At 47.1% G+C, this 72,089-nt stretch overlaps 1 protein-coding gene across 2 annotated transcripts; it reads right to left on the bottom strand.

The window, feature by feature from the left end:
• Nucleotides 1-24,096: 24,096 nt before the first annotated feature.
• On the bottom strand, nucleotides 24,097-52,612 carry LOC141268502 (granzyme A-like). Of its 2 annotated transcripts, none has more exons than XM_073680330.1 (5): nucleotides 52,481-52,612; nucleotides 40,180-40,327; nucleotides 37,872-38,022; nucleotides 37,195-37,452; nucleotides 24,097-30,596 (listed from the first exon to the last, which is right to left on the bottom strand). In XM_073680330.1, exons 1-5 carry the CDS (start codon nucleotides 52,569-52,571, stop codon nucleotides 30,438-30,440), a joined length of 807 nt encoding a protein of 268 aa, XP_073536431.1. In that variant the 5' UTR covers nucleotides 52,572-52,612; the 3' UTR covers nucleotides 24,097-30,437. The 2 variants fall into 2 exon arrangements, with proteins under 2 accessions (XP_073536431.1, XP_073536432.1); XM_073680331.1 differs by having other exon boundaries at nucleotides 37,312-37,452.
• Between the last annotated feature and the right edge of the window lie 19,477 nt (nucleotides 52,613-72,089).

Raw genomic sequence — 72,089 nt, 5'->3', positions numbered from 1 at the left:
GTTTTCGCTGCTGTCTCTGCTGTCAGGTCTTTGACAGGGGCGACCACCAGGAAACGTGAGTAGTGATCCACCATGGTCAGAGCATAGGAGTACCCTGACCTGCTGGGGGAGAGCTTGACATGGTCCAGGGCCACGATCTCCAGGGGCCGAGTCGTCTTAATGGGTTGCAGGGGTGCCTTCTGGCTGCTGAAGTCTTTCCTTCTTAGGCCGCAGGGTCCACAGTCCCGGCACCACCTTTCAATGGAGCTGCGCATTCCTACCCAGTAGAATCGACACTTCAGCAGGGTCTCTAGCTTTTTCCAGCCAAAGTGCCCCGCCTGATCGTGGTGAGATTCTAATACCATCTGGATGTCCGTCTTCGGGACCACTATCTGCCATACCATCTCGTGGGTTCTTGGATTAACGTACCTCCGGCACAGCTTCTCACGGTAAATAAACAGCCGGCTTCTCTCGTTCCACAGCTGTTTTGCTTGCAGAGACGCATCTTTCTCCAGGGAGGCACCTTCTTGGGTTATCAGCTGTTTAATGCGGCTGACAACCGGGTCGCTGTCCTTGGTCTCTTTCCAGCTGTGGTGAGGCAGGGGGTTTAACGTCTTTCCACGCTGCTTCCTGGAGGCTCGTTGCTCGTGGATCATCCCACTCTTGTGAAAGGCAGGTAGCTCTATCTCTTCCAGGTCATCCACTTCTTCTTCTGTGTCTGACTGGTGAGGCATCCTAGACAGGGCATCGGCGTTGGTGTTCTTGCGGCCCGCCCGGTATTTGATTGTAAATTGTTAGTTTGACAGCCGAGCCATCCATCGTTGTTCCAGAGCCCCCAACTTAGCTGTTTCAAGATGGGTCAAGGGGTTGTTATCAGTAAAGGCAGTGAACTTGCTGGAGGCTAGATAGTGCTTGAACTGTTCAGTGATGGCCCAGACCAAGGCCAGGAACTCTAACTTAAAACTGCTATAGTTCTCTGGGTTCCTCTCAGTCGGACGGAGCTTCCTGCTTGCGTACGCGATGACTTTCTCTTGCCCATTCTGTTTCTGACTCAAGACAGCTCCCAGACCTTCGTTGCTGGCATCTGTATACAGCAGGAACGGTTGGCTGTAGTCAGGGTAGGCTAGGATTTCGTCACCTGTCAGGATCTCCTTCATTTCTTGAAATGATTCAGCCTGTTCTTTCCCCCAGTGGAATGGAGGGTTTTCTGCCTTTGGGGGACTGCCCTACCAGGAGGTCTTGCAGAGGAGCTGCCTTTTTAGTGTAGTCCTTTACGAACCTCCGGTAGTATCCTACTAGTCCCAAGAACTGACGCACCTCCTTGAGGTTCTTCGGCTCCGGCCACTTCTGGATGGCTGTGACTTTCTCTGGGTCTGGTGCTACCCCTTCCGGACTGACAATGTGCCCCAGGTACTGTACCTTCTTCTTGAGCAGGTGGCACTTTGAGGGCTTCAACTTCATCCCGTACCGGGACAGTGACTCAAATACCTCTGCCAGGTGTTTCAAGTGGTCCTCGTACGTTGTGGAGTACACAATTACGTCATCCAGGTAAAGTAACACAGTCTCGAAGTTGCGGTGTCCCAGGCAGCACTCCATTAATCTCTGGAACGTTCCGGGGGCATTGCAGAGTCCAAACGGCATGCTGTTGAACTCGCAGAGTCCCATCGGGGTGGTGAAGGCCGTCTTGTCCCGATCCTCCTCAGCCACAGCGACCTGCCAGTAACCACTAGTGAGGTCAAGGGTGGAAAAGTAATTTGCAGACTTTAAGGCAGCTAGGGACTCCTCTATGCGTGGCAAAGGGTATGCATCTTTATGTGTAATGTGATTTACTTGACGGTAATCTGCACACATTCTCATGCTCCCGTCCTTTTTCCTAACCAGCACTAGGGGAGCCGCCCAGGGACTACAACTATCCCTAATTACTCCCGCCTTCCTCATGTCATGCAGCACTTCTTTTGCCTTCTGGTAGTGAGCTGGAGGTATAGGCCTATAGCGTTCTTTGATTGGGGAATGGCTGCCTGTGGGGATATGATGTTGAACCCCCTTAACCCTCCCAAAGTCAAGCGGATGTTTACTGAACACCTGCGAGTATTCTTGTACCACCCGGTGTACACCCTGTTTTTGATGGGCAGGAGTGGTGTCTGTCCCAACATGCAGCTGTTGACACCAATCCTCCACCTGGGTTGCAGGGTCATTATCCTCTACTTCATCTGGTGAGGCTAAGGACTCCGCCTCATGGATGCAGTTATTATTGACAGCGTGTAATTTGGCAACAGTGGCATAACGTGGCAGTTTGACCTCATCTTCCCCTAGGTTAAGAAGACGGACAGGCACCCTTCCATTACGTACATCAACCACCCCCCTGGCAGTTAAGAGCGTGGGTCTATGCTCGGAGCAAAGGGGTTCTACCACCGCCTGGTAGCTCTGTCCTCTAAGACCTATGGCAGCTCTACACCAGATGAGCATTTCACTCATTGGGGGGATGACAATGGGTATGGGGTCTGTTACCCTCACGTTACCGATTTCACCATCTGTCAACCTTACTTGCTGTTGATACATCAGGACGCGGATCTCCTTCTGCAGTGCTCTCCTCTGTCCTGGTTTGGCAGTGTCGGCGATCTGTTGGAGTAAGAACACAACCTCTCCCAAACAGTTACCAACAATGTTAGTGCCAAGTACCATATATGGGTTGCTGTCATCAGGGTTAGTCTCCACTACAATTAGTCCCTGGTCCTTCAGCTCCACTCTCCCCACTTTTACAGTCACATTCTTAACCCCGAGTAGGTTAAGGGGGAGTCCATTTGAGGCATAGACAGACAAATTTGGAGCTGGCGGACGTAGATCGTCCATGGACCAGAACCTCTTGTAGAGGACTTCAGGCATGATGGTTACCTGAGATCCTGTGTCCAGCAAGGCATGCGTCGGGATCCCGTCCAGTACAATGGACATGAAAGGTCTTCCTCCGACGAACCTGTTGTACCAGTCTGATGGGCCTGGTGAGTCTACTCCTGGGTGGCGGCCCTCGTACCCAGGGTTTTCTCGTTTAAAGGACACTTCTGGGCGAGGTGTCCGGTCTTGCGGCATCGGTAGCAGGTTGGTTCCCTTGGTGGGCGACGCTGGTCACTGGTCCTTGGCGAGGGTGGTGTTGGCCTCCTCCTCCTCCGCATCCAGGGGACATCCTCAGGGCTGTCGGCTAGCAGGATCTTCCCTCCTTCCTCGGGCTCCGTCCGCAGCTGCAGGGCACTCAGCACGGTGGTCAGGGTTTTGCTCAACTGACGTACCTCAGAGCGCAGACTGTCCAGTTCTTTAGGGGACGTTGCTGGAACCTTAGCTTCAGCAGCCACTGGGGAAAAGGTGGGTGTAGCAGGCACTGGGGTAGCCCCACCCTGGTAACGTTGGATGGCATTTGTTGCCAGGGGCTGCAGTCCTTTTATAGCCATGTCCTTAAGATTGTCAAAGGTGGCATCCGGATGATCCAGGGACCACCAACGCACAGTCCTGCTCTCCTCTGGAGACTTCAGTCCCCGGACAAACTGTTCCTTCAGCATTTTGTTCTCATTCTCAACGCTGGTTGGACTAACCTGGTTCAGAGCCCGCAGGGCCCCTTGGAGACGCCAGGCGTAGTCCCGAACATTGTCCTCTGGTTGTTGGGAGCAGCTGTAAAACCTCATCCGGAGGTCCACCTCAGTAAGGTCCTCAAATACAGTCTGTAGTTTTCGGAATATTGCGGACACTGACTCCTGGTCTGTGGCTGACCATGTTTCCACTTCCCGCTCCGCAGCACCGGTCATTTGTCCTAATACAACGGCAGCTCTTTGTTTGCCGGTCATAGAGTACATGTCCAAAATACCACATATCTTCCGTTTGAATCCAGACAGGGTATCTGGTTTGCCGTTGTACTGGGGGAGCCACTTTGCTCCAGGAATGTACGGTAAAGTCATAGGAATAGCAGGTGTTACAGGCGCTGCTGGTGGAGCGGCGGCTTCGGCCTGCCCATTATCGGGCGCGGGCTGGACTTCAGGGACGTTGACCGCTAGGTCGGCGTTCTGCTGTTCGATGGACATCTTAGCGCCCCCCTAGTTAACCGTGGCCTACCTTCTGGTTTTTCTTCCGGTAGGCCGCAGCTCCGCAGGTGACGGTTATCTGCAGGACCTTGCGCCGCTTGCGTCGTACGTCAGAGCGTCCAGCGATGCTCCGTACAGGACCTGGCGCTTCCTGATTTGACGTCGAGGCGTGGGGCGTGTCTGGGACTTTGCGCTCTTTTGCAGGTACGCCCCTTATTTTCCTGCGGTTACTCCCTTCTTCTCGCTCAACGGCCCAACAATGGCGGCTACCTTCGCCACAACTTTACGTACACAGTTCAAATAAAGGCGCACAGTACCCGGTGACAACGGGCAAAACATTTCGTCATTGCAGCGGGCACGCAATCCTGTTCGTGACGCCAGAAGTGGTGACTAGCCCAGGGGATGGGGGATGACTCGGTTACCCGGGCCTTTAGCCTTAAGGAGGTCGCGGTGGTCGGCTCCCGGGGTCACTCTTTAAAAAGGCGTTGGTGATTTGTTAAGTTTATAAAAGTTTGTGACGCCACCTATGGTTTCTGATGATATTCACCAGCGCTGCGCAGTCCGCTGAGGCCGGTGATAAGGCAGCTAGATGGTATGGCTCCCCACAGGTGGAGCTAGGCCTCAGGGCAGGGTACGGACGGGGTATGCAGGACGGAGAGACTCAGCCGAGTCGGAGCAAGAACAGGAACGGACACAAAAGTCACTTCAGTACCTTTTACTGATGGAAATTCAGGCACTCCCCGGAGCACTGTAGGGTGAAGGGTGTATGTCCAGATCCTCCCCAATGAGCAGGTTTTGGGCCTCCTGGTTCTTGCTGCTGCGAAATAAGTTTCTGACCTGCCTGGAGCTAGGCCTAACTTTGTCTCTGTCCTGTGCTGGCTGACCTTGTGGTAGGGCCTTCTCTTGGAGTGCACGCTCCCGACCTACGGGGCCTATGTGTCTCCTGGCTCTGGTACGTATCAGCACTTTAGCGATCCTGGGACTTGTAGTTCTCCAGGGATTCCGGTTTATCTTACTGGGTCGTGGAGATCCCGGCAAGCTTCGGACCCGGTGTCCGGTAACTACTTCTTCTTCGGGGTGAGCTAATTAAGCTCATCTGCCCCTTTTAACTAACTCTCTACTCTTTAGCCTTTCGGCCTACTCGGACCCTCAATAGGCTACTCACACTAACGGCAGCGTGCCGCTCTTCACCGATCTTATGGCGCCGGCACACCTAAAGCTTACCTCTCTGAGCTACAACTGAGTCTAGAACACGCACCACTGCAGACTGACCTCTTTCAGGCTTCCACTGCAGGAACTCTCTCAACAGGTTTACTCTCTGTCAGTTCCAGTCTAGACTCACGGCTGCCTGGCTCCACCTTCCCTTTTGTATCTCCCTAACGGGCCCCCTCTGGTGGTCTGAGGTGGAAGGTGGAGATGTGTGAATGGTTATGGGGGCCTCTTGTGGAGGAATCCTTCAATACACCCTTCTAGGATTTGTGATACCAAGCACAGCTGGGCTTCACATAGCAATGCCCAAATATTTGAGCAGACCCGGTCACACGAAGGCGACGGTGGGAAAGTGTCACAAGAGGTGGACAATAATGAGACACAATTGGCAAAAAGTCAGGACGAGGACCAGGGTGCGGAAGTGGAAGACAAGGTGGTGGATGATATAGTAACTGATCCAACCTGGCAGGAGGACATGCAGAGCGAGGACAGCAGCACACAGTGGGAGGGAGGCAGAGCACCCCAACAGGCAGAAAGAAGCAGTGTGGTGGTCGCAGGCAGAAGGCAGGCAACCGTTCCCCGTAACACCAACACAAAGGAAGTTGCCAGTACAAGTGTTAGGTCTTCCTGAGTCTGGTTGTTTTTTAAAGACTCTGCCGATAACCCCAAAAAGGCCATTTGCACCACCTGCCAGGCCAGCATCAGCAGGGGTGGTAAAACGACCAGCCTGACCACCACCAGCATGATCAGGCACATGGCAGCAAAGCACCCGACTTTGTGGGCCGAACCCCAGGGTCCAGGAACAGTGTCTGCGGGTGGCACCATTGCTTATTCCGCTGTTGTGCATGCAAGCCAATCCCCTGTCCATGGTGCATGCGAAGATGCCTCCTGCCCTGCACCTGTCGTAGCACACTCTCAAGTAGCAGCATCAGGAAGCACGTCCACGTCCTTGTCTCAGCGTAGCGTTCAGTTGTCCATAACCCAGTCCTTGGAACACAAGCGCAAATATGCAGCCAACGCCCCACAGGCAACACTACTAAATTCTCACATTTCACGACTGCTTGCGCTCGAAATGTTGCCTTTTAGGCTCGTGGAGACGGAAGCATTCCGCAACCTGATGGCGGCGGCCGTCCCTCGGTACTCGGTCCCCAGCCACCACTATTTCTCCCGGTGTGCCGTCCCCGCATTACACAAGCACGTGTCCCAAAACATTAGCCGTGCTCTCAACAACGCAGTTACCAGTAAATTCCACCTAACCACAAACACGTGGTCAAGTGCTTGTGGGCAGGGACCCAGTCGGACCTTGGGACGGAACACGTCCTCCAGACGCCATGGATTGCGGGCCCTAGGTAAATCAGGGTTGCCCCCACGGTCTACAGCTCCTGCACCTCATCCTCCTCAGCCTCCTCCTCCTCTTCAGCCTCCATCTCCGAAATGACCACATCAGTCACAAGCTGGAAGCACTGCAGCACTGCCTCGGCCAAGAGGCAACAGGCTGTGCTGGAGCTAATATGCTTAGGTGAAAAACCACACAATGCTGAAGAGTTGTGGACAGCTCTGAAAGAGCAGGCAGATCTGTGGCTCACACTGCTGAACCTACAGCCAGGCATGGTCGTGTGTGACAATGGCCGGAACCTGATGGCGGCTCTGAGGCAAGGCGAGCTCACACACGTACCATGCCTGGCCTATGTGCTTAACCTCATGGTTCAGCGGTTTCTCAAATTCTACCTGGAACTGCCGGATCTGCTTGTTAAAGTACGAGGCCTGTGTGCCCATTTTAGAAAGTCAGCTACAGCTTCCGCCACCCTTGCAGTGTTTCAGCAGCATTTGCAGCTTCCGGCTCACAGACTGGTGTGTGATGTCCCCTCGCATTGGAACTCTACACTGCAGATGTTGGGAAGGATTTGTGAGCAGAAGAGGGCAGTTGTTGAGTACCAGCATCAACAAGGCCATCGGTATTCAGTTCAGACTCCACACATAAGACCTCAGGAGTGGACATGGATGTCAGACGTATGTACCATCCTCCAAAACTTTGAGGACTCCACCAAGATGGTGAGCGGCGATGACGCCATAATTAGCGTCACCATCCCGCTTCTCTGTCTTCTGAAACACTCTCTGCTCACAATCAAAGAGGATGCATTGCAGGCGGAGCACGATGAGATGGAGCAAGGAACCATACAGGGTGATTACACACAGCCAAACCTCATCTCATCCCAACGTGGATTGGGTGACAATGAGGAAGAGGAGGAGGAGGAGGAAGGACAGGAGCTAGTTTCATGCACTATAGATGGTACTACCTGCACAGCTGTCATACCATCTGTTCAGCGTGGATGGCCAGAGGACAGAGAGGAGGAGGAGGAGGAAAGCATGGTCAGTCATCCTCTTGGTGAGGACACAGAAGTCTTGCCTGTTAGTAGTCTGGCACGCATGGCCGAGTTTATGTTACGCTGCCTTTCCCATGACCCTTACGTTCTCAAAATTTTGGGTGACAGTCATTACTGGTTGGTGACACTTCTAGACCCACGCTACAAGTAGAACTTTATATCTCTTATTCCTGAGACAGACAGGTCTACAAAAATGGGGCTGTACCAGAAGGCCCTTGTTGCGGAACTATTAAAAAAATTCCCATCTGAAAATGCTGGCGGCAGAGGGCACACTTCGTTGGACAACCAAGGAGTACAGGCGAGAGAGACACAACTTCTATCCAGCAGAGGCAGGGGAACACTGTCAAAGTTCTGGGAGAGTTTTCACAGACCCTCCCATCGGACAGGCCCTGAGGCGTGGGGTACTCTCACGAGGAGTGCAAAGTTTGGGAAGATGCTGAGGGAGTACCTTGCCGACCGTACCAACGTCCTCCGTGATTCCGCTGTGCCTTATAATTATTGGGTATCCAAGCTGGATACGTGGAATGAACTGGCTCTCTATGCCTTGGAGGTCCTGGCCTGCCCTGCCGCCAGCGTTTTATCAGAGCGGGTTTTTAGTGCCGCTGGTGGAATTATAACTGATAAGCGCATCTGCCTGTCAACTGAAAATGTTGACAGGCTGACTCATATAAAAATGAACAAGGGCTGGATTGGGCCAGACTTCTCAACACCACCGAATGATAGCAGCGTAACATAAACTCCAATCCAGTGTCTTTTCTTGGGAGGTATATTCCCATGCACCTTTTCACACCCACACATGGGTATACGCTTCCTGATTTTGGCTATTTGCTCTTGTCCTCCTCCTTCTCCTCATTCTACACTACCATATCACCAGGGTGACCGTGGTCCGTGATGCAACACCCACCGAATTTTTGTAAAGGTTGTTTATGATGCCCGTAAAAAAATTTTTTATACAGTATGTTCATGTATACCCCCCAGGGGTAAATGTTTGTCAGCCCATACACTTAGTGCATGGGTATTACAAGTATAGGAGGCCCGCTCCTTTCTAATGGGAACATTTTTTTATGAGGCCCTCCTCCACATCTCTTCCAAGGGGCATTGAAGTGCCTCCAAATTTTGGCAGCCCTTGCATTCACTGCATAGGCCAACACTATGGGAGACTCTCTCCTTTCTAATGGGAATTTGTCGTTACTGTGGCCCTGCTCTGTGTGTCTTTAAATTCTTACTGGGGTTTTTCCTAAAATTGTCAGCCATTGGACTCACTGCATACCCTATAACTGTATAGCAGACTCTCTCCTTTCTAATGGGAACATGTCGTACTTGTTACTGTGGCCCTACTCCATGTGTCTTTAAATTCTTAGTGGTGTTTTTACTAAAATTGATCAGCCGTTGGACTCACTGCATACCCTATAACTGTATAACAGACCCTCTCCTTTCTAATGGGAACATGTCGTACCTTGTTACTGTGGCCCTGCTCCATGTGTCTTTAAATTCTTAGTGGGGTTTTTACTAAAATTGGTCAGCCGTTGGACTCACTGCATACCCTATAACTGTATAGCAGACCTTCTCCTTTCTAATGGGAACATGTCGTACCTTGTTACTGTGGCCCTGCTCCATGTGTCTTTAAATTCTTAGTGGGGTTTTTCCTAAAATTGTCAGCCGTTGGACTCACTGCATACCCCATAACTGTATAGCAGACTCTCTCCTTTCTAATGGGAACATGTCGTAATTGTTACTGTGGCCCTGCTCTATGTGTCTTTAAATTCTTAGTGGGGTTTTTCCCAAATTTTGGCAGCCCTTGCAGTCACAGCATGGGCATTACCACTATACGAAACTCGCTCCTTTATAATGGGAACATTTTTTTTACTGAGACCCTCCTCTATATCTCTTCAAAGGAGTATTGGGTTGCGTCCAAATTTTTGGCAGCCCTTGCAGTCACTGGATATGCAGTAACAGTATAGGAGACCCACTTGTTAATAATGGGAACAACAAAGCATAGCCGGCTGATGGCTCTCTAACAATAGCTAGGACCGACTGCTGGCCTTTTAAGAATAGTAAGGGCCGTCTGATGTCCCTATAAAAATAGGCTTTATGACTTTCAGAGTCCCTCCATCATGAATAAAAAAGGATGTGTCTGATGATGTGTCACACACCACATTGCCAGATTAGGTTGTAAAATGTTAAAATTACATTTCCCGGTGAATGCATTTGTCTTAAAAAACAACGTAAAAAAAAAAACAATAGGATCTTTCTTTAGTATACAAAACAGCGTCACCAATTTAACAACAATGTAATCACATTGTTGAGCACCTCCTCCTCCATCTCCGAAATGACCACATCAGTCACAAGCTGACAGCACTGCCTTGGCCAAGTGGCAACAGACTGTGCTGAAGATAACATGCTTAATGCTTAATTGACAAACCGCCCAGCACTGCAGAGTTGTTGAAAGCTGTAACACAGCAGCCTGATCTGTGGTTCTCACCGCTGAACATACAGCCAGGCATGGTCGTGTGTGACAATGGGCGGGACCTGGTGACGGAGAAATGACAGCCGGGGTAGATACGGTTTCCCTCTATGCCAGTCCTTTCACTGGCTGTGGTGAAATACAACTCCCACTGAGAAGCCGTTTCAGATTGAAAAACATTGTGCCCACCAGAGGATTTGATTCTGAGGGCTAACCTTTCTCCCCTGCTCAACAGCCCCATAGCAGCTGCAAAGTTAGCGCTATCATGAACTCTCCTGAGGTAGAAGCCAAGGGACCGTCCAACCCTACCAAGAAGCAGTCCTGGCTAAGAAAAGTGTGTGGAAAGGTTCCCGGACACTCTATGGCTGCTTTTTTTTACTGAGGTGGAAACACACACAAATACAGGGAGAACATACAAAGTCCTTGCAGATGTTGTCCTTGCTGGGATTTGAACCCAGGATCCCAGCGCTGCAAGTCTTCAGTGATAACCACTGATCCAATGTGCTGCCGTTCACCCTCTAATATCTAACAGGCTGGAGAAACTTGCACCTACTGCCACTCTATCTTCAGCTCCTTTGTGAGAAAATGTATTTGGGCAGCCACTCAGTCTACCAAATATAATTCCTGAGAAAGAAATTGGGGATGGCTTCTCTACTGGTACTGGGGGCAGTGCTAATACCATGGTGTCGCACCATAGTTTGGAAATATTCCAGGCTGGTAGGAGGCAAGCAAATTCCCACAGAAAAGTACCATCAGTAATGTTCAGGGACCCGCACTTGTAGAAGACGGAGACAACACCGGGAGAAATATTGACGGCTGGGGACCGAGTATGGACACGAGGCATGAGGCATATGATTGTGAAAAGCTTCCACCTCCACGAGCCTAAAAGGCCACATTTCAAGTGAAAGCAGCTTTGCAGGACTTCCTGTGAGAAATGACACGCAGGGTAGATAGGGTTTCCCTCTATGCCAGTCCTTTCACCGAGCTAAATACAACTGTCAGCAAAAAAAGTTGTGGACTGGCTCCGTACCGTCCTTGGCCACATTCACCTGTCCACATGTTTGTGGTTAGGCGGTCCTTCCCAGTAAGTGCACTGGGGAGGGCACAGGTGATGTTGTGGGACCCGTGCTTGTGGAAGGCGGAGGCGATACCGGGAAATATAGTGGCGGCTGGGGACCGAGTATGGACACCCGGCCGCCGCCGGCATGAGGTTGTGAAAAGTTTCCGCCTCCACGAGCTTAAAAGGCCACATTTCAAGTGCAAAAAGCTGCCCAGAAATCTGGCAGTTTAGTGTTGCGGCCTGTGGGAGGGTGGGTGGCTGGCTGCATACTTGCACTTGCATTCCAAGTAACAGAAAACTAAGCAGATGGTGGACTCTATTATCATCATGGCCTCACCTCGGCACTATGAACTCTCCTGAAGGAGAAGCCAGGGCCCGCCGGAGGAGTCTCCGGTTCTCTGGTTGGCCCGTCCAACCCTGCCAAAAAGCAGCCCTGGCTAAGAAAAGTGTGGGTAAAGGTTCTCGGACACTCTATGGCTGCTTTTTTAATGTGGATCGGCCATGCTTATGCATGTTATTTCTCAAACCGCATTACAGATCAGGCCATTGTCCAACTCTGTATTCAAGAAATTAAATGCGCAAAGAAAGATATGTGTGTATCAAATCACCACCGACAAGGGCGAGTTGATGTTGGACGGGCTGCCATTGCTTCTGCAACAAGCTGCATTACAGGACTTCCTGTGAGAAATGACACGCAGGGTAGATAGGGTTTCCCTCTATGCCAGTCCTTTCACCGAGCTAAATACAACTGTCAGCAAAAAAGGTTGTGGACTGGCTCCGTACCGTCTCTGGCCACATTCACCTGTCCACGTGTTTGTGGTTAGAAATTCCACCGCAATATGGGACACGCAGGACCCAGGTTGTACTGCCTAATAGTTATTAAATAATCATCCAAGTGGCATGGTGTTTGTACATAAGCCAATATAATCTGACTAATAAAGACGGCTCATATACTAGGTGATCTCATTATTAAGAAAAAAAGGCTCATATCCTGAAACATTATAAGGTCCCAGAAAAATAAATAATGTTGGTACACGTCACAGGATCATGTTATACCTATATCAAACCACCATGTGTGTATCTCTATGCATATAGTAACAGTATATATATGTGATAACAGTATGTAAACCTACAATACATTGGTGCTTTTCATAGTGGTTCCATATATGATGACAATATCACTTGGTATATATATCAACATGTGTCAAAATTAATACCTAGACACCAAACCGCTGCTATGTTAGGCTTCCAACGTGGGTCCTGCTCCCACCCCAACGCGCGTTTCGGCGCTGCCTTCCTTCCGAAACGCAGCATGTATGCAGCAATTTTTTGACATGATAAACTTACCTTCTTTCTCATTTTGGATGAAATTAAATATTATTGTGACTGCATCTGGGTTGAATTTTCCTTGTATCACCCTGACCAGGATTGTGAGAAATGGCAAAATTGTTGAAAAATATCAAACCAAAATTTTTTAAATTAAGTAAAATTTTTAAAAAGAAAATGATCAATTTTTTTCTAAAATTGTTAAGAATTTTTTTGGGCAGTAGAATTGGCATATCAGCAGAAAGAACCTTTTCCACTCCCTGCAAAGTCAACACATCCCCATGTATGTGGCCTCTGCGCAGAGCATAGTCAACACTTTCTCACTTTTCCGGCCCCTATGCAGGTCTCCATGCATTCCCCGTCTTGACTCTCTACTGTGCTTCTCCTGCCACAGCCACTGCATTCCATCCACGCACTTCTTGGCTGCCCACTGTGTTTCATAGTGCTAGAAATGTATTGCTGCTGTTGGTGATTCTAAGCTTCCATCAATACAGCCACCCCAGTCACATATATCCTACATGCTCAGTATGTTTTATAGTGCTAGACAATATTAATGATGCTGGTAAATCTATTCTCATGTTTATGTACTCTCAAGAAATAGCATTTAAAATAGACAACAAGCCATAACTCCTTCACGATAAAAACAGTAGTCTTGATTTGTTTCCAAAAAAGTGGATAATTTTTTGATGGCTTGATAAATAGGCGTCATAATTGCTTAATCATTTTGTGATTAGCAAACTAGTTGTTGACCCCACAAAAGAGATAATTTTTTCACTTTTAATTGAGAGGCTATTACTACTTCACATTCAAAAGAGTACACCTGCATTGTCGCCCTAATTAAAGGGATAATTTTTGGGCGACTTGTGAAAAAGCTGTCACTTCTTCATTTAGCAAAGTGCAAACATCTTTATATGCCCCAATCAGGGATAATTGTTGCATCCAACCATGTCATGGCTTCTTCCATTTTTGCAGCCTGTCTATAAGTAATGGCAATGTATACATTTACCCCCCATAAAGGAATAATTCATTATAGATTCAAATGTGTTCAATTGACTTCAAGGAGAACTCACAGCGTTCTGCACATATCTTCCAGGTACATAGAGGCTTTTTAATTATGCAATTCATGAAAATTTATTCATCACAAATCAATTTTCTTTTTAAATTTGACAGTCATCGAATTTCCTCTCTAACCTCCTCACAACTCGATCTGCCACTCTGCCTATGATTACTACGCTGTGATGTAGAATCAGCATACTGCGATATTTGATTGTGTGTAATGTGTTGCACTTGCAGCCAAACTCATCATGTTGCACAAACTTTATACAGTGACAGTGAAGAAAAACTATTTTTTGAATGAGTTGAAATTTTGTTCCAATATGATTAATAATAGTGTCAGATGCTAGTCACATGTGTAATGGAAACAAAGGCATCACATAAAGGTCAGAAATCTTTCCATCTTCATCAGATTTCTGTTTTCTTTACATGAAGGCAGTGTTCAGCTCAAGATAAATCGTAAAACTATATCTGGTCTATCATCTCAGTCTGCAGTCCTTAGATTACAATTTATCGTAGTGGAGTCTGTGACAGAGATGTCTGTGGATAATTGATATTAATACTTTTGGCAGAACATAGCAAGATGAATCCTAATGCCCTTTCTACTTGTGGTCCTACATGGGTACTTTTCTATCTCAAAAGTGGGACCTTATCACATTAATAATAAAGGATAGTAAAAGAGAACTCGGCAATCCAATCTCTAATGCTGTTCTGTTGATTTATTTATTTGCAATTCATAAAAATGACATTTTGGTCCTATATTGTGGAACTTCATGAAATACACAGATTGCGAGGGAGATACAGTGTGGAACACTACTCAATTAACCTGTTTGCCAAAAGTGTTGTATATCCAGTTTACAGCAATAGAGAGGGGGCTGTGCATGAGTGGCTGTCTCAATTCATTTCTATAGTAGCTCCAAAAAATTGTCGCTCTTGCTTATGACTCGCCCCCTGGGCCGTGGGGCACTCGGAACCGGGCAATAGGGAGACGATGGGGGTAGTAGTGGCGACTCGGTCCCGTGGCTCAGGGTGGTCAGACCAGTGGCAGTCTTTTAGATGTCTTAGATAATGTCCGACTACGCCACCCGTGGATTGCGGTTATTAGGAACCGCCGCTGCAAGGCAGACCGCTGGGGCCGATGATGTATGCAGCTGGGATGGTGTGACTCCCCACGGGAAGAGTGCGGCCCCAGGGCAGTGTGGTGGATGGTGGGAGTGATGGTGGTGAGAGTCCCAGTACCGGTAGTGCTGGAGGAGCGAAAGAGCACACAGACAACGTACTGCAGTCCAATGTCTTTTACTCACAGTTCGGGTGCTCCGGGTCACTTCTGCGCAAGCAGTGACCACCCAAGCCGTGCAGTGTCCACCAGGTGAGGGGCTCGGTCAACCCCCAGGCAGTTCAGGAGCAAGGCACAGGACCCCCTTCAATCCTTTCTCTTGCCTGCCTCACCAGTGACCCACTTTTGTCCAGCTGCCGCGGACTTGTGCGGGTAAACGTGGGCCCCGTTCTCCGCTGTCCTATATGGTGCCTTCCTAGCAGGTTTGATGAGGTGCTGCACCAATAAATGGTCACAGCCTCCGGTCTTTGGCTGAGGGTTGTTTCTCCTCCACCAACTTGGGATCCGGTACCCTTAATCTGCCTGACCCTGCACCCTGGATTCTCGTGGGTTCTTAGGGTCCCTTCCACCTTCTTGTTCCTGAGCCCTTCTGTTTCTCTGTCTCTTCTTCTCCTTTTCTGTTCTGTCTTCTCCTCCTTCCCTTGGCCTCTTCTCCAGGCCCACTTCTCCTTCTCCTCTCAGGCTCCGGCCTTTTCTCTAGGCCTGCCTCTGAGCAGAGCTCCTACAGAGCCTCTGCTTCCTGTCTTCTCCTCTCTCTGCACAGACTGAACTGAACTGAACTGACTCCTAGAGCTAAGATGGTGCCCACCTTTTATACCTCCCTCTGACCATGAGCCCAGGTGACCAGCAACCAATGGGCTCCTACCTATGCTCAGGAACCAACCCCTATCTGCCCCTACAGCACTGGGTGTTCCACCCCCCCTCCCCACTCCAGCCAGGGACATAGTCGGTCGTGCCTGCACTTCTGTCTAGTAGGAGCACCGTTGAGCTGTCCCTCGGAAATGGGGTGTGTGTGCTGTATGCAGCTAACTGAGCCCTAGTCCATACTCCATCCTTACCTGGGAGTGGAATATCACACCTCTGGCAGAGGTGCAATACCCCTGTAGCGGCCGAACCCTCGGGGCGCTACATTTACGCTTTCAGAGGTAAGACACACAGATTGAGCAACATGATATGAAGAGGAGAAGCTTTGGAAGCCAGCAGATATTGTTTACATCTTAGCTAGATATCAAGTGAGGGTGAGTAGCACTTGCTACAAGCAGTGCATTACACAGGGGAGATAGGAAGGGCCACAGGGCTATAGGGAGTTCCAGCCTGTTCTGTGGTGTCCCAGCTGAGGGAGACCAGTCCACTTCCAAGAGAGTAAAGTCATTTTAGTGTCTGGGCTCCCCTACACAATCCCCATTACACACTAATGTTGCATCTGAACTAGAGATGAATACATTTGCAGGATTCTAGTCCAGAGGCCAAATCAGTAGTCCGTGACGCCGGATATGAGCCCTGCAAACCAACTAGTACCTGCTAGAACCTCCAACATCTCTTTTTATTTGTAGGTATAGCACTTCATCATCGATAAGCGTGACACACTCATGATGTTGGGTTACTAATCAGCCTGCAGGCACAAGGTAGCTCACATGGCTCCCATCCGCCCATTCGCTGGGCAAACATAGAAATTACGGTGCCCCATAGTAAAAGTTCTAATTGGGCCCCCCTCCTAACCCCACAAAAAATATTCGGCAAAGTAGGCGGGGTCATATCGCCCAACTTTTATAATCAGGGAGATGTATTGTGCTACGTACACAGTAATTATCCCCCTAATAATCCCAATATCCTAATCATTGCGATTCTAGAGTATGATACTCCAAAAAAGGCCCCCACCCACACACATAGAAGTATATCTTCTGTAGTATGGTATGATGACCCCATAGTCCTCCCAATATAGTACTGTATAATACCTCCACAGCATGATGCCCCTAAGGTACCTTCTCCCTACAGTATGACGTTCCTATAGTTCCTCCACATCATCAGTACAGTATCATGCCCCCACACAGTATAATGGCCTGTCAATATAATGGCACCCACTCAGTATGATGCTCCCACGTCCTTCACTGAGTATGATGGACTCCAAAGTCCCCCAGTCAGTATAATGGCTCTGACAGCCCCTCATTCAGTATGATGCCCTCCACAAGTACTGACATTTAAAAAAAAAATACTCACCTAGTAACGTACCTCCAGCGCGCTGCTCAGCACTGTGAGGACTCCGCAGAACAATCATGATGTATTGACGTCATTGCTCCTGCAGTGTGCGGAGACTCCGATACACAGATGCAGACTGTGGCTGCCTAGTCCACAATTCAATTAAATGGTATGTGCATGTTGGCATATGCAGCAGATTAGAACTTATTATAAGTGAAAGGATGACTTTATACTAACCAGACAGCAGATGGCAATAGTGTGTAAAGTTATATGCTTGCTGTAATTTGTGGGAGGAAAGCTCTCAATTGTTGGTTGTTTTTACTTCCTGTGTTTCTTTCTTTCCTGAATGTGTTATGTAAGCAGCACACGGACTGTGTGACACTGAATTGTATCTCATGTTTAACCAGTATGAAGTAAATACTGTTTACTCAAGATATCTTGCTGATTGAAGCTCTTGTAAGTACAGTGGTGACTGTAAGAAGATGCACTCTGCGACAGGTTATGGGCCCAGGCCGGAACCCAGAAACTAAAGCCCAGACACTACGGGCCCGCACTACAAGAGGATCCTGGTTTATAACCCCAGATAACGGAGCACACAGATAAGCTCTTTAAACAGAAGGAAATAAATCCAGATACAGAGTGACAAAGGAATTCATGATCCCAGGAGCTGGATATAATTACAGAGAATTCAACACAGGCAGGACATACAGGAACTATCAGCAAGAAGAAGAAAAAAAAACAGGAGAATATCTTCAGTACAACTCTCTAAACAAGTAAGACTATATAAAGATGATGAGTAACACAGAACTGAAATTCACAGTAGCTAAACTGAATAGTGAAAATTATCAGTTATGGAAATTCAAAGTAGAGATGTTGTTATCTAAGGATGATTTATGGGAAGTAATTGTTATAGAAAGACCAGATTAAGATAATCAGACATGGGATAAGAAGCAAAACACTTTGGCCAACATGTTAAAAACTCACAGGTAAGTGGTGACAAAAGAAGCCTGCTCACCACCCATGACCGTAAGTAAGAGATGCCTACTCAGAAAACAGAATGGAAGAAGCGAAAAACGAGTAACAATGGCATAAAACAACAATATTTTATTAGTCAATTATAAATATACAATGGTGACACAAGGGATATAAATATAAATACAGTGACAATGGGTGATTATTGGATCAAGAGAAAACCCCGCAACATCTTTAAACCCCTCATACGTATATATTCCAGTGTACAATGGGTACAAACAGAATCCACAAGAAGTTTAAAAAGAGGAGAAAAGAAGAAGAGGGGGAAAAGAAAGACAAAATACGCGGGGAGGATGGAACCAAAGAGAGAGTATAAAATATCAATCAAGCAAACAGGATGAGATGTCCCTTATCTCCAATCCCCAAGAGGGAGGCTATAATAGTAAATGAGTCAGGGCACTCACCCAGATGATTGATAACTCTCTAAAACGTGGAGGGCACAGGGAGGCAGCCAATTTCCATCCGCGAGGGGCCTCGACGCGCGTTTCGTGTCGGCTTTATCGAGAGGCACATGTTAAATGATGGGCAAGGACCTGAATAAATAGGACCTTGGATGATCACATGAGCGATCATGTGATCGCCCTATCATGGCTGCCGTGAAGGCCGGCCATTCGGGCGCATGCGCCGGGGTCATGGCGACCGCAGCAGACGGGCGCCATCCATCATGGCACGCGCACATGCCGGAAGTGTCCAATGACAACATCCGGGGGTGCGTCATTGCCATAGAGATGGACGCGCGCGGGTGCCGGACCGCGACTAACCCAGCGCATGCGCACCGCAGGCCATCACAGCACATCACAGTGTGTCCCATAGGAGACAGCAAGAGTTGTCGTGAGTATAAAAATAGCGCGACCCATCACAGAAAAAAATAAGGACAACATAAGGAAAAGGGGGGGAAGTGATAGAAAAAAGCTGGAATACACGATAAGAAGAATAGTTTCTATGAATAAAAATAAAACAAAATATATAGAAAATAAATTCATAATTATAACAAAATTAAATATATGAAATAAATATGAAAAAAATTGTAAAGAAATAAAGGAAATAAAGATATAAACAAAATAGTCGAAAATATAAAAAATATATAAAGAAAAAATAAGTGAAAATAATATTAGAAAGAAAGAAGAAAAAAGAAAATAAAAATATACAATGAAAATATAAGACACACAAATTATACAAAATAGTCTTGCTAGAGATGAAGTCTTAAAGAATAGTCCCAATTCCAGCTCAGTCGTCAAGTAAAGGGGATGCGAAAAACCACTGATCCAATTGTAGAAATGGAGAATGCAGAAGGAACAATCATGGGAAGCACTAAAGAGAAAATAGAAAAAAGTACAAATTTTTTTTAGAACACACAACAAATTAAGAGACCATAAAACCAAAAAGAGATGTTTAACCCCTAGGAGAAGCATCTAGGGGGGGAGACGCCTAAGGGCACCGGGAGAAGAGCACACCAAAGGGTAAAGTCAGATGCAGAAGACGCACATGTGGAAGCCAAAAAATCAAAACTGAAACTATCAGAATTGATCATCTCCATAAAAAATATGTAGAAATAAATGAAAAAATAATAATAAGGAAAGATCATAAAAATGAGGAAAAACCTAGATGTTCATTAAGCCCCCGTGGCGAAAGAGTATCAAGAGTAATGATCCACCTGGCTTCCTTTTGCGCCAAAAGGCGTTTAGCGTTCCCTGCCCGGGAGCCCAAGTGTACCACATCAATGCCACAAACCCTCAAAGATCGAGGGTCACAATTATGGGCAGATTTAAAGTGCCGTGGTAAAGTCTTGAGCTCCCGGGGATCAAGGATCGCCCTAGCCGCGCCAATGTCCCTAACATGCTCGCGAACTCTGACTCTCAGATCTCTGGATGTAAGACCTACATAAATAAGTCCACAGCCACATGTAGCATGATAAATCACATGTGTGGTGCTACAAGAGATGTGATGGCGGATATTAAAATTACGGGAGCCGTCAGAGTTCGCAAACATAGTAGTACGTGGGACATTTGTGCAGGCGGCACAATGGCCGCATGGAAAGGTCCCCAAGGTGGGGCCACGGGAGCCAAAGGGGTTTCTCCCAAGCGGGGCGTAATGACTGGAGACCAGAAGATCTGCTAGGGTATTGGATCGTCGAGGTGTCATGCATGGAAATTCACCAATGTGTTCCCTCAGGGAGGGCTCCGTACCCAGTATGTCCCAATGTCGGGAGAGGATACGCCGCACCCCACACCACTCAGAGTTATATGTAGAGATGAAGCGAATCCTATCCGGACTTTTCCGTTTATCAGTGGGAAGGAGATGGATAAGGTGATCACGGGGAGTATTCCGAGCCCTTCTATAGCCACGTCCGATACATCGATTGCTGTATCCCCTATGTCTGAATCGTTCGGCCAAGTCAGAGGCACGTTTCTCAAACTTAAAGTTAGTCGAGCAAATCCGCCTCACCCTGAGAAATTCTCCGATCGGGACGGCTTTGATGGTAGAGGAGTCATGTGCGGATGTAGCATGGATGAGAGAATTCACAGCGGTGGGTTTCCTAAACAGATCAGTTTGGACACGACATTCAGCTTCCATTTCTAAAGTAATGTCCAAAAAATCGATCTGCCTAGGACTGTATGTATATGATAACCTCACTGCACGATTGTTGGAATTCAATTGCACCATAAAATCCTCAAGCTCCTTCATGGTCCCCTGGCAAAAAAATAATATATCATCTATGTACCTCATCCACGACACAACATGGTCCGCGCCCCGTGTCCCCTCATCGCCAAAAATCTCCCTCTCCCATGCACCCAGGAAGAGATTGCGTACGAGGGGGCATTGGCCGCCCCCATTGCCATGCCGCGTGTCTGGAGGTACACCCTATCCTTAAATAGAAAGTAGTTATGGCAGAGGACAAATTCCAGGAGCTCGAGAATAAACTCTCTCGAAGGGCCGTCCAGATCGGAACCACTCAGGAAGAGGCGGGCTGCATCCAGGCCCAAATTATGATCAATACATGTGTACAAGCTTTCGACGTCGGCCGTGACAAGAAGGGTATCATTGGTAAAAAAGACGCCATCAACCTGAGTTAGGACGTCCGTCGTGTCTTTAATGTAAGAGGGAAGGGTCTCGACTAAAGGTCGAAGGTGGTTGTCGATATATTGACATATAGGACCACATAGGCCTTCTAGACCTGACACAATCGGACGTCCCGGGGGGTTGACGGCATCCTTATGAATTTTCGGAAGAAGATAGAAGGTAGCCGTTTTGGGGAAGCGGATGGTAAGTGCCTCCACGGTCCTTCTATCAATCAAACCCCGATCACAGGCTCGACCCAAGATACCCTGGAGTGCGTCGGAGAAGGAGATCGTGGGATTATATGACAGTCTAGTGTAAGTTTGAGTGTCTCTGAGTTGACGTAGGGCCTCCCTCTCATAAAGGGAGCAAGGCCAAAGAACAATATTGCCTCCCTTGTCCGCTGGCTTGATAACAATATCGGGTAATGATTGTAATTCCCGAAGTGCTGTGCGCTGAGAATAGGTAAGATTGTCATGGCGTCTCCGTGTAGGGAGGCGTCTTAAGTCGCCCTCCACCAGACGCACAAACAGCTCTATCGCTGGGCTCAGGGACAAGGGAGGGAATCTTGTAGACCTGGGGTGTCTTGTTTGTAATGACCCACCTGTCAGCGATTGCTCCTGCTCCAGAAGGAGGTCCTCTAAATTAGCCAAAGCCTCCCTCTCCGCCGCAGTCACAGAGGTCCCTTCACCAGATGCTCTAAAATGTAATTTTTTCAAAATAAGTTTACGGGCAAACTAATGGAGGTCCTTAAGGGCTGTAAAATAATCAAACCCATTAGTTGGTGAAAAAGAGAGCCCAAAACTAAGGACCTCCATCTGTGCCCGAGTAAGAATATGGGGAGATAAATTAATAATACGGAGCCCCCCCCGGAGGGTCACCCACCTGAAAAGGAATAGTACGTTTTTCATTGTGAGTGCGTCTGGTCTGAACTTGTGACGTTGATGGAACCTCCAATGCATGACGAGCGTCCAAGTTCCCCGCAGATGATTGTTCGTCAGTAGATAGAGATGAAGCGATCGAGGTGGACCTGGAGCGCGAGAGATGGTTCTTACGGGATCTCGACCGAGATCTGGCATTCGTACTACGCCACCTATATACAGATCCGGTTTGCTTATCGTTAATATCCCGATGTAATTTCTGAAGCTTATTAGCATGAATCTCCTTGACCCATCTCTGGCACTCAAGGTCCACCTCGTCATTTAATTGTTTGAACTTAGCTGGATCCAGTTCTTTCTGAAGTTGGGTCTGGATTAGTTCAATTTCTGACTCCATTACCCCAAGGGAAGTTTCATTAAGATCCCTTAGGAGGGTCAGGAAATCAACCGAGCATGTGTTAGCCAGATCCTCCCATTTGGTTTTAAAGGTCTCATCCATGATGGGGAACGAGGGGAAGACCTGGATCCGTAACCCTCTAGGAATAAGGGATTTTTCGATATACTTAATTAAAAAGGCTTTATTCCACCATGTGCGCGTCCTGCGCCTGAGAAGACCCTTCAGCTTCACTATATTCTCCCGTGTGCCCTGCTGTGCCCCAGTTCCACCATAATTCAGATCCAACGTATCACCCGATATGTCATTCATTGGGATAAGAAGAATAGACAAGCAAGAGCCACCATTAGCTTATTAGTGGATGATGCTCAATTAATACATATAAGAAATGAAGAAACAGCTAAAAGAATGTGGGAAGAATTAAGAAAACTGTATGAAAGACTTAGCTTGAATTATTATTATTATTATTATTTATTATTATAGCGCCATTTATTCCATGGCGCTTTACATGTGATAGGGATATACATAACAAAAGCATTTACATAATCTTAACAAAACGAGTCAGCGACTGGTACATGAGGAGCGAGGACCCTGCCCGTGAGGGCTCACATTCTAGAAGGGATGGGTGAGGATACATTAGGTGAGGGTAGAGCTGGTCGTGCAGCGGTGGTTACTGCAGGTTGTAGGCTTGTCGGAAGAGGTGGGTCTTCAGGTTTCTTTTGAAGGTTTCCACGGTCGGCGAGAGTCTGATGTGTTGAGGTAGAGAGTTCCAGAGTAGGGGGGATGCACGGGAAAAATCTTGTATACGATTGTGGGAGGAGGAGATAAGAGGGGAGTAGAGAGGGAGATCTTGTGAGGATCGGAGGTTGCGTGCAGGTAGGTAACGGGAGACTAGGTCACAGATGTATGGGGGAGACAGGTTGTGGATGGCTTTGTATGCCATGGTTAGAGTTTTGAACTGAATTCTCTGGGCAATGGGGAGCCAGTGAAGAGATTGACAGAGGGGAGAGGCCGGGGAATAGCGGGGGGACAGGTGGATTAGTCGAGCAGCAGAGTTTAGGATAGATTGGAGGGGTGCAAGAGTGTTGGAAGGGAGGCCACGGAGCAGGAGGTTGCAGTAGTCGAGGCGGGATATGATGAGGGCATGCACTAGTGTTTTTGCATTGTCTTTGCTGAGGAATGCACGGATCCGGGAGATGTTTTTGAGTTGGAGTCGGCAGGAAGTGGAAAGGGCATGGATATGTGGCTTGAAGGAGAGATCAGAGTCCAGGGTTACTCCAAGGCAGTGAGCTTGTGAGACTGGGGAGAGTGAGCAGCCATTGACGTTGATGGCTAGGTCATATGGGGGATGTGAATGAGAGGGTGGAAAGATGATGAACTCTGTTTTATCCATGTTGAGTTTTAGAAATCTGTCAGAGAAGAAGGATGAGATGGCGGACAGACATTGTGGGATTTTGGTTAGTAGGGAGGAGATATTGGGTCCAGAGAGGTAGATCTGTGTGTCATCAGCATAGAGGTGATACTGAAAACTGTGAGACTCTATGAGCTGTCCCAGGCCAAAGGTGTAGATGGAGAAGAGCAGAGGTCCTAGAACTGAACCTTGGGGGACACCGACAGATAGGGGGCAAGATGAGGAGGTGGTGCGTGAGTGGGAGACGCTGAATGTCCTGTCTGTTAAGTATGAGGAGATCCAAGATAGAGCCAAGTCCGTGATGCCAAGAGATGAGAGAATCTGGAGTAAGAGGGAATGGTCCACTGTGTCAAAGGCAGATGACAGGTCCAGAAGGAGGAGGATGGAGTAGTCGCTTGGATTTGGCATTTAGTAGGTCGTTGGTGACTTTGGTCAGGGCAGTTTCAGTCGAGTGATGCGGTCGGAAGCCTGATTGCAGATTGAATCACAAGTTATTTTTATTAAGAAAGCTTTACAGTATGAGATTGAGTGCAAATGACAACATGCAGAAGCACATATTTTCAATGATGGAAGTGATATCACAGCTAAGATCCATGGTTAAGACATTAAAGATAGTCATGTAGCAGCTATATTATTGTGCAGTTTACCAGATTCGTATACAGTGTAGCGTCGGCGTCCCTGCCTCCTGCTAGGCAGGGACGCCGTTCCCCTCACCTCTCCGCTCTGTGCCCGGCGGCTTCCTCCCGCTCTGCTGGCAGCGCGCGCTGCTTCCCGGCCTCTGTGCTTAGGACGCGCGCGCGCTCCCCCTCTCTTAAAGGGGCCGCGCGCGTCGTCCTAAGGAGTCCCCGGCCAATGACCGGAAGACCTCACCATATATAAGGCACCTCCTCCAAAATGGAGGTGCCCGAGCAATGTTGTTGCAAAGCCTATCAACTCTGCTTCAGCCCTCAGGTCCCGTTACCAGATATCTGCCAGTTACCTGCCAGATTCCTGCTTGATACCTGCCTGATACCTGTCTATCTGCTTGCATTCCTGCTGTCCGACAGTCTGTCTACCAGCACCTGCCAGTCTGTCTATGGATCAGTCTGCCTGCACACCTGGGAGCGTCCACCTGCTACCTGCCTGCTAGCCTACCTGGAGGCTCTGCCGTCACTTGCCGTGACCACCTGCCTGTCCAGAGACTCTTGCCCGCTCACCTGGGAGCGTCCACCTGCTACCTGCCTGCTAGCCTACCTGGAGGCTCTGCCGTCACTTGCCGTGACCACCTGCCTGTCCAGAGACTCTTGCCCGCTCACCTGGGAGCGTCCACCTGCTACCTGCCTGCTAGCCTACCTGGAGGCTCTGCCGTCACTTGCCGTGACCACCTGCCTGTCCAGAGACTCTTGCCCGCTCACCTGGGAGCGTCCACCTGCTACCTGCCTGCTAGCCTACCTGGAGGCTCTGCCGTCACTTGCCGTGACCACCTGCCTGTCCAGAGACTCTTGCCCGCTCACCTGGGAGCGCCCACCTGCTACCTGCCTGCTAGCCTACCTGGAGGCTCTGCTGTCACTTGCCGTGACCACCTGCCTGTCTAGAGACTCTTACTCTGCTGTCACTTGCCGTGACCACCGGCCTGTCTAGAGACTCTTACTCTGCTGTCACTTGCCGTGACCATCCGCCTGTCAAGAGACTGTCCCCGTCACTTGCCGTGACCTCCTGCCCTTCTACCCAGAGACTGTCCCTGTCACTTGCCGTGACCTCCTGCCCTTCTACCCAGAGACTGTTCCTGTCACTTGCCGTGACTACCTGCCCGCCTTCCCTGGGAGCCACCCGCTTCCTTACAAGGACTGCCCCTTTGTATAGTTGCTCTGAGGTTCCACCTCCCAGACCCGTTACATACAGCCTTGATAAATGCCCTTGAGACGAGACCAGAAACTGACATTACATTAGATTTTGTGAAAACAAGACTAATAGATGAATATCAGAGAAGAAAAGAACAAAGAAATGATTCTTCTACTAAAAAGGACAGTGAAAACGCTCTTAAAGCTACAGAATTTAAAAAACCCTATAATAAAGAGACAAGAGAATGCTTCAGATGTAAGAAAAAAGGTAATTTAAAGGAAGACTGTACCATATGGAAAGCAGAACAACAAAAATTACAACATAAAAGGCATACACAGAAAGTAAAAAACACAATTTCTGATTCATGTGAGAATAATTGGAATGGCACATTTAAAGTAACAGATAAGAAATCATCACTTGGTTGGTTTATTGATTCAGGAGCAACGAGTCATATGACAAGTGACAAAAATTTCTTTACTGATCCTGATTTAGATAAGAAAGAAGCCATTTATCTTGCAGATGAAAGCAAAATAACTGCAGAAGTAATCGGACAAGGTATGCTAAATTGTTCAAACAAGTTCGGACAAGATTCAAAGATACTTGTACAGGATGTGTTGTATGTTCCAAAATTGGAAGGCGGATTATTATCTGTGAAACGTTTAACAGCAAAAGGACTTACAGTAAAATTCAAAGACAACGAGTGTGCAATTATTGCAGGAAACAAGGTGATAACCAAAGTCAAGGCAGATGAACAATTATATCATTTTGACACACCAAAGGAACAGATGAAGGTATGTACACATACCACAAAAACTGTATTCACATGTGGCATAGACGTCTAGGACATAGACACCCTGACAGTATAAGGGAACTACAGAGAAAAGAATTGACAAAAAATTTAAAGATATCAGATTGCTCAATTACCGTAAGATGTGAATGTTGTATAAAATCCGAAGTCACAAGGATATCTGTTCCAAAAGAAAGTGAGATGAAAAGCGAAAGACCACTTGATTTGGTGCATACTGACGTATGTGGACCGATGAAAGTGACTACATCAGGAGGCAATAGATACATGTTGACTTTTATAGACGACTACTCAAGATACACAGTCACATACTAAATTAAGAACAAAAGTGAAGTTTTTGATAAACTTGTAGACTATGTAACAAGATCAAGTAACAAATTTCAAAGGAATCCAATTGTCATCAGAAGTGATAATGGAGGTGAATTTACAGGTCACAGAATAGAAGACTACTTAAGACAAAATGGAATAGAACACCAGAAAACTGTTCCATACACACCTGAACAAAATGGAGTAGCAGAAAGGAAAAACAGAACTCTAACAGAGATGATATGATGTATGCTGACGGATTCAAAACTACCAGAGAAATATTGGGGTGAGGCAGCAATGACAGCTACATATCGACAGAACCGACTTTTTTCCAGAAAACTGACGAAAACTCCATATGAACTGTGGCAAGGTATGAAACCAAGTGTCAATCATTTAAATGTTTTTGGATGTAAAGTTTTTATATTCATTCCAACAGAAAAACGTTCCAAACTTCAAAACAGATCCATGGAAGGAATATTCGTTGGATATAGTGAAAATTGCAAAGGATATAGAATCCTAGATCCCAAAACAGACAGAGTTACGGTGAGTAACAGTGTGACATTCATTGAAGATTTAAATGAAGACATTATGATTTCAGTTGAAACAAAAAATGAGAAAAACAATAGTGACATAACTGAAGAAATATCTGATGAGAAAGAAGTAGAAATCAATGAAGAACAAAATACTGAAAGTGAAGAATCACAACTACAAACAGACACAGAACCAAGACGTTCAGTGAGAGAGAACAAAGGAAAACCACCAAAACGTCTCTCATACAAGACAAGCATAAGAAAAATCTATGAGCCTACCTCTTGGGAAGACATATCTAAACTTCCTGAAGAAGAAGCTAATAAATGGATAGAAGCAACAGAAACAGAAATTAAATCCATGCATGATTCAAATACATGGACACTAACAGATTTACCAGAAGGAAGAAAAGCCATAGGATGTAAATGGATTTTTAAAGTAAAATACCAAACAGATGGCACAGCTGAAAGATACCGAGCAAGACTCGTAGCTAAAGGGTATTCTCAAAAATATGGAGAAGACTATGATGAGACATTTGCTCCAGTTGTCAAACACACTACAATAAGAACTTTACTTACAGTTGCAGCAATGAAACAGATGTAACTGAGACATCTGGATGTAAAGACAGCTTTTTTGAATGGAGATTTAACAGAAGACATTTACATGGAACAACCTCCAGGATTCAAAGATGAAAGAAATCCAAACAAAGTTTGCAAACTACAGAAAAGCATATATGGTTTAAAGCAAGCAGCTAAAGCGTGGAATGACAAAATCACGGAAGTACTTACAAATGAAAAATTTCAAAGAAGCAAAGCTGATCCATGCTTATACACAAAAAGGCTGATTAATAGATGGATTTATGTACTCATATATGTAGACGACATTTTGATTTGTTTTAAACAAGAAAGGGATAAAGAAAACATTCTAAAAATCCTGAAGCAACATTTTGAAATCAAAGACTTGGGAAATGTAAAACAGTACCTAGGAATACAGGTAGAAAGAGAAGAAGACGGAAGTTTCCTACTGAATCAAAATCACATGATTCAAGACATAACAGAAAAATTTGGATTAAAGGATGCAAAAACAGTAAAGTCTCCAATGGAAACTAATTATCTCAAAGAGATGAACAGTGAAAAAAATATTCTACCAAATAATGAAGAATAGAGAACAGCAATAAGAAAACTACTATATCTAGCAACCGTTACAAGACCAGACATCGCAGCAGCAGTAGGAATCCTGAGTAGAAAGGTATCAAAACCAAATAAAGCAGATTGGAATGCCGTGAAGAGAGTAATGCGTTATTTGAAAGGAACTAGCAATGTTAAGCTGAAATTACCCACAAGTGATAATTGCATTTTAACAGGATATGTTGATGCAGTTTGGGCTGGAGATCCAACTGACAGAAGATCTACCAGTGGACATATTTTTTTCTCTTGCTTGCTGTAATTTGTGGGAGGAAAGCTCTCAATTGTTGGTTGTTTTTACTTCCTGTGTTTCTTTCTTTCCTGAATGTGTTATGTAAGCAGCACACGGACTGTGTGACACTGAATTGTATCTCATGTTTAACCAGTATGAAGTAAATACTGTTTACTCAAGATATCTTGCTGATTGAAGCTCTCGTAAGTACAGTGGTGACTGTAAGAAGATGCACTCTGCGACAGTGCATCCTTAGGATACAGATACCAATGAAATTGTGACAATGCCCAGCATTGTGCTACACCAAGCTCCCCGACCTACGGGCCCCATAGCCGTTGCGTGGTCTTCCGCTATGGCTGCTATGCTTTGTGTGGCACTGTATAGTGCCTTTGTACTCCCTGTATTACAAGTATATTTATTGTAAGCAACGCTTCTATTGAAACATGCTGTTGTAATACACATTCTTTCATTTTATCTTGTACAATTTGAACAATTCTGGCAGAAACTATATGCATGTATATGAAATCTGAGGGTCTAAGCGGGAATATTTCTTCTTGTGGGAAATGGAAATCCAGAGTACGGAGACTTTTTGGCCATGCAGTGCTTTTCTTGGAAATAAATAAGCAAAAAGCCTCTTTAGAGAGAAAAAGGACTGAAACTCTATTGCCACCTATTGAATGTAGTAATCCTAAAAGTCGATAAGAAGCCAAACCAGACACTCCATATGCAGACACGTGTTTCAAGTGTTTGCCCCTCATCAGTGCAAAGCAGGTGGCACTAGAGTTCTTGTCTTCTTCCTTTCTAAAGAGAATATTTGCATATTTAAATTTCCAGTGTAGCTTTGCATGGCTTATAAGGTTCTTTACGCCGGTTTGGCACTCTCCACAAGGGGAATTTTTGCTACTGTCGGAGGCCTCTCATCCATGCAAATCAGATCTCCTGATTTGCACTGGTGAGGGGCAAGCATAAGTCTGTACATAGATTGTCTGGTTTGGCTTTTTATGTTAAGTAATGTGGTAAGGCACATTAAAGGGTTAATATTGACTTTAAGGATTGCTACTTCCTATAGGTGCAACTAGAGTTCACGTCCACTTCTCTCTGAAGAGGCTTTTTGTATATGAAATCTGAGGAGCTCGGAAGTATCGTAAGATCCAATGCACCTTATGAACATCATATCCATATTCCTACCATGTGCATGATTACGTTACAGGTAAATATAGTAAAACTTGTATTTTCTTAAGATTGCAAATGTGTGGGTATGTCCATATGTGGCATTTTCAATGACTTGTTAACACATTTATGATTTTTGGGATGTTTTTGAAATATGAAAAAAGAAAAGGTTGCAAAAAAACCACAAGTGATTAGATGCTAAAGGGCTGAAAAACTTTTCTAAAGAGAACCTGTCACCATGAAAATGTGCCTTTAGGCTGCTCGGCATGAATACCCTGGGAGCAACAGTTGATAAAGACCATAAAGATAAACACTAAATAAAAAGACCCAAACCTCTGAAACTGTATGGTGGATATAACCCCCCCCCCCCCAAAAAAAAAACAATCAAACAAACAACAATAAAACAATTAAAAAAAATGAATATTCAGGAGGATAGCAGCAGAAATAAAATAAGAGCTGAAACTAGGCACTTTTGACCTAGTGCCAGGTACACTGTAGACTGGGGCTACACAGTGATTACACTGAAATCTCAGACTTGTATGCAACTTATCTGTGATTTGGCAAAATCCCAGCTTTAAAATAGTTGCACGAAATCAAGTCACAGACAAGTTGCACAGATGTTTTTGGTCGAACGACACATTTCATCATGTAGCCCCAATCACTTGGCCTTTGTTAAAGGAGACTTATTAAATCCCCGAATGTTACTAATATTTGATTCTAGGATTATGATAAAATAAAATGGACAGAAATAAGAGGACAGTGATGAATTAGTGCTGGTGGCCTATTTTATTCTTTATCCAGGTTATATATTCCTCAGTCAGTCGAGTATACACGGCTGCTCCGTTTCGCATTCCACAAGGATGTGTCCCAAAAGAAAGGATTCCTCTGAAGACGCCATTACATATCAAGGGACCGCCTGAGTCACCCTGTGAAAAAAAAGTGCACAATTTTAATAGTGATTTTTGTCTCAATGGCATGTCATATGTTAACACCTAAACTAGGTGTTTGATGGGTTTTCCTAGGCTGTCCCGTGCAGCGGCGGGTGCGTGGGGCTGCATTCTGAATTTTGCAATGAAGTTGTTGATGAGTATTCATGAGAACAGATGGGACCTGTTACATATTTAGCATTTCAACTCCAATTTTTGCACAGAACTTCCACTCTTTTGCATTGAGGGAATTGTCACCTTTACACCTTGCGCTGAACAATAACTTGGTTTAAAATAAAAATTAGGTGTAATTGCATTATTATATGAACCTATTTGTTAAGGGGAATCTGTCACCAGGATTTTGTTACACCATCTCAGAACAGCATAATGTAGGGGCAGAGACCCTGATTCCAGTGATATATCATTACTAGCCTGCTGCTGCTGTCATTTTGTTAAAATCCCTGTTTAATCTGCTGTAGATCTAGCAGTTCTCTGAATGCCGAGCTCTGTATAACCCCGCTCACACCACTGATTGGAAAGTTTCTGATTACACTGTGCATAGGCAGAAATCTGCTAATCAGTGGTGGGGCATGGATATATAAAGCTCATGAATATACAGGACTACCTGGCAGCTGATTTACTAGTCCTCTAGCGATAATTTCATGTTGATAAAACACTTATTATATTAAAATTACAAATTACAGAAAGCAGTCCAGTATTTGATACATTGCAGTACTCAGGGTTTCTGCCCCTACATTATGCTGCTCACAGATTAGGTGGCAAAAACCTGGCGACAGATTCCTTTTAATAGTGTGTTTGTCGACAATTGTGAAAGCAGCCCTAGAATATATTTCAGTACAAGTAATGCAATGTAAAAAAATCTACATCATATTCATGCAGATTTTTGTGCTGAATTTGACGCTTTTCTAGATCGTAATTTAGTTTGCAGATTTTCTGCACAGAATCCCTCTGTTTGTGACTATGCAATGGGACCCTTACTTGGTGTCTGACAGGCATTGATTTCTATTAATGTTGCATTGCTTTCTATTCTTGTTGGGTAACATTTATATCTTTACACAATTGTTATACATATTTGATTCTTCCATTCCCCTTGTCTGACTGGGCATACATGGATTTTGTGGCCACTTTTCTACTCCTGCCTTACTTTCGATTGGAAGTGTGCAGATGTATGTTATATACAGTATATACCTGTTTCCTTGTGGCTCCCCTTTTTGAATGACATACCTGGACTAGACCTTGCTACCTTACCGCTCACCCTTGTCAAATAGGGTGTATATGTATATAACTGACGCGCCCCCTGGGACATATTCCTTTTTGAGGGGAATACCCGGCACCGGATCAGATGGGGGGTTGTAGTCTCCGAGCGGCTGTGACCCGGTCCCGTGCCCAGGGCGTCAAGCTCAGTGTGATGTGGCAGTTCTACAGATGTTACTAAAGTTCTTTTGTGTCGACTACGCCACCCGTTGTATTGCGGTCACTATGGCCGCCGCTGCAGCAGGGTCCGCTGAGGCTGATGGTGTAGGTGCAGCTTTTGATGGTATAACCCCCAACGGGTGGGGTATAGCCTCAGGGGGTCAGGTGCAGAGGATGGGGGTTGTGGTGGTGCAGCATAGATGTTAAAGGAAGACAGAGTCGGGTTGTGCAGTTTAGGGTATTTACTCACTGCTGATGTTCCGGTCACTCCAGCTGCTAGTGACCACCCGAGCCGTGCTGCGTCCACCAGGTCCTGGATCCAGCCAACCCCCAAGCGAGTCCGGAGCGTGACCCTGAGCTCTCCTTCTGTCCTGTTCTCTGGCCGTCCCCACCAGGGATCCACCTAGGTCCAGCTCCCTCGGGCCTTCTGTTGGGACACCCTTGGCCTTGGGTTCCCTGACCCTTCATGTGGTGTGCCTTCGGGGTGGATGTAATGGGTGACCGTGACAAACGCTGCCCACGGTCTCCGGTCTCTGGCTGGGGTGTGTTTTCTGCCCCCACCAGCTTGGGTTCCGGTACCCTGTGCCGACTCCTCACCCAGTGCTTTAATTTGGGTTCTTGGGTCCTCTCTGTTTTCCCCTCTGGGTACTCCTTCTCTGCTCCACTCTCTCTCTCTCTAGGGCTCTGCTCTGCTCCTCTTCCTGATTCTGACAGACTGACCCTGATTCTAGTTGGTGCCCACCTTATATATCCCTCTATGTGTGAGCTCAGGTGACCAGCACCCAATGAGCTCCTATCTTTACCCAGGCTGCTCCCCCTATCTGCCCCTACACTACTTGGGATGTACCACCCCCCTCCCACTCCAGCCAGGAACAGACTCGGTCGTACCTGCACATTTCTAAGTGGGAGTACCGTCGGTCTGCTCCTCGGAAATGGGATGTGTGTAGTGCATGCAGCCTACCGAGCTCAGTTCCACTCTCCATCCTTGCCCGGGAGTGGAATATCACACCTCTGGGTTGAGGTGCAATACCCCTGTAGCAGCCGAATCCTCAGGGTGCTACATTCCCCCCTGGTAAATCACAGCACGTCCTCGGGCTGTAAGACATAAACACCAAAACATACAAATTTTTTTTTTATAAACATAGAAAACATATAAAACATTATATATATATAAAACTTTTCATATAACATTCTCGTCGTCTCCTGTTTCTGGTTCCTCCTCCGGACACTGTGCAACGTGTGTCCGGGAAAAGTGCGACAGTCTCTTTGAAAAACTGGTTTTCTATAAAACCGGTAGGGGGCGCTTTAGGACGCGCAACTATTTACAGGGGAAGTTGGCCGCTCTCAGTCCTCGGCCAGGTAGAGGGAAGGGAATGGCTGCTCACAGTCCTCAGCCTGTAGGATGAAGGGGTTAATGGGTAAACAGTTCACTGGTCCCAACGGGGACTATTTTAGCAGCAACGGTTCACTGTGCCCCAACGGGCAACTATATACAGTCTCTACCCCCGTCCTTAACGACGGCTCCCTCCTGCTTTTTCTTGGTGATATGGTGTTGCTTCAGACCCGTCCGGGTCCTCTTGCTCCTCCTCCTCGCACCGCAACTCCTCCTCCGTCAAGCGGTGTACGTGGAGGGCGTAAGGTCCTTTGGCACACTTGTGCCGGGTGAAAGTGACCTCGTCTCCTACGTAGAGGTCACGGCCTTTGTGACCTTCCGGCAGGTGGGACTCGACGTCTCTGCGGGTCACAAAAACGTCACCGCGGTTGTTACGGTCCCGAATAAAGCCCCACCCATGCTGCGGGTTGAACTTTATCACCGTCCCGATGGTGCGGGGACAGTGCGCTGCACGGGGGTTCCTCCTAGTCCGGCTCTTCTGCTCCGCGCTCCGGATTTGGGCCTGTTGTTCTCTGACCCGCCTCTCCTCCCGTTCTCTCGCAAACTCTGCTAGCTGCTGACGACAACACTCAGTACGCTCAGCGGCGACTGCCCGAGTTTCTCCGGTGAACCCCATCAAATCTTCTCCCGTGGGGTCCCACACGAATTGGGCTTCTTCTAAAGGAGGCGAGACCCGAGTCACGGGCTTCGGAGCCGGGATCAGGGGCTCACACAAGGGCCCTAGTCTTTGTTGCCGCTCCAGCTCACAAAACTCCTCGGGCCAGATAAAGGGCCGCCCGTCCGGCCATGTGAGCTGGCTGAAGAGGTCCTTTCCCAAACTCGGCACCCTTGGTTTTACGGGTGCGGGCGCGGTGGTGGTGGCGCCCGGGTTGCCCAGGCCTTGCGGCCAGGCCTGGGGCACCTGGAAGGTGAAGGGCACCGTTAGGACGGCGGCGCCCTGGGCTACCTGGCCTTGCGGCCAGGCCGGAGGCTCCGCGGAGGTAGGGGGCGCTGTTGGTGATGCGAGGCCCGGGAGTACCGGGCCTTGCGACCAGGCCGGAGGCTCTTCCTGCTTGGTCACGCTCCGGGTCGGTGCGTGTGACGTCACAGGGGTCGCGGCGGCGGCTTCTGGTCGGGGCCTAGTCATTAGCGGTGACATGGCGGTTACTGGCACGGACGGGGGACTTTCGGGCTCTGCGACGGGGAACCGGGGCAGGTGGGCGGTCTCTCGGTATGGGGTATAAGCGTCCCCTTTACCTGCCTTCATACGTTCGGCTCCCTTCTCAGCGCCGTCTCCGACCTTGGGTCCTCCCGCATCATCCGTAGAGGCAGTTGGTGTCCTCTCCCAGGGGAGCATGCTCCGTGGACGGGTTCCAGCTTGCTGGGCCATCTCCCGGCTCCACTCCGCCAGTATCTCTCGCTGTACCCGGGCCATCCTCCTTGCGAGGCCCTCCAAGGCAGTTTGTGCACACTCCCGGTCTCGGGGGAGCTGCGCTAAGATCTCCGCTAGACCTAGCGGGGTTGTGGACTCTAGCAGGCTCCTGACCATCGGGTCGGTGCTGCTCTGCTCTTCTTCCGGCAGGCTCCTGGCCAGCGGGCCGGTGCTGCTCTGCCCTCCTTCCTCGGTCTCTAGCAGACTCCTGGCCAGCGGGCCGGTGCTGTTCTGCTTTCTCTCCATCTCCGGGTGAGCTCCTCCGCTACTCCTCGTTAGACCTCTTGCCTCCGGGTCCGCTCGCTCTAGACTGCTCCAAGCGGCACCCATCTTTTCTCTTCTCTTTCGTCTCCTCCCACCTCGAGGGCGGTCCCGGGGCAACTCGGTGACTGTCAGCTCCAGGGGTAGTTCTTTCACGCTGACAGACACCTCCAACATCACAGTCTCTGTTGGTGGGGGCGGTTTCCACTTTTGGCGCCATTTTCTGTCCTGGCCCACGATGGGAGGTGGCCTCTTGCCCTCCTTTGGCACGCCCATAATGGCGTCCGCTGCTCTTCCAAGGCGGGAAATCTGCGGTTTTGGCGGGAAGCGTCGCCCAGTGGCGGGAAACTCTGCAGATGGCGGGAACAAGTTGGAAATGGCGGACAATCGGCGGGAAACGACTGGTGATGGAGTCCGATGGCGTGGACCCTCCGGAACCGGCGGGAGACTTCTTTCTGAGGTAAACTTGCACTTTTCTTCAGGCACGCAGTACCCGGGTGTTGCGGGCACGTAATCCTGCCGACTACGCCAAAGTTGACGCGCCCCCTGGGACATATTCCTTTTTGAGGGGAATACCCGGCACCGGATCAGATGGGGGGTTGTAGTCTCCGAGCGGCTGTGACCCGGTCCCGTGCCCAGGGCGTCAAGCTCAGTGTGATGTGGCAGTTCTACAGATGTTACTAAAGTTCTTTTGTGTCGACTACGCCACCCGTTGTATTGCGGTCACTATGGCCGCCGCTGCAGCAGGGTCCGCTGAGGCTGATGGTGTAGGTGCAGCTTTTGATGGTATAACCCCCAACGGGTGGGGTATAGCCTCAGGGGGTCAGGTGCAGAGGATGGGGGTTGTGGTGGTGCAGCATAGATGTTAAAGGAAGACAGAGTCGGGTTGTGCAGTTTAGGGTATTTACTCACTGCTGATGTTCCGGTCACTCCAGCTGCTAGTGACCACCCGAGCCGTGCTGCGTCCACCAGGTCCTGGATCCAGCCAACCCCCAAGCGAGTCCGGAGCGTGACCCTGAGCTCTCCTTCTGTCCTGTTCTCTGGCCGTCCCCACCAGGGATCCACCTAGGTCCAGCTCCCTCGGGCCTTCTGTTGGGACACCCTTGGCCTTGGGTTCCCTGACCCTTCATGTGGTGTGCCTTCGGGGTGGATGTAATGGGTGACCGTGACAAACGCTGCCCACGGTCTCCGGTCTCTGGCTGGGGTGTGTTTTCTGCCCCCACCAGCTTGGGTTCCGGTACCCTGTGCCGACTCCTCACCCAGTGCTTTAATTTGGGTTCTTGGGTCCTCTCTGTTTTCCCCTCTGGGTACTCCTTCTCTGCTCCACTCTCTCTCTCTCTAGGGCTCTGCTCTGCTCCTCTTCCTGATTCTGACAGACTGACCCTGATTCTAGTTGGTGCCCACCTTATATATCCCTCTATGTGTGAGCTCAGGTGACCAGCACCCAATGAGCTCCTATCTTTACCCAGGCTGCTCCCCCTATCTGCCCCTACACTACTTGGGATGTACCACCCCCCTCCCACTCCAGCCAGGAACAGACTCGGTCGTACCTGCACATTTCTAAGTGGGAGTACCGTCGGTCTGCTCCTCGGAAATGGGATGTGTGTAGTGCATGCAGCCTACCGAGCTCAGTTCCACTCTCCATCCTTGCCCGGGAGTGGAATATCACACCTCTGGGTTGAGGTGCAATACCCCTGTAGCAGCCGAATCCTCAGGGTGCTACATAACCATATTTATATGTATTTATATTGTGAACGTCTATAAGCCAGTTCAATATACCGTATATATACTGTACTTGCCAGGTGTCTCCCATTCCTTCGTTCCTTGTTCTTACCTGTGATGTCTCATTGTTATTATATTATACATATCTAATTTGGTTCTGAGTTTTTATATATTTAATAAAAAGGTTTTTTTTAACTTCATTGGCTTTTTTCTCTTTTCGAGGTTGACTATGAACTGAACGCACCATATACAGTTTGATATATGCAAGGAAGAAGTTGATTTTTGTTTGTTTCTTGTATGAAACTTCCCGAAGTCTTCGACATTGTTTCTTCAGATCTCTCAATTACAAAACACAAAAACCATATCTCCAAACTTACAATACAGGTGTCCTGTCCTTCGGGCCCTACGTTGGTGCACATCATGTTCATGGTAACGGACACTGCATTTTTCAAATGTCTCTGACATAATTTTCTGTTTAGAATGGTGACATTTACTTCCATGAGACGGTTAGCGAATTTCTTTCCGGTCCATCCCCATCCGGCTGTCTCACAAACTGTCCCTTCTTCAATATCTTCAAAGGTCTCTGGTAGAGAAATGTTTTGGACAAATTCTCCAAAGTTTGCTGTATTGTTCAACTGCAATAGAGGTTAATAATTAACAACATCTGCTTGACATTCTTTTTTTTTTTTTTTAACAGATTAGCAATAGTTGGCCTAAGCGTCTACAAGATTGAGATCTCGGGAGCTTCTTCCTAGCCCGGAGCCCGCAGCATCGCCCTACTCCTGCCCCCACCACCAGCATCCTCCAGCAGCAACCCTACCTCCCGTGATCCCGCTGCCCCGCAGCCACCCCCTTGTAAGCTACATTCAGATTATAAGACGCACCCCCATTTTCCTCCCAAATTTTGGGTGAAAAAAGTGTGTCTTATAATCCAAAAAAATAGAGCAGTTCAGTCCAAATATCACTTTTAAACAAAAATAATGGATAATATATACATAATATGTTAAAAATATTTATGATAAAGTTTTAGAAGCAAATAAAGTATTGTCATTACTTCCATCAGCAGAATGTCATTCTTTAGCGTGTTATTGTCGTAATACGGGTGCTTCAATAACTTCATAACATGGAATTTCTGCCTCCCTTCTTCTTTAGCATTTTCATTACTTGAATGAGCTCCAAGAATAATCATCATTTCATCTGCAGGACTGCAAAAAAAAGAAAGAAAGGATGTAATAACATTTTTGCCAGACAGTCAAATTGATATTATTGACTATCAACATATATAGCATGTACATTCAATATTAATTGCTAAAGACAAACCTGAACTATAAATACCGCCCAAAGAAAAGATACAGTAGGTGCATATAGTCTCTAAATATTCATACATTTTATTGAAAATGAATAATTAAAAAACCTATATGTTCAACAGAGAAATGCAATGGAGGACCACATGATACATCAACATAATTATATCTTACAATGCTATTTAGCTTAAAGAAAGATGTATACCTTAAAGAGATATCCCACTAGGATCACACACCACTTTATTCTGCAAAAATATGTAAGTTATTTAATTTTTTTGTCTATCATTTAATGCTATTAGTACTATTAGCTCAAATAAGGCAGCACTTTTTTGCACTATGCAGATACTTATATGATAGTCAGACACTTGGGGTGGGGTATACATCTCTCTTTAAGAAATGTATACCCCAGGTCATCTTTACTGCACAGCTACATAAACAAAACTCAAAAAACAATGGCATCATTTATTCAATATACAGTGGGGAAAATACATATTTGATACACTGCCGATTTTGCAAGTTTTCCCACCTACAAAGAATGGAGAGGTCTGTAATTTTTATCATAGGTACACTTCAACTGTGAGAGACAGAATCTAAAAAGAAAAAACAGAAAATCACATTGTATGATTTTTAAATAACTAAATTGCATTTTATTGCAAGAAATAAGTATTTGATCACCTAAAAGCCAGCAAGAATTCTGCCTCTCACAGACCTGTTAGCCTTTCTTTAAGAAGCCTTCCTACTCTGCACTCATTACCTGTATTAATTGCACCTGTTTGAACTCATTACCTGTATAAAAGACAGCTGTCCATACACTCAATCAATCAAACTCCAACCTCTTCACCATGACCAAGACCAAAGAGCTGTCAAAGAACACCAGGGACAAAACTGTAGACCTGCACAAGGCTGCACAGGGCAATAGCCAAGCAGCTTGGTGAGAAGGCAACAATTGTTGACACAATTATTAGAAAATGGAAGAACTTTTTGGTATGAGCATCACACGCCATGTTTGGAGGAAGAAGAAGGATGAGTACAACCCCAAGAACACCGTCCGAACCGTGAAGCATGGTGGGGGAAACATTATACTTTGGGGGTGCTTTTCTGCAAAGGGCACAGGACGACTGCACAGTATTGAAGGGAGGATGGATGGGGTCATGTATCGCGAGATTTTGGCCAACAACCTACTTACCTCAGTAAGAACATTGAAGATGGGTCGTGGCTGGATCTTACAGCATGACAATGACCCGAAACACATAGCCAGGGCAACTAAGGTGTGGCTCCATAAGAAGCATTTCAAGGTCCTGGAGTGGCCTAGCCAGTCTCCAGACCTGAACTCAATAGAAAATCTTTAGAGGGAGCTGAAACTCAATGTTGCCCAGTGACAGCCCCGAAACCTGAAAGATCTGGAGAAGATCTGTATGGAGGAGTGGGCCAAAATCCCTGCAGCAGTGAGTGCAAACCTGGTGAAGAACTACAGGAAACGTCTGACCTCTGTAATTGCAAACAATTTTCTGTGCCAAATATTAAGTTCTGTTTTTCTATTGTATCAAATACTTATTTCATGAAATAAAATGCTAATTTATTATATAAAAATCAGATAATAGGATTTTTTTTAGATTCTGTCTCTCACAGGTGAAGTGTACCTACGATAAAAATTACAGATCGCTCCATTCTTTGCAGGTGGGAAAACGTGCAAAATTGGCAGTGTATGAAATACTTAATTTCCCCACTTTAGAACTTTCTTATCGGCTTTTTCGCTCCATTATTTGGTAACATGAATGATATAATTCAAACTTACAATTCGTCCCACAAAAATGGTTTTGTTGAAAAAATAAAATTATGAATCTTGGAAGAAAGGGAAGAAAATATGAAAGCTCAAAAAAGAAAATCGGCTCTAACAGCATGGGAGTAAAATGTTTATGGGAATTTGAGGGTTCCAAATATCTTATAATATGGCAATTTATCCATTTCAAGCATGCTGGATGATTGGAATTTTACTGAGGCTCTTTAACCATTTTATCTTTATCTTTATTAAAATATATCTGGACTTGGTATACTTACATTTCACAATGAGCAGCAGTTACAACCCATTTTGAATCTATCAAAGTTCCTCCGCATATAGACTCTTGTGATCCTTTTCTTATTTTTATGTAAGCCATATAGGGTCTTGAATGTGGAGCAGCAATACGGCCATTTATGATATTTGCACCTGTGAGGGATAAGGTAGACATGTATTATGGTGGGCATGGATCACAACAGGAAACCTGTAAAGAGTTAGTGCCGTGTCTCTAAAACCAATAGTGTCCTGCATCTGTGAGTTCACATTATGGACTGTTCCTGTAAAAGCTCATCTAAATGTGAGATACTGCAAGGTGTGCCATAATAACTGCCTGGAATGACCAATCCTGTCGGACTGTGTTTGTTGGTGTGATACTTCTTCTGATGCTCTGCAACCGCTGAGCTCTGTGCTTACTAGTAATGTAATCAGCAAGTCCAGTGCCTCAATTTTGAGCTGCAAGCAATGTAACCAGGATTATGTAAAAAAATCACAAAGTGATCTCAAACTTTTATATGTATATACAGTAGTTATCCGTTTGCGCCAATATAACTCATTTTTAAATCTGCACTGTTTTCCACATATCATTCCCTAATGACATCCCACCAGACTTTACATACCCTCTAATTACCATTGTATACAACCTCCTGTAGTTCAACTGCTTCTGGTCGACCATGAGCAGTGAGTGAAGTCTCAGTTGGCTTCCAGCAAAGTTCTGCTATGTCTCTACCACTGACAGAGTGAATTATATTCTTAGAATACACTCTATTCTTCTGTGCACTCAATGAACCTGTACAGTAGTCAGCCCAATTTTATTTTCTGCCATCTTCATCAACAAAGCTGCATGTGTGGTTTTAAATCATTGATTTGTTAGCTAGTTTCCAGCAAAGATCAAAATTCCTGCATTCTGCACTGCTCTGCCTGCACAACCAACCAATGCAGAGCTGACAGAAGTAGGGCTAAGCTGTGCTTAATGCATGCTGCTGACAGTTCAGTGATATGAAACTGAGTATGTCGCTTTGTTGATGCATATGGCTGAAGATAATTCTCTGTCATATGTATCTGTGACACCCCAGGGGTCTGGTTGCCACAGTAATAGAGATATTATGTCTGAGAGCAAGTGGGAGGTTTCTCTGGTCAGGATCCCTAAGCATGCAACACGGTCCGCCCAGACCTGGGAGGGGAGGAATCTGCCCTTTTAAACTGGGTCTGGGGCGGGATTAGAGCAGTCAGAGCCTGGAGAGGGAAAGGAAGAACTAGGAGCTCTGTAGGAGCAGTAGCAGAAGTCCAGGGGCTGGAGCTGAGCAGAGCTCGCCCTGGACAATGACACTAAAACCGGACACAGGAGTCCGAGGCTGTGGGGACTGATCTACACCCAGCAGCAGAAACCAGCCGGCAGGGGATTCCAGGTCCTCTGGCCATAGAAGCCCGGAGGCTCAGTCACAGAGAAGGGACCAGCGCCGCCAACCAGGAGCGGAGGCTAACAGAAGGCCCCAGGTCACCAGCCATACGGGTGAGCACCACACGGTATACTCAGGGACGTGGGCTACTTGTAACCGCTGACAGCAAGGTAGCCAGGAAGAGTGCAGATAAACGGGGAGGCCTACAACTCCACCTGGCCAGGGGAACTCCTGCTTGCTCGCAGACTGACCAGGCCCCTTATACTAGCCAGTACTCCCGGGAGGGTCTGCCTTGTACCATCAGTAAAGACCCTGAACTGCACCTCACGTCTCTGTGGTTCCTTGCCGCTCCTGCACCATTAGCACTGGGACCCTCACACCATCACTCCCATCATCTTCCACATTAGCTGCCCTGAGGCAATACTTCTCCCGTGGGGAGTCATCCCATACTCAGCTGCGCAAACAACATCAGCCTCAGCGGTCTGCAGCGCAGCGGCGGTCCCCACTGACCGCAATCCACGGGTGGTGTAGTCGGACACTTATTACCATACAAATAGACTGCCACTGGTTTGACCACCCTGGGCACGGACCGGGTCACCGCCACGGAGAACTACAACCCCCAGCGATCCGGCTCCGGGTATCCCCCTGCACAGCACAGGCCCAGGGGGCGCGTCATATCAACACAGTGACATTTGCAGTTTTGCATGATTGATCTGTCAGCAGCAGGCAACAAACACAGCTCAGCCCTGTTTGTGTCTCTGCTCTGCACTGCTTAGTGATTACAAGCTCAAATGTGCAGTTAAAGAAGAATGGAGAACAGGACAATTGACTTCTGCTGGAAACCAGCTAACAAATCAATGATGTTAAAACACACATGCAGTTATGTTAAGTCGGTCAAAGATAAAATTGGGCTGACAGACTAGTGTACAGGAGCATATAATGCACACACGAATGGAGTGTATTCTAAATATAGGTTAGCTTGTTGATGTGCTTGACAGATGCAGCTGAGCTGAGAACAGTATAGCATAACTATGTTGGAGGCCTTTGTTATTTTACACATTCATCAGTCAGTCTAATTCCAGCACAACTCCTAAACATCAATTTAGAGAGATTGGACTAGTCAGGAGAACACAAGAGAAGGAAGGGGAAGGAGCCTGCATCACTGAGGAGAAGCAGAATGCTTTTGGGAAATGTATTTTATCAGTGAAATATTAGGACCATCTATTCAGCCATGTGAAGCCAGATGCACAATATGGCATATAGGCATGAACAAAGACTCAAAGTTACAATAAAGAATCATTATGTTGGGCTTAATTTGTATATTAACAATAACTATGCATTTACTGTGCTTTGTGAAAAATAATGCGATTGTAGGAATAATACTTTTAAGATTGTGTCCTCACTGAGACATTGTATTCAGTATGCTGGTCTGCTTCATTTTGAGTAAAACCATTTCCAGGTAACCTTGACATGTCTTTATTTATTACTGCACCAGTCCCAAGTTGTGTTTGGGGTCAAACGACCATACACAAGTTCTGACCTACTTACACACCTCAAGTACCTCAAAAGGATTAGGCTTTGTGCACATCATATGACTGCATTATTAAGCATTGCTTCTACGGGTAAATACTGTGTCTGAATGAGCACCTGTCTGTATGAGGCTAATAATGCCCTGCAATAATATGTCTACCTACCTATCCATGTCAGGGGTGTGGAAGCTTTTTTCTGCCAAAGGCTATTTGGATATTTATACCGTCATTCGAGGGCCATACATAACATCTGCATGACAGCGTGGAAAATCAGGGATTTTCATGGGCGGAGCTGATTTTTTGGCGAGAACAAGCCGGAACCCCGAACATGAACCCAAATTTAAAATGCCAAACAAATTCGCTCAACATCATTCATAACTACTTTTCCAGGTTTGCATTGGTCTGGAGCACACTTTGTGATTATAAGTTATGTAAGGAATTTATTTCAGCAGATAGTTCTGAATACAGATGTATATTACACTGTAGGTCTCCTCAAAGTGTGAAATTAATCACTGCTTCTGATAAGGGCTTGACACCACTAACTCTTTACTGGTAATACTGGGTGTCTTGTTTAACACAGTTTTGGCCCATCATCTGCACAATGGATCATAGCAATGGCAGAGAGAGTCTATTTCAATTTCAAACAATACTCACCAAAATAGTGGACATCATGGCAGCAACCTGGCTAGCTGCATAGCGGGCATAACAAACAGCTCAGCCTCCAAGCTGACACTCGGCTCTATGACACACATTCAAGAGGAATACTCCCTTTCCTCCTGCTCTTTGCCTCCTGGAGGTGCTTGCCCAAAGCAACAAGTCTCCATCCAGAGGACTCTTGTTGCAGCTCTTGAAGCCACCTCTCTTCAAATTGTCTCCCACCTGTATTATTATTTATCATTATCGCACCATTTATTCCATGGCACTTTACATGTCAAAAGGGGTATACATAATAAAAAACAAGTACAATAATCATGAACAATACAAGTCACCAACTGGTACAAGAGGAGAGAGGACCCTGACCGAACAAGCTCACAGTCTACAAGGGATGGGTAAGGATACAGTAGGTGAGGGCTGAGCTGGTCATGCAGTGGCATGGTGGAGCGAGGATTGCTGCAAGTTGACAGCTTGTCGGAAAAGGTGAGTCTTCAGATTCTGTCACGGGTGTGTCAGAGGTAACAGTCGCCCTGCAGTTGGTTGCAGGAGATCTCTACATTTGGAATTACAGACATCTTCTTAGAGGCTGTTTCTAGGATCCAGCGGATACCTCCCCCTGGCTAATTAACTCCCTGGCCTGGATGTATAAAAGCCTGGTGTGTTCTAGAGGCAAGTGCTGGTGTTATTTATTATTCCTTGTGAAGGCTTAGCAAGAGCAGTACCTTTTCCTCTCTGGAGCTTGAGGACGTGTTTGCGCATTTGTCTGGAGTCATTTAAAGCTAAGCACTTTTCCCCTGTTTGTCCTTCCTTGTTGTCTATAGTGTTTAGTGGACATCGACTAGTTCTCATCTCCTCCCTTCCCTAGCTTGAGCCAAATGCCAGGGAAAGACAGGGCGAGGTACGCGTGCGGCGATTGGTTAAGAGCCCATACAGGGACTTTAGGGGAGACAGGGTGATGCTATATCAACCTAGGGAGTCTCCACTTTCCCCCCTTTCCCTAGAGTCATATTCCTTTTGAAGGTTTCCACGGTAGGCGAGAGTCTGATGTGTTGGGGTAGAGAGTTCCAGAGTAGGGGGGATGCATTGGAGAAATCTTGTATGTGATTGTGGGAAGATGAGATAACAGGGGAGTAGAGAAGGAGATATTGTGAGGATCGGAGGTTGCGTGCAGGTAAGTACCTGGAGACTAGATCACAGATGTATGGAGGAGACAGGTTGTGGATGGATTTGTATGCCATGGTTAGGGTTTTGAACTGGAGTCTCTGGGCAATGGGGAGCCAGTGAAGGGGCTGACAAGGAAGAGAGGCTGGGGAATAGCGGGGGGATAGATGGATAAGTCAGGCAGCGGAGTTTAGGATAGATTGGAGCAGTGCGAGAGTGTTAGAAGGGAGGAGGTTGCAGTAGTCCAGGCAGGAGATGATGAGGGCATGTGACGCGCCCCCTGGGCCATATTCTTTAGGGGAATACCCGGAGCCGGATCAGATGGGGGTTGTAGTCTTCCGAGTGGCTGTGACCCGGTCCGTGCCCAGGGTGTCAAGCTCAGAGTATGTGGCAGTCCTACAGATGTTATAAAGTTCTTAATGTCGACTACGCCACCCGTTGTATTGCGGTCACTACGGCCGCCGCTGCAGCAGGGTCCGCTGAGGCTGATGGTGTTGGTGCAGCTTTTGGTAGTATAACCCCCAACGGGTGGGGTATAGCCTCAGGGGGTCAGGTGCAGAGGATGGGGGTTGTGGTGGTGCAGCATAGATGTTAAATGAAGACAGAGTCGGGTTGTGCAGTTTAGGGTATTTACTCACTGCTGATGTTCCGGTCACTCCAGCTTCAAGTGACCACCCGAGCCGTGCTGCGTCCACCAGGTCCTGGATTCAGCAAACCCCCAAACAAGTCCGGAGCGTGACCCTGAGCTCTCCTTCTGTCCTTTCCTCTGGCCGTCCCCACTAGTGATCCACCTAGGTCCAGCTCCCTCGGGCCTTCTGTTGGGAGACCCTTGGCCTTGGGTTCCCTGACCCTCCACGTGGTTTGCCTTCGGGGTGGATGTGGTGGGTGGCCGTGGCAGATCCTGCCCACGGCCTCCGGTCTCTGGCTAGGGTGTGCTTTTGCCCCCACCAGTTTGGGATCCGGTACCCTATTGCCGACTCTTCACCCGGGGATTGAATTTGGGTTCTCAGAGTCCTCTCTTTGTCCCCTCTGGGTCTTTCCTTCTCTGCTCCACTCTCTCTCTGCAGGCTCATCTGGACCTCTGCTTCTTACTCTGACAGACTGACCCTGATCTAAGATGGTGCCCACCTTATATACTCCCTCTATGTGTGAGCTCAGGTGACCAGCACCCAATGAGCTCCTAACTTTACCCAGGCTGCTCCCCCTATCTGCCCCTACACTACTTGGGATGTACCACCCCCCTCCCACTCCAGCCAGGAACAGACTCGGTCGTACCTGCACATTTCTAAGTGGGAGTACCGTTGGTCTGCTCCTCGGAAATGGGATGTGTGTAGTGCATGCAGCCTACCGAGCTCAGTTCCACACTCCATCCTTACCCGGGAGTGGAATATCACACCTCTGGCTGAGGTGCAATACCCCTGTAGCAGCCGAATCCTCAGGGTGCTACATTCCCCCCTGGTAAATCACAGCACGTCCTCGGGCTGTAAGACAAAAACAACACCAAACATACATTTTTTTTCATAAACATAAACATAATAAAACATCATATAAAACTTTTCATATAAACATTCTTTCTTCTTTTTCTGGTTCCTCCTCCGGACACTGTGCAACGTGTGTCCGAGAAAAGTGCGACAGTCTCTTAGAAAAATGGTTTTCCTATAAAACCGGTAGGGGGCGCTTTAGGACGCGCAACTATATACAAGGGAAGGTATGGCCGCTCTCAGTCCTCGGCCAGGTAATGGGAATAGGGATGACCGCTCTCAGTCCTCGGTCAGTGGGATTAAAGGGATAAACGGGTAAACAGTTCACACATGCTGGTCCCAACGGGGACTATATTAGCAACAGTTCACTGTGCCCCGACGGGCAACTATATACAGCTTGTACTCTGCTGTACTCAACGACGACGTCCTCCTGCTCTTTCTTTATGGTTACCTTTAGCTTCAGACCCGTCCGGGTCCGTATGCTGGGCAAATAGATCTTCTCCCAGATGCGGCACTCTTGGTTTTATGGGCGCGGTGGTGTTAGCGGCGCCCGGGTTGCCCAGGCCTTGCAGCCAGGCCTGGGGCACCTGGAAAGTGAAGGGCACCGTAAGTACGGCGGCGCCCTGGGCTACTTGGCCCTGCGACCAGGCCGGGGGCTCCGCGGAGGTAGGGGGCGCTGTTGGTATTGCGGCGCCCGGGGGTACTAGGCCTTGCGACCAGGCTGGTGGTACTTCCTGCTTGGTCACGCTCGGGGTCGAGGCGTGTGACGTCACAGGGCTCGCGGCTCCCGTTTGAGGCCTAGTCTGCGGCGGTGACGTTGCAGCGACGGGCACGGCAGGATAGACTTCGGGCTCTGCGACGGGGAGCTGGGGCAGGTACGCGGTTTCCCGGTTTGGGGTATAGACGTCCCCTTTACCTGCCTCCACTCGTTCGGCTCCCTTCTCGGCGCCGTCTCCGGCCTTGAGTCCTCCCGCGCCATCCTCAGAGGCGGTCTGTCTCCTCGTCTTGGGTGGCGTGCTCCGCTGACGGGTCTCGGTCTGCTGGGCCATCTCTCGGCTCCACTCCGCCAACGTCTCTCGCTGCACCCGGGCCATCCTCCTTGCGAGGCCCTCCAGAGCGGTCTGCGCACACTCCCGATCTCGGGGAAGCTGTGCTAGGACCTCCACTAGGCCTAGTGGGGTCGTTGCTTCCAGCAGGCTCCTGACCAACGGGTCGGTGCTGCTCTGCTCTCCTCCTGTTGTCTCCAGCAGGCTCCTGGCCAGCGGGCCGGTGCTGCTCTGCTCTCCCTCCTCTGTTTCTAGCAGGCTCCTGGCCAACGGGCCGGTGCTGCTCTGCTTTCTCGCCATCTCTGGGTAAGCTCCTCCGATCCTCTTCTCCAGGCTTCTTGCCTCCGGGTGCGCTCTCTCCAGACTGCTCCAGGCGACACCCATCTTTGCTCTCTTGTCCTCAGTCCTCCCACTTCGAGGGCGGTCCCGGGGCCACTTGGTGATTGTCAGCTCCAGGGGCAGTTCTTTCACGCTGACAGACACCTCTAGCATCACAGTCTCTGCTGGTGGGGGCAGTTTCCACTTTTGGCGCCATTTTCGGTCCTGGCCCACGATGGGAGGTGGCCTCTTGCCATCCTCTGGCACGCCCATAATGGCGTCCGCTCTGACAAGGCGGGAAACCTTTGGAAATGGCGGGAATCGTCTCCCAGTGGCGGGAAACTCTGCAGATGGCGGGAAAAAGCTGTTAATGGCGGACAACCGGCGGGAATCGACCTGTGATGGAGTCCGATGGCGGGGACCCTCCGGAACCGGCAGGAGGCTTCTTTTTGAGGTAAACTCGTTCTTTTCTTCAGGCACGCAGTACCCGGGTGTTGCGGGCACGTGATCCTGCCGACTACGCCAAAGTTGACGCGCCCCCTGGGCCATATTCTTTAGGGGAATACCCGGAGCCGGATCAGATGGGGGTTGTAGTCTTCCGAGTGGCTGTGACCCGGTCCGTGCCCAGGGTGTCAAGCTCAGAGTATGTGGCAGTCCTACAGATGTTATAAAGTTCTTAATGTCGACTACGCCACCCGTTGTATTGCGGTCACTACGGCCGCCGCTGCAGCAGGGTCCGCTGAGGCTGATGGTGTTGGTGCAGCTTTTGGTAGTATAACCCCCAACGGGTGGGGTATAGCCTCAGGGGGTCAGGTGCAGAGGATGGGGGTTGTGGTGGTGCAGCATAGATGTTAAATGAAGACAGAGTCGGGTTGTGCAGTTTAGGGTATTTACTCACTGCTGATGTTCCGGTCACTCCAGCTTCAAGTGACCACCCGAGCCGTGCTGCGTCCACCAGGTCCTGGATTCAGCAAACCCCCAAACAAGTCCGGAGCGTGACCCTGAGCTCTCCTTCTGTCCTTTCCTCTGGCCGTCCCCACTAGTGATCCACCTAGGTCCAGCTCCCTCGGGCCTTCTGTTGGGAGACCCTTGGCCTTGGGTTCCCTGACCCTCCACGTGGTTTGCCTTCGGGGTGGATGTGGTGGGTGGCCGTGGCAGATCCTGCCCACGGCCTCCGGTCTCTGGCTAGGGTGTGCTTTTGCCCCCACCAGTTTGGGATCCGGTACCCTATTGCCGACTCTTCACCGGGGATTGAATTTGGGTTCTCAGAGTCCTCTCTTTGTCCCCTCTGGGTCTTTCCTTCTCTGCTCCACTCTCTCTCTGCAGGCTCATCTGGACCTCTGCTTCTTACTCTGACAGACTGACCCTGATCTAAGATGGTGCCCACCTTATATACTCCCTCTATGTGTGAGCTCAGGTAACCAGCACCCAATGAGCTCCTAACTTTACCCAGGCTGCTCCCCCTATCTGCCCCTACACTACTTGGGATGTACCACCCCCCTCCCACTCCAGCCAGGAACAGACTCGGTCGTACCTGCACATTTCTAAGTGGGAGTACCGTTGGTCTGCTCCTCGGAAATGGGATGTGTGTAGTGCATGCAGCCTACCGAGCTCAGTTCCACACTCCATCCTTACCCGGGAGTGGAATATCACACCTCTGGCTGAGGTGCAATACCCCTGTAGCAGCCGAATCCTCAGGGTGCTACACATGCACTAGGGTTTTTCAGATTCTAGATTAAGGAACGTGCAGATTCGGAAAATATTTTTGAGTTGGAGTCGGCAGGAGGTGGAAAGAGCTTGAAATGTGGTTTGAAGTAGAAATCAGAGTCAAGGAATACCCCGAGGCAGCGAACCTGGGGGACTGGTGAGAATGAGCAGCCATTGACCTGTATGCTATCTGCTGCACACCTGTCTCTTAACATGTCTCTGCTGCCTTAGCACTTCTGGCTCTTCAGTGGTACTTAAGGGTTTGTGCCCACGATGCATCCAGGACTGCCTCCCAGATACTGCAGCAGAGTCGCCGACGGCCTCCGCTCATTTTATGCAAATGAGTGGCGTCATTTTTTTTTTCACATGAGGACTTTCCTCATAGAGGTTAGGTCTATCGGGAAAGATGCGCCGCATGTCAGTTTCCACGGGTGTGTCACAGACGCATTGTGGACATGGGATTTCTAGAAATCCCATCCACTATGCTATAACATCTGGCCGCTGCTGGTTTGACGCTGCATAAGTCCGCAGCGTCAAACCCACAGCGGCTCCAGATCATGGGCACAAAGCCTAAGGGGTTTCTGATCAGCAATCTTGGCAGATGGCCTCCTCTACTCTCCCCATGCAGCAGTTACTTGACATTTCCTCCAATGTCAGCAGAGAGATTTGTAGTTTATGAAGCCAAATATCCAAGCTTCCCAGAAGGCATCAAGTCCTGAGCTTATATGTTCATCCGCTTCAGGGACTGCTGCCTAACACCTCGCCCTCCTCAGTAATGCTGCTGTTATTCAGTACTGCACAGGATTGCCAACCATCTGTAAATTTCTGGACAGTTCAAAAAATAGGGCACATTTTTGTATATGTAATTATCCTCATTTTACCGAGCTCAGCAATTTTTGGAGCTTTCTTAGAGATGAATGGAGAGAGATGTACATAATATTCATAATAGTGTGTGTGTCCCCATTCTCAAGATGGATGTGGGTTCCAGCTGTGGGACCTGCCTCTGTGGGACATTTATGGCATATTCTATCAATATGGCATAAATATACAAGATGGAACCACCCCATTGAATGATAATTATTAGTGTTGAGCGAGTATGTTCTATTAACCCTTTCGCCGAGTATGCTCGGGCCGAGCTCTGAGTATTTATAGCTGCTCGGTGATGTGTTTAAATCGCTTTTGTGTGCATGATTTGTGACTGTTTGACAGTTTTACTACATGTGAGGAATGTCTATTTCTTACACATTCCTCACATGTAATAAAGCTGTCAAACAGTTGCAAATCATGCACATGGGAGCGATTCAACCTTATCACCGAGCAGCTGTAAATACTCGAAGCTCGGCCCGAGCATACTCGGAACAGAACATACTCGTTCAACACTAATAATTATTCATTTCTTACCAATAAAAATCCTGATTTTTAGATGCTATAAAGAGAATGAATATAATTTAAAAAAATGATAAATGCTTTATGGGTCATCTATACCAAATTGATTAAAAAAAAACCCAAAACAAAATAAAGAATGTCCTTATCATGGAAGACATATTGGTCCTAAATTCTCATTGAACTAACCCCTTTCCAATATATGACATACTGGTACATCATATGCCGACTCCCTGACTTTGATGTAGGCTCGCAAGCAAAGCCCGCATCTTGCCAGTAGATGATGATTGTGATAATCATCTACTAACTGCCTCTAACAGCTGCGGTGTTATCCTATTAAATGTCGCTGTCAATCTGTTACACGGGCATTTACAGCGTGCCGACGGGGGTGTGCTTCATTCTATGCAACCATTGGCGCTCCTGTGACGCGATTGCAGGCCGCCGATGGATTGCCATGATGGCCAGGGGTCTATGAAGATCCCTGTGCCTGTCTTAATGGTATTCCTTTGCAAACCAGCCCGTAGCAGGTGTTCATAGGAGACCTTGAGTTTTGCTATATACAGCTGTGGCATTGCTGTATATAGCCCAAGCGAACCCCTAAGGGGACTAATAGATACAGTGAAAAAAAAAAATGTGAAGAAATTAAAAAAAATATACATTTACAAATCACCCCTCTTCTTATCGATTAAAAGTTAAGAAACATTTTTTTAAAAATACACATATTGATATCGCTAGATTTGTAAAAGTCAGATCCATCAAAATATAAAAAAAATTAATTCGATGGGTAAATTGTGTAATGATAAAAAAAGCGCCAGAATTGTGGTTTTTCAGCCACCGCAACCACACAAAAAATATAATAAGAGGCGATCAGAATATCATATCTAACCCAAAATAATATCAATAAAAGCACTGTCTTGGGGCACAAAAAATAATCCCTGGCACAGCTCCATATCCCAAATATGTAAAACATTATGGCTCTCGGAAAACGGTTTCACATGCATATTTATTTTTTTTTTTTACAAAACTCTGAATTTTTTTTCACCACTTACATAACACAAAAACTATGCATATTTGGTATCTCTGTAACTGTACTGTCATGGAGAATCATACTGACAGGCCATTTTCACTTCAAAATGAATGCTGTAAACAAAAAAAACAAAAAAAAAAACGATTTAGGTTTTTTTGAAACTTCGCCACAATTGGAATTTTTTTCCCTGCTTTCCAGTACATCACATGATAAAATGGATAGTGTCATTCCCACGGCTATGTCAAGGGAAAAATAAAAAAAAAGTTAAGGCTCTTGGAATAATGGGAAGAAAAAACGAAAGCGCAAAAAACTAAAAATCGCCCCATCCTTAAGTTGTTAAATATTATCCAAACCAAATGCACATATACTCCATTCTCTTAGTTCTTTATCAGAATCTATTTGACGTTGGCTTCTAGTGTGACACCATGATATCAGAATCATATTGATTTGCTGATAGCTGCTGATGTACAAGATGTCTCCTTGTTGGTCATATGATGAATTTAACTATTAAACGGTGCACCCTTTATGACAGGCGGTTCCTAATTGAAAAAAACATGTCTGAATACTGTAGATATATACCGTAAATGATGTCGTTCTTACCTTCAGAGATCAGCAGACAAGCTGCGAAGAGGAGGAGGATCTGGAAAGGTTTCATGACTGTTACAGTATGTGAATGTGTCAGACTGTACATCTTTAAATACTGTAAGCTCTGGAAACAGTTATCTAACAATCTACCACAGATACAATGATTTAGCAAGAAATGGGAACTCCTCTCGATAGCAATGTGATTTCAGCAACACAAGACAGTTTGTATCAGACTCTTGACTTTTAATTTTTAGACTTCCAGAGTACAATTGTAATGTCCCCTAAGTTTTCTTCTCATGATGTCAAAAGTTAATTAATGTACAATGGAATGGCTGGTGTAGAACCAAGAATACATGACATTCGCAAGAGGTTAAGACTCTATTAGATCGCTTCATAAAGATGTCAACCCATTTCCGAGGGATTTATTGAACGTATCAGAGGACTGAATTCTTGATGCAGATTTCAGCCTTCAGCAGAGTCATTAGCACTCAAGACACTGGGGGAGAATTCATTGTTTTACTTGGGATATACAGCAACCATTATATTCATCATCATTAACATGAAACATTACAGTAAGAAAACACATAAACAAACTAAACCAGAGAGATCAGACAAGATAGTGTAGAAAACAGCAGAGGGGGCAAAGTAGTCCCACTGTAAACAGGTCAGGAGATGCAACACACCGATAAGAGCAAGGCGGAAGTAACCAACTTAACTGTTTATTCCCCTGATGCGGGAATACGAGGGATGAGTTTAACAGGAGGATATGATAAATCAAATAGAGTAAATACAGTATGAAATATCCAATGTTGTTAACAGTACATTGTGATTGTTATAGCAAATTCTCTATGCTATCTAGCTAATCTCTGATACTGATAATGTCCACAAACAAATAATGTATTATCACAATACTTCCCATTCCTCTTCTAGATCCTAACAGTGGTCTTCAGTTTTTCCCGCTAGTCCTCAAGTCCTTCTGACAAAGTCAATCAACACTCTCTTGGCCTTTCTCACACTAACTGGTTACTGTCCCGCCTGCTATACTACCTCCAACTGCACACTGTACCATACGTCAGTGCTGGAAGTATTGGCCTGGCTCACTCGCGCCTCTGATTCACTGCTACGGACGTCCACTTCCCAGTTGGGGTCCTCGCCGGATCTTCTATGCTTGACCTGCGATGGTTGTCTATCAGACCGATGACGAACGAGAGCTGCGTCCCGGGTCTTGACTGGCGCAGACTGGTTCACGGATCTTGCCAGGCGCAGATCTTTAAATAAGGTCTTGACTGTTGTGGTCTGGTTCACGGACCTTGATAGGCGCCGTGTGAACCTTGCTCACGGCACACTCGCTTGTTCAGGCCTCCTAGCTCATTCCAGTATCTCAGCCACATCGTTTCCCTGAACTAATGTCATTTTTGTCTCACCGTTTGGCGCCAAATCTCTTACCGCCTTGCTGTTCTGGCCTTTTATATCGGGAAATTGTGTTATCAAGGCCACATGACCCAGTGCTCCCTTTAGACGCTTTGTCCCTGAAACTCATCCTCTTCCTGTTGGTTCTACAGGGTTTTGCTCAGGCAGCAGATGGCAGTCTTCAGACACTAATGCCTCATAGCGCTTGGGAATCTCATCCTTTGCGGCACACCCTCTTACACTTCCACAACTTACGCCTGTTATGTACAACAACATCTCTTAGGTTCAGCCTTTACCTCAGCCCAGAACTTTTCTCTGCAGTCAGTGACTATGTAAAAATATCCACTATGGCTTGTCTAAGTTCTCTGATCTACACCTTAAGATTAAGAGCATTGTTTTCGATAATCTTCATATCTATTTCTATCTCTTTTTCTTGAAGTTGAAGAAGTCCTAACAGTTTAAGTCTCAAAATGTTTCTCTCTTCTTGATGCATCTTGCTCTCTTTATCTGTCAAGTTTTGTCATAGCTGTTTTATTAATTCCATCATAAGTCTCATCTGCCTTTACATGCATTTCAACAATTCAACGTCTTAATTTTCCAAGGTATGCTTTTCTTCCTCATCAGTCTTTATCCATGTATTGGTTTCCCCTCCTGAGAGCTGACATATGTTTTCCCAATATTGCTGACGGTGCGTGCCTTATGTAAGAGACATACAAGTGATTTACCTTTGTTGTCTCTCGTTGCAGAGGGATGCAGCACTCTTGAAATTGCTAAGATATTGTGGCATGATTACTAGTGATGAGCGAGCACTAAAATCCTGTTTAATTTATGAAGGAGGGACTCTGAAACTCACAAAACCTATGCAGACAATTCAAGAACTGCCAAAAATTAGAAGGGAGAGGGACTCCGATACACCCTGTAGTAGACATAAAGGAGGGCCTCATACACATTCTGTTAAAATTGATATGTAGTGGGACTCCTAGACTCATAAAGCCTATGCACTAAGTGCAAGGGCTGCTAAAAATTTGAAGGAGGGACTCCAATACACCCTGGAAGACATGCAGAGGAGGGCCTCAGAAAACCTTTTTTTCCCATTATTAAGGAGTGGGACTCCTAGACTGGTAAAGCCTATGTACTAAGTGCAAGGTGTTGGTATATGCAACAGTTGTGGACTTCTTTGTTTGTGTGAAAGAGGACTTTATGCTGATCTGACAGTAGATGGCGATGTTGTGTAAAGTTTCCTTGTTTACTGTATTGTAAAAGAAAAAAAGTCTCTCTTGTATTTTTCTGTTTTGTTCTTACTTCCTGGTGCAGTACTGTGTGACTGTGCATTTTTTCCTTTACCTCATGTTCTGAGAAGTAAAAGCTTGTTATCCCATGTAATCTGCTCTGTGAAGTTTCTACTGCAACTGTGGGAATCCAGAAGCTGTGCAACAGGTTATGGGCCCAGGCACCGAGGATCCCAGGCCCTGAGGACCCCAGACACCCAGGACATCGGAACTCTCAGCAAGACCCTGGTGAATGCAGAAGAATTCTTCAGTACAATTCTCTCCAAACAAGTAAGACAAGTTAAAGATGACAAGTAGCACAGAGCTAAAACTCACAGTAGCTAAGCTGAATAATGAGAATTATCAGTTATGGAAGTTCAAAGTAGAAATGCTATTATCTAAAGATGATTTATGGGAAGTAATCACTACAGATAGAACTGATGAGGATAATCAGACATGGGATAAGAAAAATAGACAAGCAAGAGCTACCATCAGCCTAGCCTATTAGTGGATGATGCTCAATTAATCCACATAAGGAATGAGGATACTGCAAAGGGAATGTGGGAAGCACTAAGAAAGCTACAAGAAAGACCCAGCTTAAATCACAAATTATTTCTGCTAAGAAAGCTTTACAGTATGAGACTAAGTGCAGACAATGACATGCAGAAGCATATATTCTCTATTATGGAAGTGATATCACAGCTGAGATCAATTGGTGAAGATATTAAGGAAAGCCATGTAGCAGAAATATTATTGTGCAGTTTACAGGATTCATATACTGCTTTGATAAATGCACTAGAGACAAGACCTGAAACAAACATTACATTAGAGTTTGTGAAGACCAGACTCATAGATGAATATCAAAGAAGGAAAGAACAAACAAATGATTCTTCTACTGAAAAAGATAATGGAAATGCTCTTAAAGCTACAGAATCAAAAAGACCCTATGTAACGGATCTGGGAGGTGGAACCTCTGAGCGACTATACAAAGGCAGTCCTTGTAAGGAAGCGGGTGGCTCCCAGGGAAGGCGGGTAGGTAGTCACGGCAAGTGACGGGGACAGTCTCTTGACAGGCGGGTGGTCACGGCAAGTGACAACAGGGTAAGAGTCTCTAGGCAGGCAGGGGGTCACGGCAAGTGACGGCAGAGCCTCCAGGTAGACTAGCAGGCAGGTAGCAGGTGAGCGCTCCCAGGTGAGCGCGTAAGAGTCTCTGGACAGGCAGGTGGTCACAGCAAGTGACGGCTAAGCCTCCAGGTAGGCTAGCAGGCAGGTAGCAGGAGAGCGCTCCCAGGTGAGTGGGTGAGAGTCTCTGGACAGGCAGGTGGTCACAGCAAGTGACAGCTAAGCCTCCAGGTAGGCTAGCAGGCGGGTAGCAGTTGAGCACTCCCAGGTGAGCGGGTAAGAGTCTCTGGACAGGCAGGTGGTCACAGCATGTGACGGCTAAGCCTCCAGGTAGGCTAGCAGGCAGGTAGCAGGAGAGCGCTCCCAGGTGAGCGGGTGAGAGTCTCTGGACAAGCAGGTGGTCACAGCAAGTGACGGCTAAGCCTCCAGGTAGGCTAGCAGGCAGGTAGCAGGAGAGCACTCCCAGGTGAGCAGGTGAGAGTCTCTGGACAAGCAGGCAGGAATCAGGCAGGTATCTGGCAGGTACTTCCTGGTCCGCAGGTGGACTGATCCATAGACAGACTGGTAGGCAGACTGTCGGACCACAGGATTGCAAGCAGGTAGACAGAACCAGGCAGATATCAGGCAGGTATCAAGCAGGTATCAGGCAACGGGACCTGAGGGCTGAAGCAGAGTTGAAAGGCTTTGCAACAACATTGCTCGGGCACCTCCATTTTGGAGGAGGTGCCTTATATATGGTGAAGTCCTCCGGCCATTGGCCGGGGACTCCTTAGGACGGCGCGCGCGGCCCCTTTAAGAGAGAGGGAGCGCGCGCGCGCCCTAAGCACAGTGACCGGGAAGCAGCGCGCACTGCCAGCAGAGCGGGAGGAAGACGCCGGGCGCGGAGTGGAGAGGTGAGGGGAACGGCGTCCCTGCCTAGCAGGAGGCAGGGACACCGACGCTACACCCTATAATAAAGAGACAAGAGAATGTTTCAGATGTAAGAAAAAAGGACATTTAAAGAAAGACTGTACTTTAAGGAAAGCAGAAAAACAGAAATTACATCATAAAGAGAATACACAGAAGGTGAAAAACACAATTTCTGATTCATGTGAAAATAATTGGAATGGCACATTTAAAGTGACTGATAAGAAATCATCGTTGGGTTGGTTTATTGACTCAGGAGCAACAAGTCACATGACAAGTAATAAAAATTTCTTTACTGAACTTAATTTAAATAAGAAGGAAGCCATTTATCTTGCAGATGGAAGCAAAATAACTGCAGAAGGTGTTGGACAAGGAATGCTAAACTATTCTAACAAGTTTGGGCATGATTCAAAAATACTTGTACAGGATGTGTTATATGTTCCAGGATTAGAAGGAGGATTGTTATCTGTAAAACGTCTAACAGCTAAAGGACTTACTGTAAAATTCAAAGATGATGAGTGTACAATTCCAGCAGGAAACAAGGTAATAACCAATGTCAAGGCAGATGAACAATTATATAATCTAGACACATTAAAGGAACAGATGAAGTTGTGTACACATGATCACAAGAATTGTATTCACATGTGGCATAGACGTCTAGGACATAGATATCCTGAAAGTATAATGGAGCTACAAAGGAAAGAATTGACAATGGATCTATTGATATCTGATTGCTCAATTACCGTAAGATGTGAATGTTGTATAAAATCCAAAGCCACAAGGATATCTATTCCTAAAAAAAGTGAAACGAAAAGCACAAGCCAACTGGATTTGGTGCATTCTGACGTATGTGGACACATGAAAGTGACCACATCAGGAGGCAATAGATATATGGTGACTTTTATAGATGACTACTCAAGATACACAGTCACATACTTGATCAAGAACAAAAGTGAAGTTTTCAATAAACTAGTAGACTACGTGGCAAAGTCGAATAACAAATTTCAGAGGAAGCCAATTGTCATTAGAAGTGATAATGGAGGTGAATTCACAGGACACCAAATAGAAAACTACTTAAGAAAAAATGGTATACAGCATCAAAAGACTGTTCTTTACACACCTGAACAAAATGGAGTAGCAGAAAGAAAAAACAGATCTCTGACTGAAATGATAAGGTGTATGCTGACAGATTCCAAATTATCAGAGAAATTTTGGGGTGAAGCAGTAATGACAGCTACATATCTACAGAACCGACTTAAATTTCACGCCAATATCGCTGATTGGTCGCGGCCGGGCGGGTGCGACCAATCAGCTAAGCGTGTTTCAAATCCGGCGCCAATTCGAGGCCAGACTGCTCTCGTTGCTGATTGGTGGCGGCCGGCGGCCGCGACCAATCAGCGAACCGTGTTAGTGAGGACCGGGGAGCGGCGCTGCCTGTGCGGGTACCTCCGCTGCGAGCAGCCGGGAGATGACCGGCTGCATCGCCGCTGACCTCCATGCTAGCGCCGATCATCTCCCGGCCGCATCGCTGCTGACCTCCATGCGGAGGGCCGCTGATCTCCCGACAGCAAGTGTGAAGGGAGGACCGGGGAGCGGCGCCGCGTAGGCCGCCGGTTGGGAGGCTTCTGCTGCGAGCAGCTGGGAGATGACCGGGAGATGACCTCCATGCGGCAGATGAGCTGCTAACGGCCGCCATCTTGTTCTGAAATCCTGAGTCGCTGATTGGCCGCGGCCGGACCAATCAGCGATGCGGGATTTCCTGGACGGACAGACAGACGGGATAAGCCGATTATATAGTAGATGTGATGTGCTGCACATGTAGTTCTCTTGTATAGGGTGCCATGGTTTTTATATTCAATAAAGGTATTTGATTCTAAAGACACTATTTTATTTTTCCATATTGATCTAGGGACCGCAGGTTCAATTTGTTCTTTTCTTTTCTCATGTACTTTTACCGAATGGTCTGCCATTCTATGGTCCTTGTGCTGACTTCCACATTTTGGATTTCATGCCGGCGACTGGATTCCAATACACAATTGTATTTAGACAGTTTTCCAGTGGCCTCATTCTCTGGATACGTTGATGCAGATTGGGCTGGAGATCCAACTGACAGAAAATCTACCAGTGGCTATCTTTTCTTTCTCTCAGGTGGACCAATTAGTTGGACTAGTAAAAAACAATCAATAGTAACGCTGTCGTCAACAGAAGCAGAATATCTTGCAGCAGCACGTGCGAGTCAAGAAGTTCTATGGTTAAGACAATTGCTAACAGACCTAGGACAAGCACAGTTGGAACCAACAAAAATAAATGAGGACAATCAGGGATGTCTTGTCCTTGCTCAGATGGAAAGAGTTAACCCATGAACCAAGCACATTGATGTGAAGTATCATTTCTTGATGGACCATCAGGAACAAGGAATCCTGAAATTAGAATATTGTCCAACTGAAGATATGACAGCAGACATTTTCACAAAGGCATTGAATGCTGAAAAACATCAGAGACTAATGAGGAAATTGGGTTTGACTGAATAAGTCCTTACTGTTGAGAAAGGGTGTTGGTATATACAACAGTTGTGGACTTCTTTGTTTGTGTGAAGGAGGAATTTATGCTGATCTGACAGTAGATGGCGATGTTGTGTAAAGTTTCCTTGTTTACTGTATTGTAAAAGAAAAAAGTCTGTCTTGTATTTTTCTGTTTTGTTCTTACTTCCTGGTGCAGTACTGTGTGACTGTACGTTTTTTCTTTTACCTCATGTTCTGAGAAGTAAAAGCTTGTTATCCCATGTAATCTGCTCTGTGAAGTTTCTACTGCTGCTGTGGGTATCCAGAAGCTGTGCAACACAAGGCTTAGCAACAATTAAAAGGAGGGACTGCAATACACCCTCTAAGACACGTAGAAGACGGCATTAGAATACATTTTTTGACAATTTTAAAAACATTGGGACTCCTACACTGGTAAAACCTATGCACTAAGTTCAAAGCCTAGCATAAATTTAAAGGAGGGATTTCAATACACTCTGGAAGACACGTAGAGGATGGCTTCAGAATATTTTTTTTTAGAATTTTTAAAACAGTGGGATTCCTACACTGGTAAATTCTATGCATTAAGTACAAGGCCTAGCAAAAATTTAAAGGAGGAACTGCAACACACTCTGGAAGACACATAGAGGATGGCCTCAGAATAATTTTTTTTAGAAATTTAAAAAGATTGTATAAAGAGACATAATTTATCAATGAATTCATGGAAAGAAGCTATTATGTTGTGGACTATGGAAGAGATTATGTGACCAGAAGGAACACTCATTTCCATCAGATGATACTGAAATGAGACAACAAGAAATAGAACAAGATGGGAAAAAGCAAGAACTTGACTTTAATGAAACTAAAGCTGTTAACATGCTAAGTGAAGACTATGTGGAAAGTGAAGATTTTACCACCATTGCTGTATTAACAATTGAAGAAACACCCCAAAAAAACGATAAGATTGAGAAGGCCGCATTCATTCACTATAACTAGTGAAGAGCAGAGGGTCAGAGCAGTTCAGTTGAACAGAGTGACTGGCAGTGCGTCAGCGGACTGGCCTCAGAAGAGGAGGACGACTTACACGTGCAGGAAGTGCGTGGTGAGTCACTGTCTGTGGCCATTTTCTTAGAGACTCATGTCCAGAGAGAGAATTTAAAAAATAGTGGGACTCCTACACTGCTAAAGCCTATGCACTTAGTGCAAGGCCTAGCAAAACTGTAAAGGAGGGATTGGAATACACTCTGGAAGAGATGTAGAGGAGAGCCTCAGAAAAAATTTTTGGACAATTTTAAAAAGAGTTACACTCCTAGTCCCTCTCCTGCAACAGGCATCAGGGGCGGAACTACCGACCGTGCAGCCGGTTCATTGAACGGGGGCCCCGAGGGAGAGGGGGCCCCTCCAGCCTCCAGCAGGGCCGCCATCAGGGCATGACTGCCCTGACTCCAGTATGGGGCCCGGCCGGTAGGGGCCCCCTCGGAGCCCCCCCTCTTGTGCGTCTCTCTCCTCATGGGGCCCCCGGCCCCATGCTAAGCGCCGGGTCCGGGACATCTCAGCGCTGCGCTGCTCTGCTACGGCAGCGCCTTTATGATTCCCCTGACTTCCGGTCATGTGACCGCGCCGTCACATGACCGGAAGTCAGGAGAACCTGGTGTCAGCGATTTGGACGAGCGCCAGGATTCTGCAGGGATCGCATGGGGGTAAGTATAACAAGTTTTATTTTTTTTTTTAAATACAATTAACTAGGAGTGGGGGGAAATGGGAGATGCACATGGGGGGGGGGAAATGGGAGATGCACATGGGGGGGGAATGGGGGATGCACATGGGGGGGGAATGGGAGATGCACATGGGGGGGATGGGAGATGCACATGGGGGGGATGGGAGATGCACATGGGGGGGATGGGAGATGCACATGGGGGGATGGGAGATGCACATGGGGGGATGGGAGATGCACATGGGGGGGATGGGAGATGCACATGGGGGGATGGGAGATGCACATGGGGGGGAATGGGAGATGCACATGGGGGTATGGGAGATGCACATGGGGGGTAGGGGGATGAGAGAGGTGCACATGGGGGGGAATGGGAGATGCACATGGGGGGGAGGGGGATGAGAGAGGTGCACATGGGGGGGATGAGAGAGGTGCACATGGGGCGGTGGTGAGAGCTGCACATGTGGGGGGATGAGAGATGCACATGGGGTGGGATGAGAGAGGGGCACATGTGGGGGAGGGGGATGAGAGATGTGCACATGGGGGGGATGAGAGCTGCACATGGGGGAATTGGGAGAAAATGAGCTGCACATGGGGGAATTGGGAGTAGGGGGATAATGAGCTGCACATAATGAATGTGGGGTGGGGGAGAGTAAATGATGATGGGGTGGGGAGAGCACGGACATGATATAATGAATTGGGGCAGGGGGTGCATGTAAATAATGAATGCGGGGAGCAGGAAGTATAGAGTAGGGGGCATTGCGGATGCAGGAGTGTAACTGGTAACAAATTGGTGGAAAGAGTAGAGGTTCTAATTAAATTATATATTAAGTGCCTATTTACAGTTAATGGGGGCACCGTGGTGGATTACAATTTATATTTGGAATGGTGGGTTGCATAATAACTATATATTAATGGTGGGTGCATGTCTGTATTCAGCAGCGTAATGTAGAAGTTGGGGAATGTGCTCTAGATAACTGTGTTATTTTCATAGAATCATAGAATCATAGAATGGTAGAGTTGGAAGGGACCTCCTGGGTCATCTGGTCCAACCCCCTGCTCAAAGCAGGATTCACTAGATCATCTCAGACAGATGTCTGTCCAGCCTCTGTTTGAAGACGTCCATTGAAGGGGAACTCACCACCTCTCGTGGCAGCCTGTTCCACTCATTAATCACCCTAACTGTCAAAAAGTTTTTTCTAATATCTAATCTGTGTCTCCTCCCATTTAGTTTCATCCCATTGCTTCTAGTCTTTCCTTGTGCAAATGAGAATAAAGATGATCCTTCTACAATGTGACATCCCTTGACATATTTGTAGACAGCTATTAAGTCTCCTCTCAGTCTTCTTTTTTGCAAGCTAAACATTCCCAAATCCTGCAACCGTTCCTCATAGGACATGGTTTGCAGACCAGTCACCATTCTGGTCGCTCTTCTCTGAACTTGCTCCAGTTTGTCTATGTCTTTTTTAAAATGTGGTGCCCAAAACTGTACACAGTATTCCAGATGAGGTCTGACCAAAGAGGAGTAAAGACCGATAATGACTTCACGTGATCTAGACTGTATGCTTCTGTTAATACATCCCAGAATTGTATTTGCCTTTTTTGCTGCTGCATCACACTGTTGACTCATGTTCAGTCTATGATCTATTAGTATACCTTAGTCTTTTTCACATGTACTGTTGCTTAGCTCTATTCCTCCCATTCTGTATATGTTTTTTTCATTTTTATTGCCCAGATGTAGTACTTTGCATTTTTCCCTGTTAAAAACCATTCTGTTGGTTGCTGCCCACTGCTCCAGTTTATTTAGGTCTTTTTGAATCCTCTCTCTCTCTTCTCTAGTAATAGCTATCCCTCCTAGCTTTGTGTCATCAGCAAATTTAATCAGTTTACCCTCAATTCCTTCATCTAAATCATTGATAAAGATGTTGAACAATACAGGTCCCAGGACGGAGCCCTGTGGTACCCCACTTGAGACATTCATCCAGCTGGATGTGAAGCCATTTACAACCACCCTTTGAGTCCGATCACTAAGCCAGTTATGAATCCACCTAACAGTTGCCTGGTCCATTGCATACTTGGTCATTTTTTCAATAAGGATGGTGTGAGATACTTTGTCAAATGCTTTGCTGAAGTCAAAATATACTATATCTACAGCATTTCCCTGATCCACCCAGTCAGTGATTCTGTCATAGAAGGAAATTAAGTTAGTCTGACATGACTTGTTAGTTACAAACCCATGCTGACTCTGGTTAATCACTTCATTCTTATCCATGTACTTACATACATGTTATTTAATAATTTGTTCAAAGATCTTTCCTGGTATAGAAGTCAGACTCACCGGCCTATAGTTCCCTGGGTCCACCTTCTTCCCCTTTTTGAAGATAGGAACAACATTTGCTCTTCTCCAGTCTTCTGGGACTTCTCCTGTTCTCCAAGAATTTTCAAAGATTATGGAGAGTGGTTCTAAAATTTCTTCTACGATCTCCTTCAGTACTCTGGGGTGTAATTCATCTGGACCTGGAGACTTGAACTCATTTATGTTAGCTAAATATTCCCTCACAATCTTTCTGTTTACAGATAACTTGGATTCCTCTATTCCTTTAAAAGGACATTGAAGATCAGTTGATGTTACATTTTCTTTCTGAGAGAAAACAGATGCAAAATAGGAATTAAAAAGTTCGGCCTTCTCAACATCCTCTCTTACCATTTCTCCATTTTCATCCTGTAAAAATCCTATAGCATCTTTGACTTTTCTTTTACTTTTGACATACCCCCAAAATCCTTTTTTATTGCTTTTGACATCTCTTGCAAGCCTTAATTCATTGTCAGCTTTAGCTAACCTGATACGTGCCCTACAGGATCTGCAGACTGCATTATAATCTTCTTTAGATATGCCTCCCTCTTTCCATTTAATAAACATTTCTTTCTTTCTTTTTAGCATGTGTTTAAGTTCTGTGTTCATCCATCCTGGTTTCCTTAAATGCTTCCCATTCTTCCTACTTTTCGGGAATGTTAACGATTGTGCTTTGAGAATCTCATTTTTAAAAATTTCCCATCCTTCCTGGACATTTTTGTCCTTAAGGACATCCAGCCATTGGATCCCTCCTATTCTCTTTCTGAGTCTCTTAAAATCTGCCTTTCTAAAATCTAACCTTGAAGTTTGAGTCTTCACATGTCTTCCTCCTCTAGTTATCCAAAATTCTATAATAGCATGATCGCTGCCTCCTAGGGTCCCAGCCACCTTTACCTCCTCAACCATTTCCTCCCTGTTTATAAGGATTAGATCCAAAGTAGCAGATCCCCTTGTTTTCTCCCCTACCTTTTGGAAGATAAAGCTGTCAGCAAGAGAGGATAAGAATTTGCTTGACCTGTTAGTTTTACTTGAGAGAGATTCCCAACAAATGTCTGGATAGTTGAAATCTCCCATGACTAGTGTTGAGCCACCTCCGTAGTGTTCGAGTTCGGTTCGGTTCGTCGAACACCCGTGTGTTCGCCGAACTGTTCGTCGAACTGTTCGTCGAACACCTTCGAACACCGTTAAAACCAATGGCAGGCAAACAAAAACACATAGAAACACATAGAAAACACCTTCAAAGGTGTCCAAAAGCTGACAAACTGCTCAGAAGACATAACTAACACATGGAAAAGTGACAAGTACATATAGTCATGCGAAAATAAAAGAGGTGGAGGAGTAAAAGGAGGGGGAGACACAGATATAGGCATGTCATGCCCTTCTAAAATCCAAAAAGTGAGAAGCCGACACGGCCAGTCCGCTCCTGCCCGTGCCACCTCCGTGTCGCCGGGTTTGTGCCAGAGCCGCGGTGAACCCTGACGGCCAGCCCCCCTCTCCCAATACTGGTGCCTGTCCGCTGGTGGGTCGAGCGAGCCCCCCTGTGGTGGAGGCAGCTCTAAGCTTTTTAATTTAAATTGTCTCTCTAATTTGAATGAATACACTTTAAATCCATTTACAAGGATCTATTGGAGGGCAAGTCTCATGCCAGCAGCCGCGGTAATTCCAGCTCCAGTAGCGTCCACTAAAGCTGCTGCAGTTAAAAAGCTTTTATAAGGATCGAGCTCGGCTGTCCACCGCAAGGCATCCTACTGCCAGTCCCAGCCCCTATGCCTTGGGGTGCCTCCTGATGCTCTTCACTAAGTATCCCATGGTCCCGAAGCATTTCCTTTGAAAAAATTAAGTGTCTAAACTACAGGTGGTGTAGCTTGCTTAACAGCCGGGATAATCCGCTGACTAGCAGACACTGCTACTAGGCACAAAGTATTTCCTGGGCTAGATGCAGTTAAAAATTTGTAATTAGATACTCTCGTTGGATGCTGAGAAAGCATTCCATAGAGTCTCCTGGCACGCCATATATGATTCTCTTAAAGAGCTTGGGGTAGGGGTCTAGGGGACCCTTTTATAGCCAAAATCACGGCCCTGTATCGCAATACGTCACCTAGGCTGAAGATAAATGGAACTGTAGCACCCTGAGGGCTCGGTTGCTACAGACGTATTGCACCTCACCCAGAGGTGTGATATCTCACTCTCAGGTAAGGATGGAGTGTGGATCAGGACCCGACACCTGCATGCATTACACCACATTGCCGTGGGGCAGGGCGACCAATATGCCCCTGAGATGGGCACGACAGTCCCTGTCCCTGGCTGGAGTGGGGGGAGGGAACACTGAGGAAGGGGAACCCTGTAGTGCAGGAGCAGGGAGGAAGCAGTTCCTGGGTGCATTGAGAAGGGAGTATAAAAGGTGGGCACCATCTTAGTTCAGTGCAGAGAAGTCTGAGCAGAAGTGGCAGGGAGCAGGGGCTCTGCATGAGCTCTGCTCCGGAGGCGGGCCTAGTAACAGAGGCCCAGGCCTGCAAGAGGAAGAAGGAAGGAAGAGGAGCGGAGAAGGCTCCAGGAACGAGGAATGAAGGGATCCCAGGGGTGCGGACGGGCGAGTCGCCACCGCACGCCCGAATCCACCTGCGTGGAGGGGTCAGGCCAAAGGGGGAGACCGGTCCCCGAACTAGTGGAGGCAGGAAACGACCCTCAGCTAGAAACCGGAGGCTCTGACATTTTATGTGGCGCAGCCCCTTGCTCCACCCGCTAGGAAGGCACCACATAGGGTCAGGGAAACTGGCGCCAAGTTTACCAAGAGGAGGCCCGAGGCAGCCGGACAGAAGTGTTGGTAAGAAAGGCCAGACAAAGGACACACAAAGGGGGTCCTGTGAAGCGCTCCAAAGTTATCTGGGAGTTGTCTGAGCCCCTCACCTGGTGAGCACAGTACGACGTGGGCAGCCGTTACCTGCAGACGTGGTCTGTATAATAAGAACTGTGAGTAAAGGCCCTGAACTGCATCACTTACTCCGTGTCGTTACTGCTGCTGCCCTGCACCATCACCCCCATCCTCCGCATACACTGCCCTGAGGCTATACTCCTCCCGTGGGGAGTTATGCTACGCTCTGCTGCACCCACAACACCAGCCTTAGCGGTCTGCCCTGTAGCGGCGGTTCACTCTGACCGCAATCCACGGGTGGCGTAGTCGGACATTTAAACATCAAAACCACATAAATAGTTCTGCCACTGGTTTGACCGCCCTGAGCCACAGAACCGGATCGCCGCCACGAAGACTACAACCACCAGCATCCACCAAAAAGGGTCCGGCTCCGGGTGTCCCAAGGCCCAGGGGGTGCGTCAGAACATTTTCATCACCTTTCACAATCACCAATGGGACAAGGCAGGGATGTCCTCTGTCCCCTCTCTTATACATCCTAGTGACGGAGCACCTGCTCTCATCAATTCGCCATAACCCCAATATTAGGTGGATTGAGGTGGGAGGCACCGAGTACAAGTGCTCTCTATTTGCTGATGATGTCCTAGTATATATCACTCAATCACATATATCCATCCCTGCTGTTATGGCTGAAATAGATCACTTTGTTACATGGTAAAATTTTAAAATCAATGCAGCGAAGTCTGAGGCCCTCGATGTCTCCCTCCCTAAATCCATATAGGATTCCATCCAGTCCAACTTTCCCTTTGCCTGGCCCTCACAGGGTATCAAATACTTAGGAATTCCTATTCATAGAGACCTCTCCCATCTATGTTATCTTAATTTTGGGCCCTTTATTGAACAATTCCATACAGACCACGGTTGGCAAGTTAGAACTGTAAGATTCACTACGTGAACCACTGGTGTTTTGTGGAAAAGCACATGTACACCGCGTTCCAAATTATTATGCAAAAAGTGTTTAGGAGTGATAAGGGAAGAATTTGTTTGTTTGTCAGTTAAACTCATTGATGGTGATGTGTGTCAGGGCTCTTTATATCACTGTAAGCAATTGCAGACACGTGTGCTAATTAGTTTGGCAGGTGTGTCCAATGAAAGGCAAGACTACTTAAGAAGGCTCTCTCACATTATTAAGCAGCCTACATTTTCTGCCCAAATGGGAAAGAAAAAGGATGTGTCGGCTGCTGAGAAGCAACAAATTGTGGAGTGTTTAGGTCAAGGCATGACTACAATCAACATTGTGCGATGATCAGGATGAAGTGTCTTGGCAATCAAGAAGTATGTAGCTGATTCACAGTACACACGTGTGCGTGCTGATAAGGGCAAATTGAGGACTCTTTCCTACAGGCAATTACGTCAGGTTGAAAGAGCAGCGGCAAAAAAGCCTTGTCATAGCAGCAGACAAGTTTTTGAAGCTGCTTGTGCCTCCAACGTCCCCCGAACAACAAGATGCAGGGTCCTTCAGAGGTTTGCAGCTGTGCATACGCCATCCTGTCGACCTCCTCTATCCACTTCACACAAGCAGAAACGGCTCCAGTGGGCCAAACATTACATGAAGACTGATTTCAAAACTGTTTTGTTCACGGATGAGTGCCGTGCAGCGCTCGATGGTCCAGATGAATGGAGTGGAGGATGGCTGGTTGATGGACACCCCACGCAAACACGGCTACAGCGCCAACAAGGAGGAGGTGGAGTAATGTTTTGGGCTGGAATCATGGGGAGAGAGATTGTCGGCCCCTTTAGGATCCCTGAAGGCGCTAAAGATGAACTCCATAATGTATGTGGATTTTCTCAAACAGCACTTCCTGCCATGGTTCAAGAAGAAGAACCGTGTATTTCACAGCAAGATCATTTTTCTGCATGATAATGCACCATCTCATGCTGCACATAAAACATCTGCATCTCTGGCTGATATGGGCATAAAAGGGGACAAACTTATGGTGTGACCCCCATGCTCCCCTGACCTCTACCCCATTCAGAACCTTTGGAGCATCATTAAAAGGAGTGTCTATGATGGCGGGAGGCAGTTCACATCTAAGCAACAGCTCTGGGAGGGTATTCTGTCCTCATGCAAAACAATTGAAGCAGAAACCATCCAAAACCTGACAAATTCAATGGACGAGAGAGTTCAGAAGCTCCTTTCGAACAAGGGGTCCTATGTGAAAATGTAACATCACCTAGAATAAAGTTTTGAGTTGAAAACTGTTTGATTTCAGTTTCTAACAACCTGCTAATGCTTATAATTTCAAAAATGACCATTTTTTTGGTCTTTATTAAAATGAAAAGGTTGATCGAAAAGTTTGGGGGATCTAAGAGTGTGGCAACCCAGTAGTCATGATTACTTCGAATTCTGACAATATGAGGGTCATGCTGCAGGTAGTGCAGCAAGAAGGCACTTATGTGTCTTGCGCATCTCGGAGCCCCAAAATTATTTTCCGGGCTAGATGCAGCTAAAAATTATTTTTAATTTTAAATCTGGTGAAGCTTATTATAGATGGCCTAATAGGATCAGTGCTGCACACTGCTACAAAGCCCAAATTATTTTCCAGTCAAGATACAGATAAACATGATTAGTAATTTGAAAGCTTAAAACGGTTGGTAGGGTGATTTTAACCAATCATCAAGCTTTTACTCTCCCCAGGATGACACAGGGGTAGAAAAGTCGTTTCGGATCCATGATTTGTTCATCTTTATGAACGTGAGTCTGTCTACATTATCAGTGGAGAGCCGCGTGCGCTTATCTGTCAGCACACCACCAGCAGCGCTGAACACACGTTCAGACAGAACGCTGGCTGCGGGGCATGACAAGATCTCCAAGGCGTAAGTGGCTAGCTCCGGCCATTTATCCAGATTGGAAGCCCAAAAAGAGCAAGGGTCCAGTGACACAGTCGTGGCTTCAATGTTTACTTGGAGATACTCCTGTACCATCGTCTCTAGGCGTTGACTATGTGTCAGACTTCTTGTCTCCTGTGGCCTTGCAAAGGATGGGCTAAAAAAGTGGTGAAATGATTCCGCAAAATTGATGTTACCAGCAGATACTGTGGTTCTGTTACGGTTTGAGTGCTGAACACTTGACGGTCCCACGGTTGGCAAGTTGGAACTGTGAGATTCACTACGTGCACCACTGGTATTTTGTGGAAAAGCACATGTAAGATTCTGCAACAGTCTCTGCTAATACTCCTGCATGCGTGCATCCCTTTCTATGGCAGGAATAATTTCTGCAAATTTACTTTTGTACCGGGGATCTAACAGTGTGGCAACCCAGTAGTCAGGATTATTTCTAATTCTCACAATTCGAGGGTCATGTTGCAGGTAGTGCAGCAAGAAGGCACTCATGTGTGTTGCGCATCCAGGAGCACCAAGTCCCTGTTGTGTTGGTGGCGAGGTAACAATCATGCTTCCTTCCTCTGTCCTCTCCCCCCAACCTCGCACAACAGAAATGTGATCAAGGTCTCCCTCATCTGATGAGTCTTCCATCAGTTCGTCCTCCACTTCTTCCTGGGCTCCTGCACCTTCCTCACTAGTTTGGCTGCTACCGTGCGCCCTGGTAAAATCATCTCCCCCACCCTCACATGCCTGCCGCCTTGGTGCTGCCGACCGTCTGGACCTTGCAGATGTTAGCCCTTCCGCATACAACTCCTCCTCCTCTACTTCCTCCACCTCCTCTTGTGCCACCACCTGACTCCGAATTCTGTTTAACATGTGCTCCAGCATGTAAATCACCGGAATAGTCATGCTGATAATGGCATCGTCAGCACTAAACATCTTCGTCGCCATTTCAAAACTGTGCAGAAGGGTGCATAGGTCCCTGATCTGAGACCACTCCTCCAGCGTGATTTGCCCCACCTCTGAATCTCGTTGGCCCAGGCTATACGTCAGAACGTATTGCACCAGGGCTTGTCGGTGCTGCCACAGTCGCTGCAACATGTGCAGAGTTGAATTCCACCGGGTAGGCACATCGCATTTTAGCCGGTGAAGTGGCAGGCCCAACGACTTCTGTAGAGATGTAAGTCGCTGAGCTGCGGGATGCGAACGGCGGAAGTGAGCACACAGCGACCGTGCCCTCTGCAGAAGGCCATCTAGTCTGGGATAGTGGGCTAAAAATTGCTGGACAACCAGGTTCAACACGTGAGCCATACAAGGCACGTGTGTGACATTGCCCCGGCGAAGGGCTGCACCCAGGTTTGCAGCATTGTCGCACACGGCCTTCCCTGGTTTCAGGTCCAGTGGAGACAACCATTCATGAAACTGGTTCTCCAGAGCTGACCACAACTCCTCAGCTGTGTGACTCACATTTCCCAGACATTTCAATGTAAAAACCGCCTGATGACGTTGAGCCCTACTGCCAGCATAGTAAGGAGGTGTGCAGGATCCCTTCTGCGCAGTTAGAAAGCTTGTGGCATGACCAGACAGGCTTTGGGTGCAGGTGGAAGACCGAGAGGAGGTTGAGGAGGCAGAAGTAGTGGAGGAACTTTGACATAAAGAGGATTGACGCACAACTCGTGGGGACGGCAAGACTTGGACAGCAGCCCCTTGTCCTGCTGTCACCATAGTTACCCAGTGCCGTCAGCGACATGTAACGCCCCTGTCCATGCCTACTCGTCCAAGTGTCTGTGGTGAAATGCACCCTGTCACACACAGAGTTTCTCAAAGAAGCGGTGATGTTGTGTGCGACATGCTGGTGGAGCGCAGGCACACCTTTCTTTGAGAAGTAGTGCCGACTGGGCATCTGGTACTGGGGCACTGCGACGGACATAAGGTCTCGAAAATCCTCTGTGTCCACCAGGCGGAAAGGCAGCATTTCTGTAGCCAAGAGCTTGCAGATGGTGAAATTCAACCTCTTAGCTTTCTCATGGCTAGGAGGAAATGGTCTTTTACTTGTCCACATCTGAGGGACCGAGGGCTGGCTATTGTGCTTAGACGGGGTTGATAAGGGTGTCCCCGGCAAAAATAAAATAAAATAAAATAGCAGACGGTGGTTGGCCCGGCCGGCTAGGCCGCATTGTAGCACACTGAGCTTCCCACTGCAACTTATGCTTCATGTCCATGTGCCGGTTCATGCATGAAGTACTCAAACTATGTATTTTTTGGCCTCTACTTAGCTTTTGCTGACAAATGTTACAGATAACACGAGTTGGGTCATCTTTATCGATCTGAAAAAATGCCCAGGCTATGCAAGGCTTAGCACCCATGCGACCTGAAGAGCCACCACGACTTGTGGTGAGAGGCAGAGTTGTGTTTGAGGATGCAGTTGTTGACGTGCTTCCAGTACTACGTCTCTGTCCAGGAAGGCGCAACCTGACCTCGTCGTCACTAGCATCTTCCTCCACCTCCTCTGCTGACCTCATCTCTTGGCTGACTGTGGGTTGACAGTAAGTGGGATCTCCGACCTCATCATCATCACCCTGT

This window comes from Phyllobates terribilis, unplaced genomic scaffold (assembly GCF_046119375.1).
Source record: "Phyllobates terribilis strain yellow unplaced genomic scaffold, ASM4611937v1 Scaffold_1__5_contigs__length_1240528914, whole genome shotgun sequence".
NCBI lineage: Eukaryota > Metazoa > Chordata > Amphibia > Anura > Dendrobatidae > Phyllobates > Phyllobates terribilis.
The sequence above is the reverse complement of the archived record's forward strand: the minus strand, read 5'-3'. Positions and strand labels throughout refer to the sequence as shown.

Bases quoted from the DNA above. Each gene is read 5' to 3' on its own strand.
- LOC141268502 (XM_073680330.1), bottom strand. From the start codon at position 52,571: ATGTACAGTCTGACACATTCACATACTGTAACAGTCATGAAACCTTTC. The intron at 38,023-40,179 runs GTAAGTATACCA...TTTTTTTTGCAG, and splicing joins ACTGCTGCTCATTGTGAAAT to TCCTGCAGATGAAATGATGA. The intron at 30,597-37,194 runs GTAAGTTTGGAG...TTTTTTTCACAG, and splicing joins AAGGACAGGACACCTGTATT to GGTGACTCAGGCGGTCCCTT.